The sequence below is a fragment of the Monodon monoceros genome, unplaced genomic scaffold (genome assembly GCF_005190385.1).
Source record: "Monodon monoceros isolate NGI ecotype Baffin Bay Population unplaced genomic scaffold, NGI_Narwhal_1 Super_Scaffold_1, whole genome shotgun sequence".
Lineage (NCBI taxonomy): Eukaryota > Metazoa > Chordata > Mammalia > Artiodactyla > Monodontidae > Monodon > Monodon monoceros.
Genome location: NW_021703765.1, coordinates 47,426,779 through 47,498,867, shown reverse-complemented (window position 1 = coordinate 47,498,867; position 72,089 = coordinate 47,426,779). Strand labels below are relative to the sequence as shown.

The 72,089-nt window shown below is 39.0% G+C and overlaps 1 protein-coding gene across 2 annotated transcripts; it reads left to right on the top strand.

Annotated features, from left to right (window-relative positions):
- The first annotated feature begins 17,862 nt into the window (after positions 1–17,862).
- On the top strand, positions 17,863–45,383 carry IMPACT (impact RWD domain protein). 2 transcript variants are annotated; one of them, XR_003795107.1, is made up of 11 exons: positions 17,863–18,007; positions 19,089–19,217; positions 20,224–20,276; positions 21,459–21,521; positions 28,733–28,818; positions 32,840–32,962; positions 34,812–34,909; positions 37,039–37,112; positions 38,984–39,113; positions 40,293–40,383; positions 41,712–41,764. XR_003795107.1 is itself a non-coding variant. In XM_029233059.1 (11 exons), exons 1-11 carry the CDS (start codon positions 17,972–17,974, stop codon positions 42,870–42,872), a joined length of 957 nt encoding a protein of 318 aa, XP_029088892.1. In that variant the 5' UTR covers positions 17,863–17,971; the 3' UTR covers positions 42,873–45,383. The 2 variants fall into 2 exon arrangements, 1 of the variants encoding a protein (XP_029088892.1); XM_029233059.1 differs by lacking the exon at positions 38,984–39,113 and adding an exon at positions 42,804–45,383 and having other exon boundaries at positions 41,712–41,846.
- The last annotated feature ends 26,706 nt before the right edge of the window (positions 45,384–72,089 follow it).

The following is a 72,089-nucleotide window of genomic DNA, read 5'->3' as shown; positions in this document are numbered from 1 at the left end:
AACACCTAAAACTGACAAATAAAATAAATTCTAAAGGATTTGGGAAGATGAGATCAGTGAGGACTAGAATAGAGAAGATGTACAGAAGTGCTGGCATTTACGTGTAGCCTCAGCTTTAGATCGGAGACACCAGGAAATGGGAAATGAGTACCTTCAACATAGTAAGCTTGAGAGATGCAGCAAGAAACTGAAGACGTGAGAGTATATTTGGGGCAAGAGTTCAGGGCTAGAAAGAGATTTATGAATCACCCACAAATATCCATAACATTGTAGGATTACCAACAGAAAGAAGATTGGATGACGTGTAAGGACTTACCAGAGCAGAGAGAATCTGTCATCCATCCATGGCTTCATTAGTAAGTAAATACATATTAACTTAGTAATTGACATGATTTTGTGAGTGGATACATGTGCAAGGCACTGTTTTAGGCTGAGAGAAAAAAAGATGACTCTGGTAACAGCCTTGCCTTCAGGAATTTAAGAACTTAGTAAATGCAGATGAGGCAATGTAAGACGTGTACATCAGCAGGTATATTAAAAAGAGATAGAAAACAGTAAGAACCATAAGCAAAGTTCAGACAAAGGAGGAATAAGAGGAAGAAAATTTTGTTTTCGAGCTGGGGCTATCAGTGAATACTTTACAGGAAAGATGGCTTTTAAAGTTAAGCCATTAAGATGGATAGGATTTGACGGTGTGGAAATGGTTGGGGAAACGATGTGTTAAGCAGATGAGACGTGAGCAAAACCGGCTAAGACGAGGTGGGTGACATAAAGCTAGCACAGGGCCTTACACAGTGTAGACCACACTGCAAATTCATGAAACTAAACACTGACTGGATTCTCAGCACTGCCCAACAACCCTCCGTCCTGAGCGGAAGCTGGAGGGGCAGGTAGTGGAAGGAGCTTTGAGAGAGACAAGCGGAGGTGACAGAGGGTTGAGAGCTCAGAGGTGAGGTCTGGACTAGAGAGCTACATTTGTGACCATCTGTGTCGAGGGGACGTGAAGCGATGAGCATTGCAGGAGATGGCCTAGGGAGAAAGAAGAACAGAGCAAGAAGATGAGGCCCAGGACTGAGCTTTGTTTCCTGTTCTTCACCGCACTTTTCTCCTCAAATTCCTCGCCCCACCAGCTCCCTGGCACACCCTCAGCAGATGACTTTGCCTCCTACTTTACCAAGGACACAAAAACCATTAGTTGAGCACCCCGCAAACTTCTGACCACCAAACCAGCAGGCTTACCTGCACCCTTCTTACTTTTCCTCTTCTGTTAAAATGGAAGAGGTACCCCTCCCGTCTAAGGCCAGAGCCCTCCCGTGCCGTGTTGCCAATCCCTCCTCCTCGGCAACCTCACTCCATCAACCTCTTCTAGATCTTCCAGTGCTCTCACGATGTACCCATTCCGCAAGGGTTCTCTAATCACTGCCATCTTTTAAAAACCCTCCTGCCAGAGAGTGGTACCGTCTCCCTCCTCCTTCAGAGTTAAACTGCTTGAAAGCATGGTCTCCGCTGGCTCTCCATCTCCTCTGCTCTCTGTACTCAGTTTCTGCTCCCACTACTCCATTGAACCTGCTCCCTGTGGACACCAAAGGCCTCCATATTGCAAAATCCAATGAACCCTTACAAGTCCTAACTTTTTTTTTTGCGGTACGCGGGCCTCTCACTGTTGTGGCCTCTCCCGTTGCGGAGCACAGGCTTCGGACGCGCAGGCTCAGCGGCCATGGCTCACGGGCCCAGCCGCTCCGCGGCATGTGGCATCTTCCCGGACCGGGACACGAACCCATATCCCCTGCATCGGCAGGCGGACTCTCAACCACTGCGCCACCAGGGAAGCCCACAAGTCCTAACTTTAATTGACCTTTGGCCATATTTGACACCAGTGACCCCTTCCCTCCTCCTGAGAATGCTCTTCCCTTGAATGTTGCAAGTTCTGCCCTAAACTTTACCTCTCTTCACACTCTCCTTGGGTGACCTCACATGCCCCCATGGCTTCCTAACCCTCCGTATGCTCACATCTCACAAATCTGTAACTTGGGTCCCAACATCACTCCTGAGCGCCTGATCACACACCAGTTCATCAAACTCAGTTACAACTAAAAGGGCAGCTGCTCCTGTCCCCTCCCCCAACTGGCAGCCCTCCTTCTCTTTCTCAGTGGCAAGCACTCTAGTCTCTATTCTTCACTCTCCCCATCCTACCTTTTGCCCCACACTCAACCCTAATCTATTCTTCACTCTGTAGTCAGAGGATGTTTCCAAAATTTCAATCTGATCAACTAATTTTCTTGCTTAGAATGCTACTCTGCCTCTTCCTTGCTTCGGGACGTAGTCTAAACTCCTTCGCATCAGTGTCCCGATTCGGCTCTCGTCATTATAGCCGTGGTATTTTACACTTCAGCAGTTGTGAACAACTTTCAGTTCCCCGTACTGACATGGTCTCTGATGGTTTAGGACCTTTGCCCACGTTGTTCTTTTGTGCCTTGAACTCTCTTCCCCAGCTTCCTCATCTCACCAAGGCTTATTCTATATGCAGTCTGAGCTTAGAAATCACTTCTCTCCAAAGGCCTTCCCTGACCGCCTACGACTGGGCTATGTATCCCTCCCATTAGGCTTTCCAATTTACCTTGTACTTACTCCTATGACAACACTTGTCACATTGTGCCACAAATGCGTCTTTGTCTGTATCTTTCATCAGACTAGAAGTGTACTGAAGGCAGGGAATGCCTTGTTCAGCAGTTCACCCCCTTTATCTAACACAGTGAATGGCACATATTAAGAAATCAATACATATTTGCTGAATTAATGAATGAACTTGGACTTTATGTCTAAAGTATTTTATCCAAGGTAGGAGGCAGCGTAGTAAAGTGGCAGGTGCGTAAAATTTTGAATCAGAAACCTGAATTGAATCCCAGCTCCCTGCCTCTTAACCAGCTGTATGACCATGAACAATCTATTTAACTTCTCTGAATTGAGAGCCTACCCAATGCCAGGCACTGTACTGAGTACTTGCAAGGTAAAGAAAAAGAAAGACATGGTAACTGCCATCAAGGGAGCCGAGTCCAAAACAACGTGTAGGAGGTAGGAGGAAAGAGCATCCCAGGTAGAGGGAGTAACGTGTGAGAACTGCAGACGATCAATTGATCGTGTGCCTTCCCAGGGGAAGTGGATATAGTTCAGTAAAGCCAGAAGAGAAGGTGCAGAACAGAGAGCTGGGATGAAGCAATGAGGCTGGAGAGATACAAGGAGCCACGTCATGAAGGGTCCTTTACAATGTGTCACAGAGTAGTTTGAGATTCATCCTCAAAGCCATGGAGTTAAAACCCCGAAGAGTTTTAAGCAGGAGAGTCACAGTATTAGCTCTCTATCAGAGAAAGAGCTACGCCTAGTGGTGAGGTGGAGAATGGGCTGAGAGCCAGTGAAGTCAGAGGCAGGTTAGGAGGCTTTTGAGTAGTCCAGTCAAGGGGCCACAGCTTTGGCAAGGACTTTGAGGACGGAGAACAGCAGTAGGAGACGGATTCAAGAGACATACGTGACAGAACAGAAAGAACCTGATGACTGACTGCATGAGAGGGGTGTGACACAAGGAAGGGTACAGAAGGCACCCAAGTTTCTGGTACAGGCAATTGGTATACAGAGGTGCCACTTACTGAGATGGGAACTGTGGAAGATGGAAAGGCTTTTGAAGAGAGGACTGATATGATCAGAGTGATCCTGCAATGACAGAGTTCTGTTGGCAGGAAGCAGGGTGGGAAAGGGACATGTCTGGAGTCGGGAAAATGAGCTAAGAAGCTACTGCAGTAGTCTGGGGGAGCTGAGAGGGACTGAACTAAGGTGAGCAGTGGGAATGGAAAGGAAGGTGGAGTAACAATAGACAGGGTCGGCAGTTACAGTGGAGAGTCCTAGAGGATAGGATTACATAGCTGCATTAGGAGGGCTGACCTGAAGGTCTTTGAAAGCCAAGCAGAACTGAGACTTGATGCAATAGGAAAAAATAAAACTTTACACTATTCCTGAACAAAGTAGCATGTGAGGAATACGAGTCTAGAGATAGTATGCAAGGAGTACACTAGAACTAGAATGAGTAAAGGATGGAACCAGAACTAGAGTGAGGAGAGAGTGGAGGCTGCAAGGGGAATTGGTTATCATTCCAATATAGCACTGTGAGAAAGTGGCTATTACCAAAGAAGCACATGAGATACAATACTTGTGACTCATTTTGTGTGAGATGTAAAAAAGAGGAAACAACTGACATGTAACCATGGTACATATAACATTCTCATAAATCACTTGTTTACATATCTACCTTCATCAGACTATGGTCCTCTTGAAATCAGAAACTGTGTCTTCTTTATATCTTTAATATATAGTCCATATTGTGGCATAGATCAAGACTCAGTAAATATTCTGAAGTGACCAACTCAATGAATAAATAAGTTGGAAGGGCAGATTATGTATGAAACCAAGGTAGTTTGGGGATGGTTTTGAATTTGGCTGTGAATTGAGTTTAAGATGACATCTAAAATGTCCACTTGTAAACGTTTTATAGATGCTTACAAAAAAGAGTAAGTGCTCAGAAGCTCAGTAGAGAGATGAAACCCAAGAGGTACGCCGGGCGGTCATCAGTATTAATCATCCCCACAGCCCCCTCCTGCCATCTGCATCTGAACAAACAACACTGCAGCCTCAGTGGCTTCCTGTTACAGCGCAGTGTGGTCAGGATGGAGGCTCTGCTCTGAGTAGCCGTTCAGGCCCGGGTTCCTTCCACGTGAACACCACCATCGTCAATGCACGGTCCCCAGGGTCACTGCAGGAGAGAGTGTAGAGGATTATCCTGCAGGTTTTACGGAGAAGCTGGAAAGTGGTTTGTATCACTCCATCATCCCGTTTTTGTTCTCTCAGGCAGGCTTCACAGAGTGCTGTTCTCGACTATCCATTTGCCTTTTCAATCCATTCTCTGCCCTCCTCTACTGTGCTCTGTGTCCTGGGAGGCTGGCCCCTAGGAAGGCTAAGCATTCTGGCACTCTGGCTTCCAGCTGGGTTCACAGAATGAGAGGAACCAGCAGGAGAGTGTAAACAGAAAGAGAGACAGGGGCTTCCCTGGTGGCGCAGTGGTTGAGAATCTGCCTGCTAATGCAGGGGACACGGGTTCGAGCCCTGGTCTGGGAGGATCCCACATGCCGCAGAGCAAGTAGGCCCGTGAGCCACAACTACTGAGCCTGCGCGTCTGGAGCCTGTGCTCCGCAACAAGAGAGGCCGCGATAGAGAGGCCCCTGCACCGCGATGAGGAGTGGGCCCCCGCTTGCCGCAACTAGAGAAAGCCCTCACACAGAAACAAAGACCCAACACAGCAAAAATAAATTAATTAATTAAAAAAAAAAAAAGAAAGAGAGAGAGGTTGAGGTATCTATCACATCATTACCCCCACCCTTTGTCAAGAACTCCTGACAGTGGCTGCATTTTTCTATAGCCACAGCTTCTGTTGGGCAGTCCCTGTTCTATGGCTCCAGCTCTTGCTGACCTCCAAAACTCTATTCCTTCAATTCTGGGGGTCTTAGCAGCTTCCTGCACTTAATAGTTCCTGGCTGCTTCTTGTGGGGTCCCTTAACCTTGCCCATTCTTCTGTAAATCATCCCTTCTTAATCTCCCCTCAGTCAAATCCTTTGAGTGTGCCATTTGTATCCTACTGAAACCCTAACTGACACATTGTTGACTAGCTCACATTCATTCCATTTCAGATACCAATGTGCTCTTTTACGGATGATTTAATTAATTTGTTCTATCAAAAAGAGTACAAGTGGACACTGTAGTCAAAATTCCATTTTAGAACCTCAGCCTGAAAGCTTTAAGTCCAACATACTCTATAGGAAGAGAGAATCCCTTGCTTTCATTAGACTCCAGAAATGGTTATGCAGATAACTCTTGTCTTCCTCCATAGCTACAGACACTCCATAAAGTGATATGAGTCACTCTATTCTCTTTCTCAGTAGTTTTATTCTTCCTTTTCCTGTTGGAGACCATTTCCACTTATGCACCCAAGGAAACATCATAGATGTATTTTCAGTAATACTAGATACCATTTTCTGAAAGCTAAGACACACGCTAGGTGCCCCATTATTTGTTTAACAACTTTCAAAATAGATATTAACATCTTTATTTCATAAGTAAGGAAACTAACACTTGGAGAAGCTAAATAACTTGTCCAAGGTCACACAATTAGTACATGAGTCAGGATATGAATCAAATACTCTATTTTTTTTTAGGTTTTTAAAATATATAACCCATTCGTTTTATTTATTTTATTTTATTGATTTTTTTAAAATTTTGGCTGCATTGGGTCTTAGTTGCGGCATGCGGGCTTCTCTCTAGTTGTGGCGTGCAGGTTTTCTTCTCTAGTTGTGGTGTGCGGGCTCCAGGGCACGTGGGCTCAGCAGTTGTGGTGCACGGGATTAGTTGCCCCGCAGCATGTGGGATCACAGTTCCCCGACCAGGGATCGAACACACGTCCCCTGCATTGGAAGGTGGATTCTCCAGCACTGAACCACTGGGGAAGTCCCCAAATACTCTACTTTTAAAGCTCATGCCCTTAACCTCTATGCTATCTTGCTAGGACCTAAATACCCATAAACCACGTGATGTGCTTAGAAATAAGTGGTGAGTAATTGTAAAACAGCAGTAGTGGGAAGGAGAGAGAGAGTGGGTATATAAATGAGGAGCTGACAGAGAGATTTGCTTGGCATCGTGCAAAGACCAGGGTTAACAGAGCTAGAGTGGTGGCAAGAATCACTTTAGATAATCAACGTAGGTCACGGGAGGTGGGAAAGAGGAAAAACTGATTTCGTATACACATTTAGAAAAAACAGATAAGAGGTCTAGAGTTTTGTTCCCACCAGCAGTTGCTGAGCTTCAGGTGGGAACTCCTTAATGGTAGGAACTGTGTCTTACTAATACTGATATCTCCAGCAAGCATGATGAATCGTCTACACAGTGTGCAGCAAAAAATATTCACTAAGTTAGACAGTGAAACTTCATACTGTTTTCTGTATGAAGTATTATAAAGATGTTTACTTTATAATGTTTATCACTTATACAGCTCTGTAAACTGTGATAAAAATAGTAGTAACATACAATAAGATGTTAAGATACAATAAGATGTAAGATACAATAGCAACATAACATACTATAACATATACTAAAATAATAATATTTACTGAATGTTTATTATATGCTAGGCAATATACTATGCCCTTTACACAGGTTAGATCATTTCATTTCCACAGTAATCCTATGAAATAGATACTATTATTGTCATCCTCAGTTACACACAAGGAAACTGAGGCACAGAGCTGTTAAGTCACACAGCTAATTGTTGGCAATGTCAGTATTTTTATCTAAGCATCCTGGCTCGGGAGCCCTTCCAAAGTATGTGAAGAAACTATATACCTATTGCAGCTTAAATGTATCCCATATCAAGTTCACAAGATGATGCTCAACAGTGCCTGGCTAAGGCTAATGATTCTGAACCTCTTCAGCGTAAATTAGTTAGGGTAGTTCAGCGTGCCACAAATAGCTGAAAATAGGTTTTGAAAAAGGCAATTATGTCTTTTCCTTTATACTTTCTTAGCTTTCTTGGAAATGAATTGCATACTGTCTTGCACGTAGCACAAAATAGGCACTTAATAAATATCTACTTAATTTAACGAAACTGGTAACTTTTCAGTAAGAAAAAGTATGAGAAGATATTAAAAGCAAAAAAAAATGGCGGTAGTAAAATATGCAAATAGTAGATATGAACATAAATCATCACTATTGCCTCCAACATACAAATTTTGCTACCTTTCGGAAGATGTTTCAATGAATATTTTCAAGACTACTGTTTAAAATGGTCACTAAGTCTTTAAGTTTTTAACTGCAGTAGAGAGCACATTTACCTGGAATGCTTTCTTTGAAAGCATCAGAATGATTTCCAAATATACCAGAGCTTTTTAATGAGAGGAAAAAGAGTTACATTCATTAACATTCTTTTCTTATGTAGGTGAATCTTGGGCCTGGACATTAAAACCAAAGCTCTGAGAAGACACTTCATGATGACCATTGTATGAAGGTGATTGAAAGACCTTGTTTTTTCAGGTTCTACTTCCTGAGGGTAATAACAATCCAAATTGACAAGGACTAGAATATCTTCTGTCAGATTTTAACATCTCACAATCTTACAGGGCTCTTCAGTTAGAATTCGAAAGGCCATTCATTCTAGGGTTAGTAGTTTCCCAGTCTCCCAGATCAGACATCCGGACACAGGCTGACATGGCACCCAGAGGCTGCAGCATCAGGCATATGCTTCGCACTTCCTCACTTCCTTTCATGAAACTCTCTCCCACCTCCAGATGAGCCCTTCCCCCAAGCATCTAATTTATGCATCTTTTCAACTAATATTTATTAAGTATTTACCATATGTTGGGGCTGCTTTTGATGTTGGAGACACAGTGATGAATGAGATGATACCATGTCCTCCTGCAGCTAATACATACATATTGAAGAAGACAGATCACACATATATTACAAATACGTAAGTTAGATCATGGTTGGATATAGATTCATAATTTGAAGAAATTACACTATCAGGATAATGGGACAAAGTGGGAAAGAAAAAATCACCTGTTTGCTCGGAGCTGGCCCAGCACTCACAGCTAGACCATGGTGTTCTCTGGTCAAACATAATTTTATGGCACATCAACATGAGAGAAAGTCACTCTGTGACTGTGATGGAGGCCAAAAAAAAAAAAAAAAACTACTACTCTGTAATCGTGCCTGAGCAGGGACAAAACCAAAACACTGCAACCACCAAAATCACCAACAGCCCCCCTCCCAGCTGACAAGAGCGAATGCTGCTTCTTCATTAACTGCAGCGGTAGCCCCACTCTGCTCCTCCTGCTTCCAAGATAAAGTTCATTAAGATACCCAGTCATACAATTACTCCCATTTCCTGACAGCCCCCAATCCAGAGAAAACCCCACTTCCTTCCCAAACCCTTAACAAGCCCCATGGTTAAGACTTTCTTACTGAGATGTCCCATGTTTCGTCAAGGTGTGCAGTCTTGCTTCCTGCTGGAAGCATCAATCAACAAGCCCCACTTTGTTGGACTGCAGTGTGTTCCTGGTGATCTTTGATTAACGGGCATCAACAATAAGGAGGGGGAAATTCTTTAATTAGGGTGGTTGGGGAAGTATCTGATAAAGGGGTGTCAGTGTGCTGAAGGCTGATAGGTAAGGGGATGGCATTTGAATATCGGGGAAAAAACACTCCCATCAGAGGGGAAAGCAAGTAGCATATACATATATGTATACATATACATGTTTTTTGTTTTTTGCTTTGCTGTGCTGCACGGCTTGCAGGATCTCAGTTCCCCAACAAGGGATTGGACCTGGCCCACAGCAGTGAAAGCCTGGAATCCTAACCACTAGGCCACCAGGGAACTCCTACAAACAGCTTATATTTTTATCCAACATTTTAAAATTTCACATAATCATCTCCTTTGGACACTGATTTTGGGGTAAGGGAAGGGAGCTGATCCTATTCTCTGTTTCTACTTTTAATCCAAGGAAAGCTTTTACAGAAAAACAAAACTGAAGTAACATGTAAGAGGTAAGGAGGTGGAAGGTGGAAGAGTCTTGTGCTGAGACAGGGTCACTATGCTTGATGCTGAGGAAGGCTGAGCCCTAGGTTCATCCTTCTCCAGTTCCCATCCACAATCCTCTTCTCTGTTGGCTGTAACTCAATCCTTCCTAAGGTTTTAACAACTAACAATAGAACTGGTAACTATCCCTTCTAGAACTTCATTCATTAAGAAGAGGTTTCTTACAAATTAAAAAAAAAAATTTCAAAAAGCCAGAGTTAATATTTTTGGCAAGTGGGGACCCAGGTCCTTCTTAATATTGGACCAGAAATAGTTATAACAGTGACCTTTAACTTCTACCACCAGGGGAACATGAGGTATTATGATGCTAAATGGCGGTAGTGCTTATCAAAATGTGTTCTAGTGATTCTACTGCTCTAAGATTTTAGGGAGTGGAGGGAGGGGGGAGGATTCCTTAGTTAAATTCTTTCTGAAAAGCTGGATGTTACTGTCCTCTCTTGGAGATTTATACTGTACATTAGAATATTAAGGGTTCTAAGAGTTTTAACATAAAATTATCAGATGAAGTGTGTTTAGCACAGAGATGATAAACTCGACTGACCACAGAACACCTCACTTTACCACCTTCTACTCTGAGGGATGAATTTCTGTGGAATACACATTTGGACACACTGCTACTGGGCAATCAGCCACTGCCCTTGAGACCACTGATATGGCTGCACACCTTGTTAGGAGATAGGGGTGCCTATTTCTGAAATGGGGGTGCTAACCGGATTAGTGCTGTACCAGGATCCTTACTGCACGGTTCCACAGTAGATAAGCTCTAGTATTATGCATTAGACGTCACCCTTTCACTCCCTTCAAATCTCCTGAAGTCAGGAGATGCCTGGCATCATTATTGTTTCTTACTACTGTGAGTATAATTGCCAGCTAATCTTCCCAGGCTGCAGTGTTACTTATTTATGCTGACATTAAAATATTCAAGGATTTCCTCCTATCCCCAGTAGCTTGCTAATCTTGACTCTGTTTCCTTGACTATTTTTTTTCTTTGAGAGCTTCTCCTTAAAACTTATATTTTAGTATCCAGAATGTTAATCTTCCTTTGTACCTCTATCACATTTCTTGGCCATAATTGGTCAAACCGTTGGCCAGAACACAAACAACTGGCGCAAACAGAACCTATAGCCTCAGCAGTCACTGGCCTGTGTCTGCCACATTGGCTTTCATTAGCTGGAAGCACACAACAAACACAGGGAACTGGGGAAAGACCCATTATTAATAGTGTGCCAAGGTGTTTGTGTTTTGTTTCTTTAATATTTTAAGGACATATTTCCCTAAGAGAAATATTTTAGAAACAGATGATATGACTACAGGTCAATACTATATGGGCAGAATTCTGCTGGTCTGGGTCCTAGAGAGACAGTTGCCAACATGAGGTTATATGTGAAAGAAATTTGTTGGGGGAAATACCTGTGAGAAAAAAATAGGAAGGAGCCTGAAGAGGCTCTGAGAGCCATCAAACTGATGCAAATCTGACCCTAAGCAGAGGGAGAGAGGGAAGGGACAAAGGAAGGGACAAAGGAAGGCTATGTGGCAGCAAATCTAAGGAAAGTTCAGCAAGACTTTGGGAGCCCGGGAGCCCAAGTCCCCCATCAGAGGAGTGTCTTACCTCCCAGGAATGGGTCTGTTTGAGTAACTCTGCCATGTGCTTGCCTGAAAGCAGTCCATTGTAAGTATGGTCTCAGGACAAACAGAGTGATAGATCTCAGAGCACAGTAGCTGGGGCCCTCAGTCAATTATTCTCCCTACTCTCCAAGATCTGAGAAGTGCTTTCCCATGGTCATCACACAAGATTCTCAAAATTTGATGAGCATACAAATCACCCAGAAATCTTACTAAAATGCAGATTCAATGGGTCTGGGGTGAGGCCTGAGTTTCCATACTTTTAACAAGCTCTCAGACAACATGATGCTGTTGTTCCAAAGACCTCACCTTAAGTAGTTAGCAAGGTTCTAGAGAATACTTAGAAGAGCCCCATTCAAACCATCAATGTAGGCTAAAGTAGGTTTTGTGGAGAACTGTTCACAGGCTTAATTCCTCACCGCTGATGTGACAGCCATCTCTGTTGCCATCAGAAGATGTATGTACTTCCAGGTTAGGTTTTTTTCCATTCAAATAACTCATTCCCCTTCCTCTGATATCATAGCTGTCAACCCCCTCTTGTCACATTGCTTGCATAACCTGTTAAGGATCATACCCATGTCATCTCTCTATATGCATTCATTTCGGTACCAAGAGAGACCTTTGGTCCTTTGTGATCTAAATAACATTGTTTCTTCCTCCAAGTATTTGGTTTGGACAGTTTGTGTTTCTTAATCTTAAGCAAAAAGTTTTAAGCACCTCCTTCCAACCATATTGGGCTCTAAAGTCCACCCTGCAGGGACTTTCCTGGTGGCGCAGTGGTTAAGAATCTGCCTGCCAGTGCAGGGGGACATGGGTTCGATCCCTGGTCTGGGAAGACCCCACATGCCGAGGAGCAACTAAGCCTGTGCGCCACAACTACTGAGCCTGCACTCTAGAGCCAGTGAGCCACAACTACTGAACCCATGTGCCACAACTACTGAAGCCCATGTGCCTACAGCCCTTGCTCCACAGCAAGAGAAGCCACCACAACGAAAAGGCAGCGCACTGCAATGAAGAGTAGTCCCCACTCACCGCAACCACAGAAAGCCTGCGTGCAGCAACGAAGACCCAATGCAGCCAACAATAAATAAATAAAATAAATAAATTTATTTTAAAAAAGATAAAGTCCACCCTACATAGAATTCTGGTGCAGCCGGTCATTTCTCTTCTATGTAAGAGTTCTGAGGGATCTGACCACATGCATCTCCTCCACGTTGCCTGAAGACTTCTGCAGTTATCATCCTAATACCATGTAGCTGTCCATCTATTTTTTTTTTAACATCTTTATTGGAGTATAATTGCTTTACAATGGCATGTTAGTTTCTGCTTTATAACAAAGTGAATCAGCTATACATATATCCCCATATCCCCTCCTTCTTGAGTCTCCCTCCCACCCTCCCTATCCCACCCCTCTAGGTGGTCACAAAGCACCGAGCTGATCCCCCTGTGCTATGCAGCTGCTTCCCACTAGCTATCTATTTTACATTTGTTAGTATATATAAGTCCATGCCACTCTCTCACTTCATCCCAGCTTACCCTTCCCCCTCCCCATGTCCTCAAGTCCATTCTCTACATCTGCGTCTTTATTCCTGTCCTGCCCCTAGGTTCTTCAGAACCTTTTTTTTTTAGATTCCATATATATGTTAGCATACGGTATTTATTTTTCTCTTTCTGACTTACTTCACTCGGTATGACAGTCTCTAGGTCCATCTACCTCACTACAAAAAACTCAATTTCGTTTTTTTATGGCTGAGTAATATTCCATTGTATATATGTGCCACATCTTCTTTATCCATTCATCTGTCGATGGACACTTAGGTTGCTTCCATGTCCTGGCTATTGTAAATAGAGCTGCAGTGAACATTGGGGTACATGACTCTTTTTGAATTATGGTTTTCTCAGGGTATATGCCCAGTAGTGGGATTCCTGGGTCATATGGTAGTTCTATTTTTAGTTTTTTAAGGAACCTCCATACTGTTTTCCATAGTGACTGTATCAGTTTACATTCCCACCAACAGTGCAAGAGGGTTCCCTTTTCTCCACACCCTCTCCAGCAATTATTGTTTGTAGATTTTTTGATGATGGCCATTCTGACCAGTGTGAGGTGATACCTCATTGTAGTTTTGATTTGCATCTCTTTAATGATTAGTGATGTTGAGCATCCTTTCATGTGTTTGTTGGCAATCTGTATATCTTCTTTGGAGAAATGTCTGTTTAAGTCTTCTGCTCATTTTTGGATTGGGTTGTTTGTTTTTTTGATATGGAGCTGCATGAGCTGCTTGTAAATTTTGGAGATTAATCCTTTGTCAGTTGCTTCATTTACAAATATTTTCTCCCATTCTGAGGGTTGTCTTTTTGTCTTGTTTATGGTTTCCTTTGCTGTGCAGAAGCTTTTAAGTTTCATTAGGTCCCATTTGTTTATTTTTGCTTTTATTTCCATTTCTCTAGGAGGTGGGTCAAAAAGGATCTTGCTGTGATTTATGTCATAGAGTGTTCTGCCTATGTTTTCCTCTAAGAGTTTTATAGTGTCTGGCCTTACATTTAGGTCTTTAATCAATTTTGAGTTTATTTTTGTGTATGGTGTTAGGGAGTATACTAACTTCATTCTTTTACACGTAGCTGTCCAGTTTTCCCAGCACCACTTATTGAAGAGGCTGTCTTTTCTCCATTGTATATTCTTGCCTCCTTTACCAAAACTAAGGTGACCATATGTGCATGGGTTTATCTCTGGGCTTTCTATCCTGTTCCATTACCATTGCAACAAAAAGAATAAAATACCTAGCAATAAACCTACCTAAGGAGACAGAAGACCTGTATACAGAAAACTATAAGACACTGATGAAAGAAATTAAACATGATACAAACAGATGGAGAAATATACTGTGTTCTTGGATTAGAAGAATCAACACTGTGAAAATGACTATACTACTCAAAGCAATCTACAGATTCAGTGTAATCCCTATCAAGCTACCAATGGCATTTTTCACAGAACTAGAACAAAAAATTTCGCAATTTATTTATTTTTGCTGTGTTGGGTCTTTGTTTCTGTGCAAGGGCTTTCTCTAGTTGTGGCAAGCGGGGGCCACTCTTCATCGCGGTGCGTGGGCCTGTCACTATTGCGGCCTCTCCTGTTGCGGAGCACAGCCTCCAGATGCGCAGGCTCAGTAGTTGTGGCTCACGGGCCTACTTGCTCCGCGGCATGTGGGATCCTCCCAGACCAGGGCTTGAACCCGTGTCCCCTGCATTAGCAGGCAGATTCTCAACCACTGCGCCACCAGGGAAGCCCCCCAAAATTTCACAATTTGTATGGAAACACAGAAGACCTCAAATAGCCAAATCAATCTTGAAAAAGAAAAACGGAGCTGGAGGAATCAGGCTCCAGACCTCAGATTATACAACAAAGCTACAGTAATCAAGACAGTATGGTACTGGCACAGAGACAGAAATAGAGATCAATTTCCATCTATTGCTAAACAGATCCGTTTTCTTCCTTCACTCTAGTTACTGGCCTCTTTGTATATCTTAACTCAAACCCCTACGCAGTGTCTATGGTGTAAAATAGCAGTTTTCACACTTTTTTTTCTAAAGCCATGAAATTCAAAGAAAGCTTTAAAAAAATAGATTAGGCTGGTCTGGCTAAAACAGGGGAGATAAAATTAGAGAGGTAGCCAGGAACACACCTTGTGTGTTAGGGTGTTTAAGCATTACCATGAAAGCTATGGGGAGCAAATAAAGGATTTCAAGGGAGAAAAAACACATCAGACTTGTGCATTTTGAATGATTCCTCTGGCAGATGTGAGGAGGGTAATTTTCAGAGGGTCCAGACAGAATCAGAAAGACTAGGAAGGAGAATATGAGGAATGTAGAGGATATTAAGGAATCAGAATCAACAGAACTTACTGTCTGTGTATGAAGGCAGTGAAAGAGAGGCGTATAGTATGTCTCCCACGTTTCAAGCTTGGACAATTATTGATGCAGGGTTCAGCGGTTGCCAATTATGGAAATGGGGAAGATAGGAGGAGGAACAGATTTAGGGAAAAAGACATTGAGCTCACTTTTGAACACAACAAGTTTGAGGAAGATACCTAGTAAACCATTTGGGTAAAGGGATGTGGAAATCAGCAGAATCTGGTTTGGATACCCCGCTTGTATCCAAGTCTATGTTACTATTTGCATACTATTCTCAGCCTCTACTTAACTGCTCAAAGTTCGTATTAAGTAAAGTCTTTTTCAACTAAATTGTCTATAAAGTCTTGCTTCCTTCCAATATGTTTTGCAAAATGTAGGTTGTCTGCCACACTCGTTACTGCAGTAATTACTTTTCTCCTTCTCTTTCCAAAGTGCTCTTTGCATAATCTGAGTTTTGAGTCTTATTCAGGGTTCTCTGCATTCAGAGAAATAGGGAAGGTTTTGCTTTGTGCACTTTGGCAGAAACAGTAATTTCTGTCTAGAATCTGAACTCAAAAGAAGATTTAAAGGCTCTAGCGGTGAAGAAACAGGAATTAATAGAAAACCATGGGTGTAACCTGCAGAAGGTAAAATAGACTAGGTTGATATATGTGGTAAGAAAAGAGGTGCTATGTATAATAAACTAAATATATTATGCTTTGTTTAGAAGGTTAAATTGTGCTATGCATTGTTTTCTGTTACATTTTAACATGGTAGTTTTCAAATTTGGGTTGAACGTCTTTGAGGGGCCACTGGGAGGGAGGGTTGTTAGGTATTGACAGCTGGGACTTCAGGCCCATCACCACTATTTCAGCCAGAACAACCTAATCTGTTTTACATAGGCTTTCATTGAAGAAGGGATTCTATGGCTTTTTTTTTTTTTAAGGGTGAAAATCACTGTTTTTTGCAACAGAGGCTGTAAGACATAAGAAGAGGTCAGTAGAGGTCAGTAGATGGACATCTTGGTAGTATTAGGATGATAACTACAGAAAGTTTCAGGCAACCTGGAGACACACAGTGACCAAACCTCTCAGCACTTCCAAGCAAATTCCTCACCAAGAAGAGAAATATCGTGATGGTCTGGCTGCGCATGGACTTTGGGGCCCTACTTGGTTGGAAAGAGGGGCTTAAAACTGCTTGTATTCAAGATGAAAAATATACTGTCGAAACCAAATAATTGGAGGGAGGGGATGTTATTGACATGACAGAGGGCTAAAGTCCTCCAAGTCCTCTCTTGGAACCAAAATGAGTGCACGTGTGCAGATCTATGGAGACAATCATAAAGGGATTATGCAAGCCATGTGACAAGAGGAGGTTGACAGCTGTGATGTCAGAGGCAGTGAAATGCAGGATGTTCCTTAAATGGGCCACAAATTTTCTGCCAATATTTTTTTCTCCATTTGGAACAATTTCCTTCCTTTTTCAATTATCTAACCTCTACCTCTTCTTCAATAACTCGGTTCAAACACTGTCTGAAACAAGAAGCCCAATAAAAGTTGAATAGATGGCCTTCTTTGTGACACTAACAGGACAAAATTCTAGTCCATTTAAATACTGATTTATTTTTGTTCCCTCACATCTTAGCTTCTTAAGGCAATGCACGACATCTAAATCTGCATTTCCAAAGTTCAGCACAGCAAGAACCTAATGTCTGCTGAATTAATAAATCCACAAGGCTTTTATTAAGATCTCTTCAAAGTAATTCGGGTGGAATTATTTACGGAATTCTGATTCAGGCAAGTGTTTTAAAGGTGAAATAAAACATGCCCATGATTAAGGAAGACGGGAGAAAGGAAAGATGTAGTATTTTGAGTTTGTGTGTGTGTGTGTGTGTGTGTGTGAAGAAAGTGAGGCAAGAAGTGATAAAAATGCCTCTCGAATAAGACATTAAGTGACTTGATTAAGGTATCTCAAATAAAGTTACAGATATCAACCAATGTATTGGAATGTACGTGTTGGGGACAGGGGAGAAATGACACAAACTTATTCAAGTTTTTTGGATAGTGAAACAACGACCTTCATGTTGACTGGCAAAACTAGCGTCCTGAACAAAAGATGCTCCCAGACAAAATGTCCAAGGACACCAAAGAAAACTATCGCAACACAACGGCGAGTGAGTTAAGTTTTTCTGCACGCTTTCAAAATTGCCTTCTGCTCTCTCCTGCTCTCCTGCTTTTGGTAAATCAAACCCACCCTTGCTCAAATCAGACAAAATATCTTAAAACACTTAAAACAAAAACACCGTGCCTTGAAATGCAAAGATGGGTCTTGGGCTGTGGACTGCGGTGAGTCCCTTCCTGGGACGCTGCGGTGAAGCTGACTCCCCAATGTCTCCGGGGAATTCCGATGGCACCGACTGCGCTGTGGGCAAGCAGAAACCCCGGCGGGTTTCAGGAGCAGAGCCCAGACACCCTCCTGCCGCCGCTTGGGCGGGACGGCGTCCCCAGGGCCCTGCGGAAGACGAGGGGAAAGGCGGGCGCGAGGCCAGAACGGGAAGCTCTGGCGCTGGTAGCCCCGGCACCGGTAGCCCCCTAGCACCACCTGGCCCGCAACCCGGAAGCAGATGCGAGCCGCGCTGCGTGGCTGGCTTGCGGTTCCGGGTCGGCCCGCGCTGCGGGCAGCGCTGCTGGCCGCGCTCGGTTCGTAGTCGCAGAGGCCCGCCCCCGCTCTCCGGACCTGGGCAGGCGGTGGCCGCTCGGCCGCTCCCGGGGCCACATGGCTGAGGGGGACGCAGGGAGCGACCAGAGGCAGGTGAGGCCCCGGCGGGGAGCCGACCTTTAGGCTCGGCTCGGCCTCGCCTCACCGTTCCGGGCCTCCTCGGCCGAGGGGCCTCTGTCCGGGGCCGCCCCCGGTCTCGCCCGCACCGCCCGCGCCGGAGGCCGCGCCGTTCGCTCCGCCGCGTCCCATTGCCCCGGCGCTTGATCTCAGCCGATCGCTCTCGGGCCGGCCGCTTACGGGCGTCGGCGCCCTGGGCCTGCCTCGGGCGCTGTCATCGTCAACCATCAGCACGCGATTGAGCAGCTCCCGGCCGGAGGCAGAAACCCGGGTTCTGCTCCCCGCCCAGTCCCCGCCGGGTCACCTTGGATAGGTCACTTAAGAACCGTTTCTGCTTTGCAAAACGGGCAATAATAACACAGACACTGGAGTCACTGAACCTTCCTCCTCTTGGCGTTGAGCTTTCCCCAGCGCGTGGCTCACGTGGGCGCTCTTAAAGCTTTTCCGAATGCGCTATGAGGACAAAATGAGACGATACAAAGTTGAATGTATACTTTGCTTCCCATTTTTACCTTTAGGTCCGGTTTTACTCTTCTTTAAGCCGAAACCAAAAGAGTAATTTCTGAAATGTTTCGAGGGTTTGATGACCAAAAACCCCAACAACCGCCCAGCCTCGTGCCCAAATTCAAAACAAAAACAACGAAGGAGATAGCCAGTAGTAATATAGGGCGAATATAATAAGTAACAGTGCTACCAGGGAGTGGGGGCGTGGGGTTACCTGTTAAAAAGAGAAGGTGGAGCAGAGGAGTTATGTTTATCCTTTCACTTGTAAATCTCACTGCAGGATATGGGAGTGCATGTATATTTTGGCTCAGCAGTGGTCAAAAGCACAGTGATGTAGTAGCAAGGCTGCTGCCAGTCATTGCAATCGTGTCTGGTACCCAGAGAGTAGAACATGGTGACCGGCTGCTGAGAACGTTTGGTATCGTTCATTCAGGGATCCTTCATCCAAGCTGGTGATGTTAAATACGAATACCTTATAAAGCAATAAGGAAAACTCAGGTTTTTAGGGTCGGTGCATTCTTTGACTTTTTTTCCCCCCATCAACCTCTTTCAGAATGAGGAAATTGAAGCAATGGCAGCTATATATGGCGAGGAATGGTGTGTCATTGATGACTGTGCCAAAATATTTTGTATTAGAATTAGCGACGATATAGATGACCCCAAATGGACCCTTTGCTTGCAGGTATTTTTGCCCTTCTCTACAGCCATTTTCCAGTTACAGTGTTGACTCTTGTATGATTGACTGCTATTGTATTCCTGTAATGATTATTCTTGTGTGACTTGTTCTGAATTGTCTTTTTGTTGTTGGCTTTTGTTAACGATTGATGATCTAAACATATGGGTAATTAAATCTCAGATCACTCTCAAGTAATGCTTTCATAGATGGTCTCAATCTTTTCTCTCCCAATTATTTTATTTATTTAAGTGTTCTTAATGTACCATTGGCAGACTTGAGTTTCACTTCCTTTCACTATCCTGTATGTTTAATAGAAGAGAGTCTAAACCTCGGAAGATGACTAACATTTAAGAGGAAGAATAGGTTAATTATTTAGATGGTTCATAGAGTAGATACTTATTTCTTTGTTAGTTGGGAATCAGTTGTGGTTAGGCTAAATGAAAACATCAGCTGTGGCTTTCTATTTTAATGCTTATTCTTTGATGACTGCCTATACTTCCAACACAAAAGAGGCCAAATTGAGTTTTTGTCAGTGTTTGTTTTTATAGTAATACTGATTTGAAAAGAAACGTGCATGGTTCTCTATTAAGTGTTTGCTATTTAATGTATTTAATAGTGTCTGGTAGGATTTTTGTTTTTTAATTTCTTAAGAAAAATATCTGGAACATGTTATAATGCCGCTCTTTCATTTGGGATTGGGGTATAATGCCCCATTTCAGTTTTTCTTTTCCTTTTGTCTTTGTCCTCCCCACTTATTTTCTAATTTTCATTGCTTTTATACTTTCTCTGCAAATAATGATCTCCTTCTTAAAAGATTGGCATCATCTTAACAACATATTTAAGGCAGCAGCATAAATATGAGGTGGGAATTCTCTCCTGAAATTTAACAAAACAATGGTTTTGTTTCTTAGTTTGGCAAGTTAGAAATCTGTCCAATGACTGGCTTTATGAATGTTGTTATTTTTGAGCCATGATGAAGTATAAGCAGATTTGTTTTTAAACTGCTTTGTAGGTGATGCTACCGAATGAATACCCAGGTACAGCGCCACCTGTTTATCAACTGAAGTAAGCTATATTTCTACATTTATATTTTTTTATAAAAAGATTATACTTTTCAAAGATTGTTTCTCTGTACTGTACATTGTGTTTATATAGACTACCTTATCAAAATGTATATAGAAATCAAAAACACCTTTTGGACTTGATGTACAGCATTTAAACTTAAAAATTAAATTATGTAAAAACACTTTGAAGTTTGCCACTTAGTATAAAAGAGAATCAGAGGATCCATAGTGGGTAAAATAGCTACAGAATTGTCTTTAGAGACGGGGGGAAATCTTCCTCTTTAGACAACCTAGCAATCTAGAAACCTTGGCCTATAGAGTTGCTCCTAACCTGGTTCTGCTGACCTCGCCAGTTCCTTGACATGCCTCTGTGTAAGACGGCCTGCCTTCCAGGAATCACCCATGGTGCTTGTGGTGCTTGTCCCGCCCTTTTTGTGGAGGAGCCATCTCAGCAGCCCAAGCGCAGTCTTAATGAGTCATGACGTGTTGATTGCAAGTAACCTTTGATCCAGCTTGCTCGCTTGACCTACTAAGCTGTGTAAACCTGTGCAGACAGAATTGCATTAAATCTCAGTTACTAAAATTTTTACCTTCCAGTCAGATTGTCTTTTGTATGAGTGTTTTAAAACCATAGCGGTAAAATTTGCTATTACTCATGTTCTGTAATTTTTCATTTTTATTGACAATGAAAGATATTATAGAATGCTTGTAAACATCTGTGCCCTTTTCAGAAAAAGTTGATTATTTCTTTTACAGTCATGTGGCAACTGACTTATTTGTTAGAGTTGTTTTTGAGACACCAGTTAGAAAAAATTGGGAAGTCCTGATAGTGTGGCAAATACTGTGAATCTGGAAATTTAGATTCTGGAACCTCTTCTGCCACTTAGGTAAACTAGGGCAGATTTATGATATCCTATGAACTCCCCTGTTTTTTAAGCCATATTTTAATTGAATAATAATGGTGTTGGCTTCATCATGGTTTTGGGGGAGGAATAAATGAATTAATGCCAATGAAAGCATTTTGGAACTGTATCGATTTATACAACATAACATAACATTTTGATGAAAATAGAAAAAATTTTAAAGTTAAATAAAACCAGTTTGTGATTAATCAGTATTTTTTCTTTGAGATATAAACACAATCTTTGAATAATCTTCTTTATTTTGTTGTATTTAATCTTAGTGCTCCTTGGCTTCAAGGGCAAGAACGTGCAGATTTATCGAATAGCCTTGAGGAAATATATATGTAAGTGATGGATGATTAAAAAAAATTCTATGAGTGACTCTATTGTGGGCCTTTGTTGGAATCATGATATGTTAGGGCCTTTTCTAAACTTTTTGTTAAGCTGCTTTTCCATTAACAAAAAGAATATACTTGAAAAATCCTTGAAAGATTGGTTGTATAATGTAATTTTATATATACATTTGATACGAATTCTGCTTAGAAACAAAAATACACTATTATTTAGAACTAATAGCTATAAAGACACTTAGCCAGCTTGTGAAAGTAAATTCAGAGGTACTGCTCTTATTTTGCTATTTTCATAGGCTATGTTGAATGAAACTGGTAACAGCAGAATCCTAAGCATAATTGTTCATTAAACTACTATATATTTTTAATGGTAATGTTCTTGTATTAGGCCATAAGACAGAGAGTCTATTGATATACTGTATTTTTCACTCTTTCATTCATTCAACAAATGCTATATGGCAGGCATTGTACTAGATCCTGGATACGCATAATTAGCAAAAACAGAAATGGTCCCTGTTTTCATTTAGAATTTGCAGGTAGGGGAGATATTACTCATAACATTGTAAAAATGAATGTCACACTGCAGCTGTGATAAGTTCTGTAAAAGAAAGATATTAATATATAGTACTAATTGAGTTTGAAAGAAGTCCTGACCTAGTCTAGGAGGTCAGGGATGACTTGTTTGACTTAAGAGCTGAGTTACGTAAGTGAAGATAACTCCAGTGAAGGGCCACAGCATGTGCAAAGGCTCTCTGTCAATGAGTTTGGCACATGTCAAGATACAACGTAATGGTGGTATTAAGTGGGAAAAGAGAGGGGAGGAGAGAAGGGAACATGGTGGGAAAATGACCTAGTAATAAGGTAGGCAGGGGAAATTATGGAGAGTCCTGTAGGCCATGTTGAGGATTTTTGTCTTTATCCTAAGGCCTTTGGGAAGCAGAGAAGAGTTTTAAGTGGTGTGATGCCATGATAAGATTTTCATTTAGAAAACACCATTCTGTTTCTGGGTGAGAACTGATTGGAAGGGAGCAAGAATAGATGTGGGATATCAGGAGGCTAGTGAAGTAGTCCAGAGAAGATATTTCTGTGATTTGGGTTAATTTTAATGAGATACATTAATTTAGTACAACAAATAATGTTCTGGAACATCAGTTTTACTGTAATCCAGGAACTGGTAAGGATCGTTTTATATGTTGTAGGTGGCTACCCCATTTGGCACAGTGAGAGAACCCCCTTTGTATCTGTGGGATCTAGACCAGGTTTCTTTTCCTCACAGAATATTTAATTTAAAAATGCTAAGTCTTCATGGAATTGATTCTATTTATTCCTTCCTAGAGGAAGTGTGGTCTTCCTTGAGTTCCTAGGTTTATACTTGACTCTGGAAGTAACCAAGAACTGGACATATCAATGGGAGAGGCCCCCATTTAGTGATTCCATCATCCTCAGCATATAAATATTACATGTTTTCTCAATGAAATATTTTCTGATGCCTGTCCCTGACCTTACTGGCCACTCCAACTTTTGTGCCCCCAACAAACTTCTTTCTGTAATCTTTTATTTATGCCTATTTACCAATTTATCTCCCCCCTTAAAGTAGAATAAGATAAATATACTGCAAATTTGCTCACCAGTGATGTCGTAATTATACATCTTACAGTCATTTTTCAGTTCTTATCTTACTTGACCTCTGTAACTTTTGGTGGTGTTGAACACTTTCTCTTCTTGAAAAATCTTCCAACACTTGGCTTCCATCCTGTTAATCATATTCATCAATTAGATTTTTCTCCTATCTATGCACAATGTCATGCACTCTGAAATGGCTTCCCATCTGCCTTTTTTCTGCCCCAAAAGTGCCCCCTTTATTAAGAGATACCCTCCTATAAGGACACAACTTGCTGTTCTCCCTAAGTAGTTCACTTGAGCTACTAGAGAATTAGGAAGGATCAGAAATAACAAAGGAGTTTGTTCTAAAGATAGGATATGGTTCATACTGTCTTGTTTATTAAAAACACTTGAAAATAACCCCAGTCCAACAGTAGTATTTTCACACATGTGGTCTAAATAGAAATATACATTCTGTTTTTAAGTTTTGTGTGACAACTTTTAATCATATTTTCCCATAAAATCTCAGCAGGGGGCAACAAGTGAAAAACACTATTAGTCATTGAAAATTAAACATTTTAAATGTATGGATATAGTTCTTAATGTTTATAGTTTCATTATGTTCTAAATATTGTAACATTATCAAGATTTTCATATTTATTTGGCATCATTTTGAATGCTAAATTTTATTTTTGCCTAGATAAGAAGATGAACTATGTGTTTTCTTATGTAAGGAGGAACAAAGTCTGAAAACTAAGTCTTTCCAGTAAATATTTTATGAGTATCTCCTATATGCTCGCACTCTGTTAGGAGTTTGGAATTTAAAAATTAATATAGATTAATTGTGTACCAACACAATATAGTGACAGTTACTGAGAGGTTTGGACCAAGTGCTATTGTTTTTAGAGGTCTCTGGGCATGTGGTGAGGTTGTAAAGGAGGGTTCCATTTTGAAGGTGACCTTTGGGTGTGGTGTTTGGCAGGTGATCAGAGGGGGAGAGATTTTCTGATAGAAGGAACTGCATGAGCAAAATCACGTAGGTGTGAAGCAACCTGGCATCTTCAGAGTTCAGCAGATAGTTCAACATGCCGGGGATAGAAATTGAGGTAGGTGTAAGAAAAAAGAACCTGTAAGCTGGTAAGGAGTTTGGGCATTATCTTATAGGCTGTAGGCATTTTAGGTAGGGGAGTGATGTAATGAGATTTGTGTGGCAGTGTGGAGGGTGGGCTGTGAAGAGTTTGAAGTGAGGGACACCATAGGAAAAGCAGTCAGTAACTAGGAGGGAGATAGTGGAAACCTTTATGAAGGCAACAAGAATGCAAGGGAGAAGAACGGTCAGTTAAAGAAGTACTTAGGAACATAAACTAAGATTTGATGATTGTGTAGATGTAGACTCATTTGCTTATCATACCTTATTTTTGTTTAAACATTTTACATATGGATATTTTGAATATATGAAAATAGTTTAATAAAACAAAAGGTAAATAACAGATTTAAAAATACTTTGAACATTATACTAATTGGTGTTAAGAGAAAATGAAAAGGATTAAAATTTTTTTTAATTTGAATTTATGATAGTCCATTTCAACACTATTTAATTTAAATCCAAGGAAATGATTAATTTCCCACAGCTCTTCACATTCTGATGTATCATGAAGTCTTAGGTTTGGAACTTGGAGAGTGAGGCTTGTCAAAGCAGAAAGTGCACTGGACCAAATTAAACAGGCAAGGAAAACTTTCTTCAAGACTATTGCAACAGGGGAGAGAGGCAGAACTCAGTCTGAACTCAACTTCCTGAAACAAAAGGCAGTATGGTTTTTAAGGGCTGGGATGAGCTGTAGAAAAGTACTGGGGGATGCTGGGGGGAGGTTGATCAGTGAGAGTGTCCAGCACATTAAGTTTCTTCCTGAGTTTGCAAGTGTGTTTCTTTGTGATTAGGCTATCTGTGTTTGCAAATTATGGCTCATCAGGAGTTAGGCCCCTACCAGCCAACAGAGACTGGGAGATAGGGCACTGTCTTCCTTGATGACTACATTTCAAAAGAATGGCTCCCAGGTCCTTGAGAAAGACACTCCTAGGTTCTAACACTGACAGAACTTCTAAAAAGATGTCCATAATTCCAAAGGAGCAAAGGAAGAGAGGTCAGGACCTAGAGTCAGGAAGCTCAGCCTGTCTGAAGTTTAGTCAAGCTGATGTTAAGGCTGTCTTTGTCAGGCTTCTGGAGTCAGTTTTTGAAGTAGTGTGACCTCTTTCTCGTCTGTAAAATGAGGATAAAAGAATAATATCATTGTAAGGATTAAGTGACATAATCCATGTAATGTATTTTAGCACTATATAATAGCAGCTTTCAATTTTGTTGTTCTTGTTAGAAGAATCATCTCATCCAGTTTTGTCATTTTGAAAATGAGATGATGAAAACTCAGATCAAGTGATTTGTCTAAGGTCACACAACTTAGTAGTACATTGTAGTGAATAGCTTTACCCTTAAGTCAACAAATATAAATATTGGAAAATTAAAGATACAAAAGTTAGAGCCACAAGTAAAACAAGAGTCACAAGTAACTTGCCTTCTGTTTGGATCATTCTGAATTGGATAATAGTTATTTAAGTGTATTTAATCACAGCATATCTCAACTAAAATATAAGTTTTTAATCCAAGTTGATCTTTTATTCAGTTTGAAACAAATTTTGTTCTAGACTTTTTATATTCAGCTACTTTACCATAACTTAATTTCATAAATAAAAGCTTAGCATCTCACCCTATAATGAGTAGTTCTCAGATTTTGTACCAGTTTTTAGGATTCAGCTGACTTCCTCAAGAACCATTGGGTGAGGGGAAGAAGGGCATAGGAGGGAAGACTACAGCTTCTGTCTGTTTCTGTGAGAGATTTCATTACAGCGAAGGCAAAAGTTTGAAAACCACCAAATCCTAGTCTGTAGTTAAAAGATATGAACAATCAACTATACTTGAATCAAAAAGATATGAACAAACTATTGTCATGAGAGAAAACACAAATACAGCAGTAATAACAACAACAATAAAAACACCCAAACCACCATCAGTGATAAATTTGGGGGTCCAAGGGAACAAATAATTTAATTTTCATTTTCTTTAGGAAACGTTTCACATCCACTAGAAGTTCCTTAAAATGGATTTCAGGAAGTCTGGTTAAATACTAGGGAAGAAGGAAGCATTTAATAATTGATTATGGGCAGAGTGCTGTTGTATATTGTACTGCAGGAAGCCATGGGCCAGAGGAGAGGAAATTTGTAGTTAAGGTTTAATTTCTTTATTATTAGGAAAAATTACCTATTAATTGTGAAAATTCTTCCAAGGTATTTTCCATCGTCCCCTGCCCCCAATAGTCCCCTAACAACAATAACAACAAATCTGAATGTGAATATATATTCACAGAGGGATGATTTTCCTGTCTCAAAGGGTGGTTATGAATGAGGATTAAGTGAAGTAACAAAGCATTTTCTACATCTTATATAGTAGGTGTTCAATATACACTGGATATTAGTGCTACTACTTTTGGTGGTGGTGATGATGTGATGAATTAAATAGAATGAGATTAGGGGATGGAGAGAATTACATATAAAACCATACATTTGTAAGGATAATAACTGTAAACACTGAGACAGGGGACCCCATTTTCTCATTCACTTCCATACCCCCAGGGCTGCACGTAGTACTTGGTGTATAGGCAAGGCCCTTAAAGATCTGTTGAGTGAATTAAGATAGGTCCACTTGAAAAGAGACTACTTTTGTAAAGTAAGGCAAGATGCTGTAAATCTGTTTTATAGGTGAGGAAACTGAGACTCAGAGTTCAAGTGTCTTACTTGCCTAAGGACACAGCTGCCTTGATAGGAGAGCAAAACACAGTGGGCGACCTGAGCTTTGGAGTAAGTCTACATTCACTTTCTGGCTCTGGACTTCTTACTGCTTATTGTCTTAGACAAGTTAATTGATCTTTCTAGGTCTGCTTTCTCATCTGTACAATGGGGAAATAAAACCTACTCTATTAGACAATTATGAGCATTAAATGTGTTGATACATATAATGTACTTTGGGCTTAGTATATACTCAGTACATTTTACCTTTCTCTGTCTGTATACCTCTCAATCTTTTATTGAGAAGAGAGGATGGGGGTAGGAATTGTTTAAAAGAAACTCAACCAACATTCTCAGTTTTTTAAAACCTTTCCAACTGACTTTTGCTCTCTCTAAATAAGACAGGTTGCCAAAGTACACGGAGGATTGTTTTAGTACTCAGGAGTTACGGGTGAGATGGAGGGTTTGAGGATACAGAATTATTTGAAAACAGTGTTGTTTTCTTCTGTATGCTTGCTTTGAAATTTTCCTTTGGGTGCTGATGAGTGATGATAAAAAGATGATGGTTTCAAGAGCAACCGTTAGAGGAAGGAGGTAAGGCGTTATGAAGTAGTATGATGATTTCTTTAAACACACTTACTAAAACTTATCTAAAATTAGTGTCATCTCCTAAGAGTAGACACTTGGGCCTTTATTTTATTGCTGTTGCCATCATTTAACATAATGCTATGGACATGAACTATGACATGTTCTTTTTCTCAGTGAGCCTTTGAGATGGATTTAATTATCTGAGGCAGCCAGACAGCTATTTGGAACCAAAATGAATCAATCTGGGCAATAGAATATTTTGTCCAAAACAAAATAAAAATATAAAGTTTTCCTTTGATTGTCTTTTAAGTCTTGTAAATTGGCTTTCTGAGGGAGTTTCTCAAATGCTTTGTATTCTTATTTGTTGAAATAAGTACATAAAAAAAGTGGTTTGAAATTGTTCAAAAAGTTTAGAAAAGCAAGCAATGACTGGGCATCAATACTACAATTATATTCGCTGACAGAAACTAAATCATATTTATATCTATCTTAATTCATCCAGTTCAAGTTCAGAAATTTTCTTTCCCCTCTTTGGCTGCAACTCTTCTACTTATTTTAAGTGAGCAATGTTAATTTTAATTTGGGAGCCAGTTGGAATTTTTAATGTTGATGTATTAAATACTCAGCCACAAATGTTAGTAAATTGCATGTTTTTATAAATTCCTCTTTAAAAGGCATGGCTAGGGAATTCCCTGGTGGTCCAGTGGTTAAGACTCAGCTTTTTCACTGCAAGGGCCTGGGTTCAGTCCCTGGTCGGGGAACTAAGATCCCACAAGCTGCACGGCACGGCACGGCAACCCTGCTCCAAAAAAAGGCACAGCTAGATTGCATATAATTTCTTAGATTGTAAATATGTCTATATTTTCTTGAATTTGAGAAGGAAATTTTTTTAACATCTTTATTGGAGTATAATTGCTTTACAATGGTGTGTTAGTTTCTGCTTTATAACAAAGTGAATCAGCTATACATATACATATATCCCCATATCCCCTCCCTCTTGAGTCTCCCTCCCACGCTCCCTATCCCACCCCTCTAGGTGGTCACAAAGCACCGAGCTGATCCCCCTGTGCTATGCGGCTGCTTCCCACTAGCTATCTGTTTTACATTTGGTAGTGTATATATGTCCATGCCACTGAGAAGGAAATTTTTAATAACACCTTTTTCCCCTGAATTTTGTTTAGACAGAATATTGGTGAAAGTATTCTTTACCTGTGGGTGGAGAAAATAAGAGATGTCCTAATACAAAAATCTCAGATGACAGAACCAGGTAGGTTTGCTCTTTTAATTTACAGTAATTAAATTTTCATCTAGATATTTTCATTGAAACTTTTAATGAAGATCTGTATGCTGTTTTATGTTTTTATATGATAAAATATGTTTCTCTGGAAAGTTCTTTACTCATGTAAATATGGTTATTTCTTTCTATAAGCTTTAGCCTGCTTGGTTTCATATTACTATAAACTCTTATAGAAATAGAATTTTATGGTTAAAGAACTTGGGTCAAAAATCTTTGCTTTCTTGGGGCTTCCCTGGTGGCGCCGTGGTTGAGAGTCCACCTGCTGATGCAGGGGACACGGGTTCGTGCCCCGGTCCGGGAAGATCCCGCATGCCGCGGAGCAGCTGGGCCCATGAGCCATGGCCGCTGAGCCTGCGCGTCCAGAGCCTGTGCTCTGCAACAGGAGAGGCCACAACAGTGAGAGGCCCGCGTACCGCAAAAAAAAACACAAAAACTTTGCTTTCTTTGACTATTGTTATGGTAATATGAACCATGTAACATTCTTCATGAATTACTGGACTATGTAAGTTAGACATTAGCTTCACATGAGCGTAGTGTTTATACAAAAAGAACTTCGGGAAACACACTGACCAGTATTTAAGATATAAAAATTGACTTTGAAAGTTGATTCTTTAATTGAGATAGAATTCACATACCATGATTATTCACTCTTTAAAATGTATAATTCAGTGGTTTTTAGTTTATTCCAAAGTTATGTAACCATCACCACTATATAATTTCAGGACATTTGAAAATTGATATTTTGCTTTATTATTATAGTTTTATTGAATCATAATATACAACAACATAGAAGTTTCTTATGTTTTCTATTTACTTTGCTAGTCTTTGTTCCAGTTACTACAAAAGCCCTTTAGAGAGGAAAATTACTAAGCCTTATTTTATTTCCAAATAGAGTTTTATTATTATCACTAGTAGAATTATTTTCAATTTGGGGAGAAGAGGGATTAAAAAACAAAACAAAACCCAATAGTCTATTTACTAATTTTTAGAAGGTTATTTACATGGAACCAATTATTAAGGATTCCCTTACCAAAATCAGTATAGATTTAAAGTTGATAGAAATATATATTTTTTCAGAGCATTTTACTGTTTCTCTATAGAAGCAAATGTTTTTACTGTTTCCATTAAAATCAAAGAGATAAATGGTCTGAAGATATTCTGATCATGGGACAATATTTTTTTGAAGTATTTTCCTTGACTTTTTATGATTCATGTTCTGATTTTGCAGCATTTCAGGGCATCTGAGAAGGGTTTTGAAACCTCAAAACAAAAATTTGAGTTTTGCCAATCCACCATTCTAGAGTGTGGGATAATTGCAAAAATGTGGGATAATAAGCAAAAATTTAGGACTCCAAAAAGCTTGGAATCACTGAACTATTAGGAAATTTTTTTAATTATTGATCTTAAAATGGTATTTTCCCTTTCCCACCTATATCTATAATTTAGTTTAGCCACACTAAAAATTTTCGAGTTATTGATTTAGGTTGTATAATTTATAATTTGAAAAAAATTTGTTTAGAATTTTTTAATTAGAAATTTTCTAGACTTCATATTAAAATGGAAGGTTTAATAATTCTGAAAAATGAATAAGGGTATAAGCTAGTGATCAGAATATCTCATGAGAATTTTCTTCTCCAGGGTACCCACTTGACAAGTAATTTATTTTTATTTTACTATTAATCTTCAGTACATATTTATTCTTTACTATTTCATTTTTTCTACTATAGAAATGTGAAATTTTAAAAAAATTTATTTATTTTATTTATTTATTTTTGGCCGCATTGGGTCTTCGTTGCCGTGCATGGGCTTTCTCTAATTGCGGCAAGTGGGGGCTACTCTTTGTTGTGGTGCACAGGCTTCTCGTTGTGGTGGCTTCTCTTGTTGCGGAGCATGGACTCTAGGCATGAGGGCTAAGTAGTTGTGGCTTGCGGGCTCTAGAGTGCAGGCTCAGTAGTTGTGGCGTATAGGCTTAGTTGCTCCACAGCATGTGGGATCTTCCCGGACCAGGGCTCGAACCTGTGTCCCCTGCATTGGCAGGTGGATTTTTTTTTTTTTTTTTGCGGTACACAGGCCTCTCACTGTTGCGGCCTCTCCTGTTGCAGAGCACAGGCCCCGGACGCGCAGGCCCAGCGGCCATGGCTCACGGGCCCAGCCGCTCCGCGGCATGTGGGATCTTCCCGGACCGGGGCACGAACCCGTGTTCCCTGCATCGGCAGGCGGTCTCTCAACCACTGAGCCACCAGGGAAGCCCTGGCAGGTGGATTTTTAACCACTGCGCCAGCAAGAAAACCCCAGAAATGTTAAATCTTGAAGTAATTGTATACTATTTATACTTTTAAAAAATTCTGAACTAATTTTAGACTTACAGAAAAGTTGCAAAAATAGTAGAAATAGCTCTGTTATATCCCTCACCCTGCTTTCCCTAGTAACATCTTACATAAGCATATTATAATTATAAAGAACAGAAAGCAAACATTGGTATAATATTAACTAAACTAAAGAGCTTATTCAGATTTCACTAAGTTTTCCACTAATGTTCTTTCTGCTGTTCTAGAATTCTGTCTAGGATTCTTGGTTGTATTTAGCTGTTATTTCTCCTTACTCCCTTTTAGTCTATAAATAGTTCCCCAGTCTTTCCTTCACTTTTTTGACCTTTCATGACCTGACACTATTTTGTGGAATGTCCCTCAATTTGAATTTGTCCATTGTTTTCTCATGATTGGAGTAAGATTAGGCATTTTGGCAAGAATATCACAGAAATGATATTGTATCCTTCACAGTGTATTATATCAAGGAGCTAATGATATCAATATGCTTTATTAATGGTGATATTTACCTTGATCCTTGGTTAAGGTGGTATCTGCCAAATGTTTCCACTGTAAAGTTACAGTATTAATCAAGCATTCTCCAGAGAAACAGACCAATAAGATGTGTGTGTGTGTGTGTGTGTGTGTGTGTGTGTGTGTGTGTATTATAAAGAGAGAGGAGGAGGGAAGGAATGGTTGGGTGGGGGGAGAAGGAGGGAGGGAGGGGGGGAAAGAGAGAGATTGATTGATTTTAAGGAATTGGCTCACGAGATTATGGACGCTAGCAAGTCCAAACTCTGCAAGGTAGGCTGACAGCCTGGAGACCTAGGGAAGGAATGATACTGCAACTCAAGTCTGAAGGCTGTATGTTGGCAGAATTCCCTCCTCCTCTGGGGAGGTCAGTCCTTTTTCTTTTAAGATCTTAACTAGAGTCTCACTTGCATTATGGAGGGCAATCTGCTTTACCCAAAGTCAACTGATTTGAATGTGAATTCCATCCAAGAAATACCTTTACAGAAACATCTAGAATAGTGTTTGACCAAATATCTGTGTACCATGGCCCAGCCAGGTTGACATATAAAATGATCAGTTACTGTTTTTCCCTTTGTAGTTGATAAGTATCTTGGGGGAGATACTTTGAGGCTATGCTAATACCCTGTTCCTCCTTAAACTTTAACCTACTGATTTTAGTATCCATTAGTGTATCTTATCAACAGTATTTGTAAACAATATGGTGTTGTAACAATATGGTGACTTTCATTTCCTTCTTGCTATGATTAATTGGAATTCTGAGAACAAGATGTCTCTTTTCCACATTTATTTATTTGATTACTTATATTAGTATGAACTCATATTATTTTATTTCGTGAGTTAAAATTCCATACTGTCATTATTTTGTTGCTCAAATTGTTCCAGGTTTGGCCTTTAGGAGAGCTCTCAGGTAGGCTCCTGTGTTCTTTTTATAAGCTTCCATTGTTTTTTGAACATTTCTTTACTCTCTGGAATCACAAGATATTCCAGGATCATCTTGTATTTTCCTTGTCCCAACCCTGGAGTCAACCACTTCTTGTAGGAGCCCTGGTTCCTTCTGTTGAAGACTGGTGTCTAGAGGCCAAGACTAATGGTTTTTTAAGTGTAATTTCTTACTGTCTTATGATCACTCATCATGTCTCATATCCACATAGGCCCAGACGTAAAGAAGAAAACTGAAGAGGAAGATATTGAATGTGGAGATGATCTCATTTTAGCATGTCAGCCAGAAAATCCAGTTAAAGCATTGGATTTTGATGTCAGTGAAAACCGAACAGGTATAATGTTATTAGTTTATTTTGAGGAAAGCGGGATGGTAGCATTATGAATGGAATTTCTATACCATTTGGAATGGTATAGAAATTTAGTAAACTCACATTTTAGGAAATTCTTATTAATTTGTAGAGAATTGGGTTATTTTTTTTCTGTCTCCTGGCCATTTTGGTGTTTGCTAGGTCTATCAGAATGGTGAGGAAAAAAATAGAAATTTACTTTTTTCTTTTTTTTTGCTATTTATCTGGAGTTTTGAATTAGTGGTGAGAGAAATTGAAACTAAGAAAAGCTGTGTTAATATTTTCAGTTCACATCCTGCTTTTATATTTTTACTTTGAAATCCTTAGCTGTCTACTGATAGCTCAGAGTTAAATTTTAGTCTTTGCTCACAAATATAAATACAATAATTGAAGGTACAACCACTGAATTAAAGCTAGCGAAATGCCTTTAGGATTTTAGTTTTTGCTTAAGCAAATTTGTTCCATGATAAAGTAGTATTCAGCTTATGGATAGGTTGATGTGATAAATCAGCTTTGTATTTCTATCAGAAAGTATGTTCCATTTTAGTATTTTAAAATTTTGAGTGATATAGTCAGTTTCCTCAAGTCTCTTACAAAAACAAGATAGACCAGAGGGAATGTTCATTCTCTTTGAAGATAGGGAGTTCCCTATGCCATTATACAGCAGCTTTTAAACAGTAAATGAAAATTTGAAGTTCTTGCATAGTGTCTCAGTATTAGTGGAAGGGGACAAAGAAGCTGTGAATGAGTGGGGAAGAACACCCAGTATACCTGCTCCTGTTTCACTCTAAGTAGTTCCCATTTTATTCATACACATATTTGCAGATTTGGCATAGGATGTCTTTTGGGAAAGAAGATCCACTATTAAAAGAAAACGAGTGAAAATCATAGTCATAATAAATCGCATCCAGTTCCTATTGACCTTAGTAGTGTACTAGTGCAGTGGTCACAGTCTGTTCAAGAAGAGAACACTACTGGGGGAAGGAAGAACATCCTGCGTAAATCTGGCTTCTCGCCGTGTCCTGCCACAAAACAGTGCAGTGATTTTTGGCAAATTATTTAAAGTGCTCCAGAAATATTTTCACACATGTTACTTGAAGTGTTTCATCACTTATAAAGCAAACTGACTTGGTAAGATTCAACAGATCAGTGAATAGAAATAGAAAAAAATTAAATTCTTTTTTTCTGAATAACTTTTCATCCTAAATGAGGCAGGTGCAGCAGCTAGGATGGTTGGTAAGTTTCTCATCTAAGTTAAGGGTAAAATTAATGGTTTCCAGAATAACTGGAAATCACAGTACTCGATGGAATACCAATTTGGTGTACTATTGATACATTTAATTCAGTCCTATGAAGTAGGAACAGTTTTATTAGCAGAAGTCATTATATTACAGCTATACAAAATAAAGTCATAGATTTCCCAACCCAGAGGTCCATCAGCAGTAAAATGAATAAATACTCCATATTAGCAGCTGTCAATCTTTTTGGTCTCGGGACCCCTTTGTACTCTTAAAAATTAGATGTTATACCAACTTATACAACTGAAACAACTCCAGGATTTGAGTCCCAACCTGCCATTACCACTTGGTGACCTTAGCAGGTGAAAATCATTTATAAGTCAAGTAGTTTTATCTTAGTGTACAATATATTAGGAAACTTTTTACTTAAAATTATAATTTAATTTTAATAGACAACCAGTATTTGTTATTTGAGTTGATTTGCCATATAATTTACATCTCTCTCCAAACTCCCCCCACTATACCATTGCCAATTTTTCAGTATTTGAATGTAAGAATTTAAAAAATAAAAGTAATATAATTCTTTAAATTTATAGAAATAGAAGAATTACCTCCGATTGATCATGGCATTCCTATCACAGACCGAAGAAGTACTTTTCAGGCACACTTGGCTCCAGTAGTTTGTCCCAAACAGGTAAACTTACTGTGTCCAGTTCACTTTGATGTTGTTTTACCAAAGTAATTCAGGCAAATGGTTTTGCAATAATATCTTTGTTTATACTATTACATTTAATTTTCATGCAAGATAAAAATTATTTGCTAATTTTCTACCTCCAAATTATTGGGAATCATGGAATATTTGTTTCTGTTTATCACTGCTTTCAAAATTGTAGCCAGACTCTGATTAGGGCTTAACTCTCCAATGGATTTTCAAAGAAGAAAAACCCATTGTGGTGGTGTAGAAAATTATGGTGCTTAATATCAATAGCTTGTTGAAAAATTATTTGTCTTATCATGTGGGAGTTCTATAAAACCTAGCCTGTTCTATTTATTGTTGCCCAAGTAAGGGGACAGTGGACAGAGTGGTTGAGGCCAGTCTTCCCAACCTGAATTCCTTTTCCTTTCTGCTTCCTGATTTTAGGTGGCCTGATATCCACCAAAGGATATTATATGGGAAAATCTTCAGTCAAAAATAGTATTCCTAGGTCTTTGTCTTTCTCAGTCTCTTTTCAGCAGAATCATTTTCTTCTTCCTTGCTGCTATAATCTAACCTAAACTTTATTAATGTAAGAGACAATTTCAGTACACCTATAAAGTTAAATTAACCAGAAAAGTCTAACTAGCTTAGCATAGGTTTTAAGCATTGGTCTCTTCCCTTTGGTCTCTCCAAATTCTTCTAAAGCCCTGAACTATAGGAATACAGTTTTTTGCACCAGGCTGCCTTTTCACTCTCTTTTAGTCTCTGGAAGAGGAAGTTCTTTCCTTCATTGATCTGTGGTCAAAATAACAGATTTTGGTGCAAGCTTCTGGGCTTTTCTCTCAGGAACCCTATTTTGCCCTTGGCCATTGCTCATAATCTTGTTGCCAGGGTCCTCCTTAGACATTCCATTCTGAATCTCTCCATACTGGATCCTTTTTCCATTTCTGATTATAGTCACTTAGACTTACAGGATCATAATTTGTGAGAGCTGAAATAAATCTGAGAGGTCAGTGTCTACTTTATTAATCAGGAATCTGGGAGTCTGAGAAGCACAAGATTGCACAATTTCTGATCCAAATTGGTCTCTGTATCTCCAGCTTGGTCTTCCTTACCTCCAGTATTTCTTCTGTGCCCCTTGCCAACTACCTTTCTAAAAGATCTGACCACGTGTCACTCCTCCCCCACATACCCAGTAATCTTTGCTGATTTCCATTGGCTACAAGGAAAAAATCTAAACACATTATACAAGGCCCTTTGTGATAAGACCCTACTTTAATCATTCTGATACATCTTCTATCATCTCATTCATACTCTGAGGTAGAGCTACATAAAATCATTCATACTCTGAGGTAGAGCTACATAAAACTATTGGTCACTTCCTGAATCTTTCTCTTTTATGTCCCTGCTAAGGTTGACAGATAAAATACAAAATAGCTAGCTAAAATTGGAATTTCAGATAAACATTATTGCATAGGCCATACTTATAATTTAAAAATTTGTGGTTTATCTGAAGTTCCAATTTAACTAAGCATCGTTTATTTCTGCTTACTAAATCTGGTATGTTTGTACATGCTGTTTCCTCTAAGTGGAATGGCTTCTTCTTGCCCCACCCCACTCTTCCATTTTGATGCAGAACTGTCACTTATCTTTCAAGACCTGGCTCTTGTTACCTCCTCTATGAACCTTATTTGACTCCCAGAGAGAGTTTTGGTTTTATAACATTTAGAACATACCATTATTCTGTACCTGTCACTTTGGTAAGTTTCCAGAGCTCATTTCTAGAAATTCTTATATTTTCGTTTAAATTTCTCTATACAGTATGGGGAAAATTTCTTATGTACAAGTACCTTGGACATGGTTACTGCTCAGACATTTGTTGATAACTGGTGGTCAAAAATACCAGGTCTATCATTTTTGTACCAATTAGAGAACCAGTTTTTGCCCCTAAAATGAGGAGAAAACTTTGGAAATGGCTTTTTCAGAACGTGGTTGAGTCTTTAAATAACTCTTGTTAATTTCACTACACTAGTATATCAATATGCTTTAAGGTTTTTTTTTAGCATTTATTTACAGAGCAAATAAAAAGTATACATTAGTTTATTTACATTACTGCTGTTTTTAAGGTGAAAATGGTTCTTGCCAAATTGTATGAGAATAAGAAAATTGCTAGTGCCACCCACAACATCTATGCATACCGGTAAGTGATCATCACAATTTTAGGAATGTGCTTTGTAAAAAATGGGGGAAGGGACTTCCCTGGTGGTGCAGTGGTTAAGACTCTGCGCTCCCAATGCAGGGGGCCTGGGTTCAATCCCTGCTCAGGAAACTAGATCCCACATGCATGCCTCAACTGGGAGTTCGCATGCCACAACTAACGAGCCAGCGAGCCGCAACTAAGGAGCGTGCCTACCACAAGTAAAACCCAGTGCAACCAAATAAATAAATATTAAAAAAAAAAAAAAATGGGGAAAACTGATGCATGATTTAAAAAAGCACAATTATTATGTATTTTTTTCCACTGTAAAAGTAATAATCATGTGTGGAATATTTGGAAATGGCAGAAAAAAAATCAGAGGAAAAGTTAACCATTTTCTGCCATTAAGTGTAACTGATATTGTGAAATATTTTCTTTTTTATTCTTTTCAATGCTTTATTCTAGTATCAAGATTTTTCCTTAGTGTAACAAAAGCATTTTTCCATGTTGTTATAATTGCTTTATAAACATTATTTTAATGGCTGTATAATATTTGTTTGAGGCTCCATACCACAATTTATTTAACCATTTCCTTTTTGTTTTAGTTTTTCATTTTTTCTAAGTATTATAAAGAATAGTCCCGTGAACATCTTTGTGTACTTTTTGCATTATTTCCTCAGGATAGGTTCTGGTTGTTTCATATTGTTTTTTGAAATGAAACAGAAGTATAATCAAAAAGGAAAAAGGAATAGATTCCTAGAAGTAGAATTATCAAAAAGTATGAACATTTTTGAAACTCTTGATACATACTGCCAAATTTTTTCTAACGTTTTTCTTTTAAACCAATTTATGCAGTGAATTAAGACTGCTTCTTTCACTACATGTCTTTTAGTGTTGAGTACGAAGGTTTTATAAAAATCTGCTGATTTGTTAGTAAAGAGATGAGGGTATATTTTTTAAATATGCAGATTAGTACAGACTTACAGAACATAGTTTAGGACTAAAATAAATCAGAATATAGACATAGGAATTTGGTGCAAATTTAAAATGTGATTCAGACTATTTGTAAAATCTAGGCTATCTAAAGCTCAAAAATCTCAAAAATATTTATCACTTTGGATAGGTGAGTTTTTAATATTACTAAGTCACATCCCTTTAAGTGCCCAATCTTACCAAAAAAACTATTTATTATTAGAGTATCACTACACAGAATTTTGGTTTTTCCTTAGTGAGGGTCATCAGTATAAAAATGAGGGATTAGACTGTGCTTGGTCTCAGTGATTAGAATGTGCTGTAAAAGTATTGATAGGTACTATTCATTCATCCCACGTGTTTGTTGAGGGCCTACTCTGTGTCATGTGCTTTACATAAGTTAAATCTAATTATTTCAGCAACTGTGCCACTGTAAAAAGGTTAACTTTTTCAAGATCACATAGTCGTTAAGTGGTAGAGCTGAATTTGAGAATCTAATTTCATTTATCTCTATCTTATTCCTACATGGCCACGTTGGCTGCACCTTCAACAGTTGCTGGACATGATATTGATCTTAAGTTATCAAAAAGTTAAATAATGTGCCGGATACTCTATTTCAGGCCCCAGATTTTTGTTTTTTTAAGTACTTGAGTATTTTTGCTTATTAATGGGTGATCAGCTGTCACTTCTTACAGATGTCAGCATGACTGCATGTAGCAGCCCCTCCAACTCACCCCCTTATGTAATTGATGCTTGGGAATGAAGGAGCTTAGCTTGTCAGAATTGTGTGTCAGATAACAATAAAAAGGCATAAAGTGGAGGCTTGAAGGACTCCACTGGGAGTTAAAGAAATAACCTTTATTTGGTACGTGGACTTTGTGTTGTGTATTTTGAATGCTTAGGGTCCTTTTAAGGTCACTTCCTGGTTCTGGGGCTGTGTTCCTGCTTTGGAGTTATGGGGCACTCTTCAGGCTACTGGTACACACAGCTATCGGATGCTGCATCATTATCTTCCTGGCATGTGAGGAAAGGGTTAGTGAAAATGTCCCTGGTATTTCCTTTTTTTTTTAAGCCTAACAGTACTGATTTATATAGTCAGATTTCTTCATTGGTTCTATAAAGTCAACCCCGGAATCCTTTTTGCCTTAAATTTGCCATATAAAATTTTGTTTAATAGTACTAACTTTCTTTCCTTCAAATGAGGCCAACTCTAAATAATAGTAGAGCTTGGTCATAGTAGGTGGGCAGTAAATATATACTGAGTGAATGAATGAATAGATGGTTTGGTAGATGGGAAGATGAATGAATGAATAGGATTGCTGTAATAAAATTAATATAATTGACTTAGGTGTATAGATAAGGTAATATTTGGCTTTTTATCACCATAACTGGAAAGATATCTTTGCTATATTTGCCTAGTCCTAGATGGTACCATTTTTAAGGGCTAAAAAATGCACTAGATGGCATACCTTAACTGGCACTGTTTTCTTTTTATAACTCACACTTATTTGCCAAGCTTATTCATCTGCAATGTAGCCCGTGCTAACTTTCTAGATAATTTAAATGGGTAAAAATACCATGATTTATCTCTGATATTGATAACTATCCAGGGGGAAATTACACAGAAAAATAAATCTTATAATTCTTAGAATGGGCAAGATAGATAAATGCTTGGCGGCTAGAATAAGATGTTAGGAAAGTATAAAATATTAACTTAATGTTGGTTTTATCACCTCCATCTTTTTTATATACTTTTTTTCTCTTTCACTGGAGTTTAGACTCTTTGATGACAGGAGTACACCACTTATTTCTTTTATACCATTTCATAGCGCCTATTATGTGCCTATAATGCTTATATAGTTTATTCTCAGTAAACATTTTTTAGTGACTATTCTCTATAATCTCGGCTTCAAGATTAAATGAAGTGGAGGAAGTGTCAGATGTGTAAATTCACCTTCCCATAATTGTAGCATTTCTGATTTAAAGGAGGTACCCTTGATTCCTAGCTTTCCAAAATATAAAAAGTGAAGCATACTGGATAGGAAATCGTCAGTGAAAATATAGCTAATTTATAGTTCAAGAAAGTTTTTTTAAAACAAGTATGCTGATTTTGGAAGTAAATTGATGGCAACAAATATGAAGGAGTAACTTTTATTATTGAATACAATATTTCAAGGTTTTAAAGTGTAACACTGTCACGTGTATTTCTAGAATATATTGTGAGGATAAACAGACCTTCTTACAGGACTGTGAGGATGACGGGGAAACAGCAGCTGGGGGGCGTCTTCTCCACCTCATGGAGGTAAGTGTGAGTTAAATCCTGTTAATCCTGTGAACCATAAAATTTCTCAACAAAATTCATTCCTAAATTCCATTTAGGAATAAGTAAATCAGTTAGCCTATATAACATGAGATAATTTGGTTTTATTAGTAGTTAGTTTTTGAACATCGATAGAGAGATAATTTTAACCGCTGGATGTGGGGCAGAAAGCAAGAGGTTAATAACGAGTGCTGTGCTTTCAAGCTCTTTCAGTCGTAGACAATAGAAGATTATCTTCAGCTCTGGAAAAACTTATCCTTTTTGTTTCATGACAATTTCCTCTCCTCTATTTTCTCTGTTTTGTCTTTGCAGAACTCCTGTTAGTTGGATATTGGACTTCTGGGTAGATCCAGAATGTTTCTTTTTTTATTAAGTTGTCCATCTCATTGCCTTATTATGTTCTAAGACATTTTCTTGACCGTCTTCCAAAATTTCTATCAAATTAAAATTTTTTTTAGCAACCATGTATTTAATTTTCAAGAGTTCTTTCTTGTTCTCTGTTTTTCCCTTTTCATAGTGTGCTGTTCTGCTTTTATGGATACAGTATCTTCTAAAATTTTTCTGAGTATACTAATTAGAGTTTCTTTTTTTAGATGTTTTCTTCCTTAAATTTTTCCTGGTCCATTTTAGTTTGTTTATCTTGTCCTTTCTCTTTCATGCTGCTGGATTTTCTTCATCTGTCTGGTGATCATTGATTGTTCATTAATTTTAAGAATGGATTGTTTTTTTCCTAAGGTAGTTGCTATAGTTTCTTCTGCTATTGTATGTGGAGGTTTGTTTTCTAACCAGGCCCTTTCCTTGATAGGAACTCTGTGGGGGTCAGGCCTGTAGACTGGTGGGCTTCACGTTAAGGGCAGCATTTGACAAATGTCAAACTGAGGAAGACCTTACTGGTAGGCACTAGTGATTACTCATGCAGCCCCAGTTCTCTCTAGCTGTTTTGTTCAGAAGCAGGTTTTGTGTTGCTGTTTGACCTAGGGGTAAAAAACTGCCTAAGTTAAGCTATTCTGGTTGAAGTCACCAAGAACTGGAACCCCACTGCATGATCTCCCCTTCACTCTGCCTGGTGGTCCCCAAGTTTGCAATTCAAGGACACTGTGGAGCACAGTGTTTGTTTTCCAAATTCCCTTCTCATTCTAACATTCTGTCCCCTGAATTGTTATAAATCACACTCTGCTTACTCATAGTTCTGCCATTAAAGTCGGGGAAATTTTATGTGCAATTTTATGTATGGGTTTTTTCATTTTCCTTTAAAACTCACATCTGTACCTGTCTATATTTGTATGTAATTATGCTTCTGAAAATAACAGATTTTGAATGTGAGAAATGTCATGGTGGTGGTATCACGCTGGTATGGAGGAATTTTGCTAGGACCAGATCGCTTCAAACATATCAACAACTGTGCCAGAAACATTCTAGTGGAGAAGAACTACACAAGTTCACCAGTAAGTGGTTACTGATATTATATCTAGAGAGTTTCTCACCACTGCCTGTGAAATTTAAAAAGAAAAAGGAAAACGAAAATTAAGAGTGAAGCAGAACGAGTGAGGTGCATTAGAAAAACCTTTGGACTAGGAAACTGGAAGCTTAGGTTTTAGTCAGAACAGTGTGATCGACCAGTTGTGTGACCTTGGGAGGATCACTTCATCTCTTCAAACCTTAATTTTGTAGATTCATGGAGTTTTATAAAAACCTTAAAGACCAGTTAGTTTCCACTCCCTAAAATTGAGACCCGTAGAAGTTATAGCTAATGCTACAGTGAACTGGATAGTCTTTAAACATCTATAAAATTCTAACATTCTCTGTTAGTGTCATAGTGTATCCCCTTTCCCCTGGCATGCCTTTAGATGCCTTCTTCCTTTATACTTCGAGGTTTTTTGTCTCGTATTTCAGATATGTTCATATCTCTTTTATTTAAACTTTGCTGCCTTACTTTGGAAAATGAACAATGGATTAAATAGTATTGAGAGGAACTCCCTGGCTGTCCAGTGGTTAGGACTTTTGCACTTCCACTGCAGGAGGCATGGGTTCAATCCCTGGTGAGGGAAGTAATATCCCACAGGCCACACAGTGTGGCCAAAAAAAAAAAAAAAAAAAAAAAAAACACGCACAGAAAAAATTAATTAAAAAAATAAACGTATAAATAATATTGAAATTACTCAAACATAAATCTGTTAGATAACTGAGATAAATGAGTATTTTCTTTGATTATCCTTGATTGTTTCGGAAATATTAAAATAGACTATAAATGAAAGAGCCCTGTAAAACAGAAAGATGGTACATATGGAAGTAATTATACTTTCACTATTATACATATTCTATATGACTAGGATTTAAAAGTCCTAAGCTAGTACCTTCATATAAATGTAGGAAGATACTACATTGATTTATATCTTTTTCAGGAGGAATCATCTAAGACTTTGGGAAAGAACAAAAAAGTAAGAAAAGACAAGAAGAGGAGTGAACATTAATAACTGAAACTGTATGAAAGGTTAATTTGCCTATAATCATATACAAATTCCACAGTCATCAAGGAATATGTTGTGCAGAGAGAGAATCCTGGACTGTTCAAGTCAGCCAACTCATTGGGGACACCAATATTATCTTTTCTTCTTTGGCTATATCATCTGCCAAAAATAGAGAACTTGTGATATTTTCATGAGTGTTTCAGGCTGATTCAGAAGGATTAATTTGAACTTAATCACCACTTCATATAATTTTAGGAAGGTAACAGTTGCCCAGGGCAGTACCTGAATTAACTGTGCATTTCATTACATGTCAAGTGCCTTTGTTAGGTGGGGAAGAAGTGTCTCTAGAGGAATATAAATACCTGATTTCTTGTCATTGGGATTCTCGTTTTGTTAAATGAATATTACCTTTTACTGCTTTTTACTGCTCCGTATGGCTTATTGAAATAGGGGCTCATTGAAGATTGATCTTAGAGAGTTTCTTCTTGTGATTTTAGTTCATAAGTATGTCACCTTTCATTTCATAGTGCTCATGGAGTGATGGATTAAGTGAAAATCCAGGAGTATCCATCTGCAGTTATGTGCTGAAGTGATAATTCATCTAACAGATTCGTTAGCATAAGTGTTATGCCTCAGTTTCTGTTGCAAATTGGTGATTGTGAAATTTCAAAAAGTGATTTTCTAGTCTCTGCTTTTTTTGTTTAATATCTTGTACTGTTAAGCAATAAATATGGTGTGCCAGTAGTCTCCTCCCACCGCCGAAATGTGTTGGTGTAATATTCTGGTTTCTTTTAACAACCTGGAAGTACTTTCTTGTGATCTTCATTGAGAAATTAGAACTATGCCAGAAGCTGTGCTATGGTTAATGGAACATTTATGGAATGGGGTACAGGTGGCAGAACACCACTGGTGTAAGGTGAGAGTGTGTTGCGTAGTTCTGTAAATGTGATGCACATTTCCCATCCACACTCCTCCAGCTATCTTTCTCAACTCCATGACTTTGTGGAGAGAAGGAGCAAATCTTTGATTGGAAAAACAGAAAATCCCTCTTTTTTTCCATCTTCCTTTCATCAGTGCTTTATAAAAGTTCCTTCTTTCATCTGCAAGTTGTGCAGTTTACGTCTAGGCATCTAGACAATAAATTTATCCATGAGATGTAAGTCATTAACTGTTCCCTTTTAGATAATGATTGCAAACAATTATTAAAAATTATTAATTGGTCACAGATTTACTTGAGATTCCCTTCCAAAGAGAGGGAACAGAAATAAGGAAGCAATTTGGGATGGTGCTGGAGCATGGAAGACATCAGAGAAGAGTGGACACAGATTTTTTTTCTATTCTCTGATGTGTGACCTTTAAGAGATCTCACATCCTAACTTGGTATTTTTAATAAGAATCTAGTAAACAGCTTTACACTAGGATGGATTCTGAGAAGTAAAACCTGTATTGGTTGTACGTGTGTTTAATTGTTGTAACCTATATTTATTTAAAACACTTACCTCAGAGTCTATGAAAAAATTAAGTATGTTTTATGTATTAACTGTTAAAATAATTAAAGAACTTAAAGACCATTAATTAACATTAAAATAACTTCACAATTTTGGCATGTCAAAACCTGTGAAAGAAGATATAAAACAGTAAGAATTGCTGCTACAGAAAAATGAATGTGAGTTAATTTTTCTGCAACACTAAATTTGAATTCCCTTTTAGCTGTTTTATCTAACATTTATTTAGGTCTTTATAGAAAACGTTTTTATCTCTGATCCCATTTTCCCTTATTAAAAAAAATATTTTTGCTTCTTTCTTTTATTAACCACATTTTCCAGACTAAAAAACCCTAATATCCTTGGCCCGAAGTCAGATAGTAAAAAGGAGAGACCCAAAAGTCTCCAATTCTGGAACGTGAGTTATTTTACACTCTTCATTATGGACCCCTAACTAGTTATAGTATCTTTTTGTCTATTTAAAATTTCTCTTGATTAGAAGGTTTTCAAATTCTCCAAATAATAATTTTCCATAGCCAGATCTATGCTGTGGCATATTTGATAGTATATTGTGTTAGTTGGAAATATTCTCCATATTGCCAGTTTGGAAGAGCAAGTAGCATCTTGCTACTTGCTCTTACAAAGTAGCAAGTAATGGGAATAGCAGTATGATTTGGAGGTATATATCATGAAATATATGGGAATAGCAGTATGATTTGGTATATATCATGAAACATTTGATAGATACCTATTTGAAGAGACATTATATCAAACTAATCACAACCAAGAAAGAATAGCCTGAAGCAGATACTGTTTGAAGGCAGGTAAAATTTATTGCAGAAATTGTACAGTCACCTGTAATTCCACTGTCTAGAGATAACTATTATTAACATTTGGTATGTACGTCCTTCTATTTTTTTCCTATGCATGATTTTGTATATATGGCTATTTTTCTTTCCATAAAAATGGTACTAAACTGTATATACTGTTTTCTATCGGGCATATTTCATATAGAAGTATATTGTCAACATTTTCCCATGTCAATAAATATTCTTCTATGGCTTAATTTCTTATGGCTACACTGTATTCTATATTCTAGGTATATCAAAATATTACTAACTATGTAGTATAAACTATACTTGTTTCCAATATTTAGGTTTTTTCTAATTTTTCACTATTATAAGCAACTATGAAAAACGAAATCATTGTCTGCAGATTTTTGTATATATCTCTGATTACTTTCTTAGGAAAAATTCCAGAAATGGAATTCCTTGGTCAAATGTTTGTACCTTCTAAGAGCTCGACTGGTTCAGCCAAGTTGCCCTGTAGAAAAGTTTCATCAGTTACACCCCGATTAGCGTTGTATTAGAATATGCTTAGAATATCGGTCAAAGATGTGGAAAAATATGCAGTCTGGTAGGTAAAACTACTGATGTCTTTTTTTTTTCTTTTTCTTTTTTTTTGCCACGCCACATGGCATGCGGGATCTTAGTTCCCTGACCAGGGATCAAACCCGTGCCCCCTGCACTGGAAGCACAGAGCCCTAACTGCTGGACTGCCAGGGAATTCCCTTAATTGATCTTTTTTGTTTTGAAATAATTATAGACTCACAAGAAGTTGTAAAAATGTTCAACTTTGCCTAGTAGTAACATCTTACATAACTAAAGTATATTTATCAAAACCAAAATATACATTCTTTGTTAGGTATGTGATTTGCAAATATCTTCTCCCAGTTTGTAGCTTGTCTTTTCATCCTCTTAACAGTTTTTTTTGCAGAGTGAAAGTATTTAACTTTGATGAGATGTAATTTACCTTTTTTTTTACTTTTCCACTTTTTTTGGATTATGTTTTTGGTGTCATGTCTAAGGATTCTGTCTAACCCTGGGTCATAAAGACTTTCTTCTCTTTTTAGAGTTTCATGTTTTTCATTTAGATCTGATATCTATTTTTAGTTAATTTTTGTATAAGGTATGAGATTTAATTTGAAGTTCCTTTTTTTTTGCCTTTGCTTGTCCAATTATGGAAGTGACTAATTTTTAAAATCAAACCTTTTATTGATGAATTTTTGCAAAATAAACACAGTTAAATAACCAGCACTTAGATGGAAAAAAGGTCAATACCAGCACTCCACAATCCCCCCTTTGTTCAGTCATTGCTGCTCTCCTCCCCGCCAAGTAACCACCTCCCTGATTTATCATCAGAGATTAATCTGGTCTTTTTTGACTTTTATGTAAAGGAATCACACAGTATGTACCCTTGTTCAGGCTCCTTTTGTTCCATCATTTTGTGAGATTCATCTGGGTTATTGCATATAGCAGTTCTTTCATTCTTATTACTGCATAGTATTCCATTGAATGGACATGAATTTATCAATTCTATTTATGGATATTTGGGTGTCCAGCCATTACAAATAATGCTGCTATGAACATTCTTGTACATGGCTTTTGGGCCATATCTGCACACATTCCTAAGGTGTGGATACCTAGAAATGGATTTGCTGAGTCACAGGATATATATATGTGGAGCTTTATTGCCCAGTGGTTCACTGGTAAATGTTTAACAACTGGAGCTAGGGTGGGTGCTCATTTATAATGTTAGCCAGTTCCTGTGGTGTAAATACTCCAGCTGCCCAATTTCAAGCTACCAATGTGAAATCAGCTGATTCACAAAATTCCTGGAAATTTAACCATCACTTCTTGTGAGCTCCAGCACCCATCACTCATACTGCCAAGCAGTTTTCCAAAGTAGCTGCACCAATTTACACTCCTACCAGTAGTGAATGAGAGTTCTAGTTGCTGCTTGTCCACAGTTGGTATTACCTGACTCTCATTTCACTCATGCTGCATGGTGGATAGGGGCATCACTTGGTGGTTTTAATTTCCATTTCTCTGATGACTAATGAAACTGAACACCTTTGGCTAGTACATTTTATACATGCGGTGGCTGAGTAATCTTATACTGTCACATTTCCCTCCCTTCCAGGAATAGAAATATGGGGCTTGATATCTAGTTTGGTTCAGGTACAGAGAAATCCAGTTACGGTTTTGCATATCTGAGCATCTAGCCTATAAATTTCAACATGCCACCACCACCTCGCTGGTATACTAAATCTGTGAATTTAAAAGGAAATAATCTTTTTTTGTTTTTAGTTTCCTGATTTATAAAAATGTGGATTATGATTCCTCCCTGTCTGGGCTATTCTGAGGGCTAAGTGAGATGCTTTTTATGTGATACACATCCAATGAAATCATTAAATAATTACCTTTTCCTCCCTACTTAGGGGAGAACTGTCCTACAGCAATACCTCTTATTTAAGATAGACTATGTCTGAGGATTTTAACAGTACCTAGAATTTTATGTTGACATGGAGGTTACCAGGTTCTTAGTAACCTAGGTTACCTCGGTTCCCCTAGGGAGGCAATATAGCATCACAGCTTAGAGCAGGGTCTCTGGAGACTGCCAGGTTCAAATCCTGTGTCTGCTTTTTGCTTGCCTTGCTAGCTTGGGCAAGTGATCTAATTTCTCTGTATTCAGTTATGAAAAAGTTATAAAGAGCTAAGCAGGCCATGGGCTGATACTGAAAGACTGTTTAGTTAGGGAGATACAATGGGAACTCTGAATCTGGTCAAGGACCATAGACCAAGGTTTGACAAACGTTTTCTGTAAACAGCCAAATACTACATATTTTTTGCTTTGTGAGCCATCTCTTTCACAGCTATCAGTTTTGTCATAGTGTGAAAGCAATCATAAACAGTACGGACGCTAATAATAGCATGGCTGTGTTCCAACAAAACAATTTATGGATGCAGAAATCTGAATTTAATGTAATTTTCATGTGTCAAGAAATATTCTTCTTTTGATTTTTTTCAGTTGTATAAATACGTAAAGGAAAACACTCCTCCTGTGTGTCTACTCTCAAAAGCTCTACTCACAGAATACTTCACTTCTGACACTAGGCTTCCTACAAATCAAGTAATTCTGTGACACCAGCTTGGTGTCCTACAATTCAGTTCAGTTCTGACACTATCTACCTGGAGATAACGTCAGATCCCACAAGTTAAGGGCTCAGTCCTACAAGACTGCCTCTTCCCCCACTTCATATGCCAATCTCAAGTTCAGGTTGCTTCTAACCAACCTGGTGTAACCCGGAGGTTCTCATGACCCCCTCCTCTGGTTGGATGAACTCACTAGAGCGGCACAGAGAACCCAGGAAAATGTTTTACTTACTAGATTATCAGTTTATCATAAAAGGATATAGCTCAGAAATAGGCTGATGGAAGAGATGCATAGGGCAAAGTATGTGGGAAGGGGTATGGAGCTTCCAGGCTCTCTCTGAGCGTGTTCCTCTTCCTACTTCATGTATTCACCAACGGAGAAGCTTTCTGAACTCTGTCCTTTTGGATTTTTATGGAGGCTTCACCACGTAGGTATGACTGATTAAATCATTGGCCATTGGTGATTGATTCCACCTCCAGCTCCTCTCCTCTCCTGGGAGGTTGGGGGTGGGACTGAAAGTTTCAACCTTCTAATCATACGCTGGGTTCCCCTGCAACCAGCCCCCATCCTTAGGGGCTTTCCAAAAGTCACCCCATTAACTTAAACACAGGTATTGGTTAAAAGGGGCTTGTTATGAATAACAAGACATTCCTTTTATTCTTATGGCTCTGGAGCTATTTCAGGAACCAAGCACAAAAGACCAAATATTTTAACGAAAGATTCTCCCAGTGCTCTTGTCACTTAGGAAACTCCTAGGGCTTTTGGAGTTCTGTGCCAGAAATGGGGATGAAGACCAGATATATATTTCTAATTATAAATCACAATACCACAACATGTAAAAAACATTCCTAACTCAGGAGCCAAACTATGGTTTGTGATCCATTGTTTGCCAACCCCTGGTGTAGACCAGGTTCAAAGAGAAAGAGGCAAGTCCAAAGTATAATGCGAACAGATAGGATTTGGGTTTCTGAGCCTAGAGAGTATTTTGTTTGTTTGTTTGTTTTTTCCATTTAGCTCAGGTTTTGAGTTGTATACTCTTTAGGGGCATGATACAGTTAATTTGTATATCAGGACCCACAAAATGGAGGTTGCCGCAGTGGCCTGTCCCATGTCACAAATCTAAATCTAAGGCAGCCTGCACTGTTAAGGAAACCTAATTTACACCAACACAATCCTCCAATTCAGTTTAGCTAGCCTACCTTACCCTAGAAAATAGGACCTGCTCACCTTAAAAGATAATCCCTGACCTCCTAGCCAATAATGCCATTTCTGCCCAATGTGCTATAGAACTTGTGCTATAGAACTTGCTATAGAACTTGCTCCTGCCCAAAATCTCTCAGGAAGAGTGCTCTGCTGCTTGCAAGGCACTGTGCTCCACCAATCCATGGACTGTTTTCCTTTGAATAAAGGCCATCAAACTCGTTACCAAATTGTATTATTTTGTCATTTGACAGCAAGAGATAAATCACAAGTATGTGTTTGTAATCAAGGAGAAGTAGATTTGGAAGTTAGAGCTGAATTTAAATTTTGGTTCCATGCCTTGGGCATGGAAACCATCTTAGACAAGTTACTTAACTTCTTTGAGCCTCATTTTCCTCATCTGTAAAATGGGGCTAATCCTTCCTCATAGGGTATTTGGAGGGTTGAATAAAGTGAGATAATGTGCGAACTGTCACTAATCTAAAGCTTCACACACAGTGGGAGCTCAGTAGGTGATGGTTAGTATATTTCTCATTGTAAAAGAAGTGAAATCACATTGGTCTATAATCAATAAGATCTTGGTGCTGACAGATAGCTGAATATGCCACCCTAATGTATCTCTCTTTGGCATATGAGTTATTTTGAGTTGATTTTTTTCCAGAAACTGCAAACACAGCAGAAGCTCTGAAAGCAGAGTAGAAACTACCCTTTTGCAAGGGAAATCTATGTTTATAAAGAAAATTTACATTAGAAAGGGGGCCTCTACCAGGAAGAGAGCTTTACCAGATATAACATTTTTACCTGAGAGTTTTATCTGCAAGCAGGGCAATTTTTGCTTACCAAACATTTCCTTCTCTCACCTTCTTGTAAATTGCCTCTCCCCAACGCCACCCCACTCCCAAAATAATCTTTCTTTTGTATTTAGCTGAAGATGGTATTTAAGGTAGTGACTTGGGCCATCTCAGAAGACTTACTCTTTTTTTCCTAGGTATCTCCAATGTATACAGGAGGCATACGTGTTAATAAACTTCTCTTTGTTTTTTCTCTTGTTAATCTGTTTTTAGCCAAGAACTCAGAATGGTAGAGGGAAAATTATTTTTCCTCCCCTACAATGCAAAAGAGCGTCAAAAGAAAAGCCAGTGAGAGATGACGGCAGCCTGAATTGAGCTACTGATGGTGGGAATGGATGGAAGTAGATGGATTTAAGGTGTATTTAGGAGGTAAAATTGAGAGAACTTGGCATTGGATTTGAGGGCTGCAGGAAAGAAAGGAGTTAAGATGGCATTCAGGTCCTGGGCTGGGCAATCGGGTAGATGCCATTTAAGTCTAACCTGTTTTTCTAATTGGGAAGCCATTTCATTGCCACTTAGATACCCCTTCATTGCTGTTGCTCTGCTGTTTTACTCATTCACCCTGCTGCCTGCTGAATGCTGCCAGCCTGGGTGTAATGCTTTGTTTCTGGTTGGCCCAGATGCATTATGTTGGATGAAGGAGAAGACAGACATCAGAGAAATTGGATTTCCTGAGGAGAGAACCCACAGAAACTTCCTTGAAAAGAAAAAGGGAATGACCAAATAAGCATTATGGGATGATCTCCAGTCAAAGTCGGAGATGCTCTTTGGAGCCCAGACAGGAAAGTGAGTCATGAAACTAGCAGTGAAATGCAGGAAGAAAGGCTGTTGGCTCGTGTACAGCTGTGATTCTCTGCTGGTGGGCTGTGCAGGAAGGTGCGCATGAGAAATCCCAGAGGAGCCTTTTCTCCTTTCAAAACACCACTATGGAGTCAAGTACAGCGGCACAGCTTGCAGCCAAGGGGTAATTTAGATTTAAAACTGGCAGAGATATTGTCAAAGAAGGAATGTTGGCAGGATTGAATAATTTGTCAGAGGTAAGACTCTAGAATATGTAGAAGGAAAATGTCTATAGGTTTGAACTAGATGTTTAAATTGCATGATGGAGAAGAAAACAGAAAGAGTATAGAGCTCCAATAAAAATAAGACCTTATAGTATGGATAAAGTAGGCATCAATGTTGACTCTTTGGGGAAACTTTTTATTCTTTTAAACTCAATATTTCTTTTCCATTTTTTTGTTTTATCTATATCTGATTGTAGTATAAAAATGCTTACAAACTAATAGGACTCATTGGAAATGACACCAAAAGCACAGGCAAGGAAAGTAAAAGTGGATAAATTGGACTACTTCAAAATAAAAACTTCTTTGCGCCAAAGGACACAATCAACAGAGTGAAAAGGCAATCTATGGAATGTGAGAAAATATTTGTGAATCATGCTTTCGATAAGATATTCAGACTAACATCCAGAATATATGGAGAACTCGTAAAACTCAACAACAAAAAGCCCCCAGTTTGAAAATAGGCAAAGGACTTGAATAGATATTTATTCAAAGAAGATAAGCAAGTGGTCAATAAGCACACAAACAGATGCTCAACATCATGAATCATTAGGGAAATGCAAATCAAAACCACAGTGAGATATCACCTTGAACCCATTAAGATGGTTACTATCAAAAGAACAGAAAATAGCAAGTGTTGGCAAGAGTGTGGAGAAATTGGAACTCTTGTGCCCTGTTGGTGGGAATGTAAAATGGTGAAGCCACTATGGAAAATGGTATGGTGATTCCTCAAAAAGTTAAACATAAAATTACCATATGGGGTTTCCCTGGTGGTGCAGTTGTTGAGAGTCCACCTGCCGATGCAGGGGACACGGGTTCGTGCCCCGGTCCGGGAAGATCCCACATGCCGCGAAGCAGCTAGGCCCATAAGCCATGGCCGCTGAGCCTCCGCGTCTGGAGCCTGTGCTCCGCAACGGGAGAGGCCACAACAGTGAGAGGCCCGCGTATGGAAAAAAAAAAAAAATTACCATATGATCCAGCAATTCCATTTCTGGGTATAAACTCAAAAGAATTGAAAGCAGGGTCTTGAAGAGATATTTGTATGTCTATGTTCATAGCATTATTCACAAAAGCCAAAAGGTAGAAGCCACCCAAGGGTCCATCAATAGATGAATATGTACAGAAAATGTGTTATATACACAATGGTATATTTTTCAGCTGTAAAAGGGAAGGGAATTCTGACATATGCTACAACATGGATAAATCTTAAGGACATTATGATAAGTGAATAAGCTAGTCACAAAAGGACAGATACTGTATAATTCTACTTATATGAGATATCTAGAGTAGTCAAATTCATAGAGACAGTAAGTGGAATAGTAGTTGAGAGGACTGGAGTATGAGAAGTTGTTGGGAGTAGATAGAGATTTTGGGTTTGCAAGTTGAAAGAGTTCTGGAGATTGGTTGTACAACGATGTGAATATACTTGACACTACTGAATGGTACACTTAAAAATGGTTAAGATACTACATTTTATTTTATGTATATTTTGCCACAATTTAAAAAATAGTAATAGGACCCTAAATGGTCTAGGGTAGCAGTGGTTTTGTTGTAACTGTGGTGATGCAAAAAGGCAGGAAGAAAGCTGAAAGAAAACTCCAGTGAAAGTAGCTGACAGAAGCTGTCCAAAGGCTGATGAGTGTGAGAAAAAATCCCAACTGAAATAAAGGATCTGGGGAATTGCATTGGTGGAAGGACCTACGTAACAGTTCATTTTTTTGTCATAAATTTATTGAGGACTTCTGCTTAGAGGAAATGAAGGGTCAGTGTGGCTGGAGTGCATGGGGCTAGAGAACCTTGTGAGATGAAGAAGAGGTAGGCAATGAATCAGTCAAGCAGAATCTTATAGACCCTGATAAGATCTTAAAAAGAGTAATACGAAACAACTGAATGATTTTAAGCTGAAGAGTGGAACAATCAGATTTGTCTAGTAGAGACACAATTCTGCTTGCTTGGCAAAAAATACATTGAAAAGTAACAAAAGTGAATAATGGGAAGCATTTAAGAGGCTGTTGCAGTAATAAAGAGATTGTGATAGTTTGGACTAGAATAATGGCAGTGGAGATGAAACTATGTAGACAGATTTCTAAGATATTTAGGAGCAAAGATAGAATCCGGTGATGCACTGGACAACAGGATGAGACATTAGCATAGATCCATATTCTGATACTCTCATAGATATACTGGTTGAACTTTATTTTCTGGGGGTTTCTTTGGTACTCCTATCCCTAGGATTTTGTGAGTTGCCTGGGACACACATGTTTGCCATCCCTCAACATAGGAATAACAAATGTGTGGCATTGTTTTCAAAACTGGAATATTACAGAATATATATCTCACATTTTCTTTATTCATTCATCTGTTGATGCACCCTTAGGTTGTTTACATATCTCGGCAAATGTAAATAATGCTGCAGTGAACATGGGGCTGCATCTATCTTTTTGAGTTAGTGTTTGCCCATTTGTTCTTGCATGCTGCCTACTTTATTGATTAGAGCTCTTAGCATATTCATCATAGTTGTTTTAAATTCCTGGCCTGATAATTCCAACATCCCTGTCACATTTGGTTCTGATGATTGCTCTGTCTCTTCAAATTGTTTTTTGCCTTTTAGTATGCCTTGTGATTTTTTTTTTCCTTTATAGCCAGACATGATATTCTGGGTAAAAGAAACTGCTGTAAGTAGGCCTTTAGTAATGTGCTGAAAACAGGAAATGCCACAGGAACTAGCACCAGGGTAGGAAACCTGAACTACAATTGATGATTTCCTAGAGGATCAATGCCGACAACTCTGAGAGTTAAAAACTCCACGGGGATCCAGTCCATGGGGGTCAGGGGAAGTGTTCTATGTTCTATGATTAGATCCCTGTCTCTCAGTGAGCCTATGTGTCTGGACTGTGAACTTTGCAAGTATCTCTCAGGGTTTTTTGTCTCCCCACTTAGGTAGAACAGGATAGCTACAGTGGGCTAGAGTTGGGTATTTCCCTTTCCCCATATCTGTTAGGGTTTGATAAAACCCCAAGCAGGTCCGGTTCCAGTTAACTAGTTTACGTTGGGCAGGCTGAGTTAAGAACAGAGTGCTCGGGTATATTTCAAAGTGGTTCCTTTTCCCCTTCCCCTGCTGGAAGCATAAGGGGATTTTTCTGATATTTACTGTGGGAACCTGGTCAAGCTCCTGGAGGTAAATCTCACAGTATTGTGGGTATCTCCCTGTGACTGGATCCCCGTGGAGTTTTTAACTCTCAGAGTTGTCGGCACTGATCCTCCAGCAAATCATTAATTATAGTTCAGGTTTCCTACCCTGGTGCTAGTTCCTGTGGCATTTCCTGTTTTCAGACTCTCTGCTCTGCTCTGGTAACTCAGGACTCTGTGTCTGTCTCTCCAATCTTGGAGACAGTGGTTTGTTCTATGTACTTTTCTCTTTTATGCATCCAAAAAGAGTTTATTTTTTAGTCCATTCACCTTTTTACTTGGTAAAGGGAGTGGCAACTTCTAAGCTCCTTACATGCAAAACCAGAAGTCTAAGACTTTATATGTTTGTTTATGTTACCTAACTTGTTTAAATCTAGTCATAATGACTAGATTTGGAAATAAATTCTATACTTAAGACTGTGGAAAACCACACTGTTCAGTTCTGTTGTCTGTCCACTATACTGTTGGGCTATTTTGTTTTTGTTTTTATAAGGGCTTGGAAGACGCTACATTGTTTGAATGCTAAAATGTGATCTCATATTGATCTTAAATGTTAGTGAGGTTTCTCTTTAACATTGGCTTTTCTAATGATTTCATGTCATCTTAAATTTCTGTTTCACAAGCTTTAAATATATTTTATTTGGTGTTTAAACTATAAGAATATTGGGACTTCCCTGGTGGTGCAGTGGTTAAGAATCTGCCTGCCAATGCAGGGTACACAGGTTCAAGCCCTGGTCCGGGAAGATCCCACATGCCATGGAGCAACAAAGCCTGTGAGCCACAACTACTGAGCCTGCGCTCTAGAGCCCACAAGCCACAACTACTGAGCCTATGTGCCACAATTACTGAAGCCCACGTGCCTAGAGCCCATGCTCTGCAACAAGAGAAGCCACCACAATGAGAAGCCCAAGCACCACAACAAAGAGTAGCCCCTGCTCGCCACAACTAGAGAAAGCCCATGCGCAGGAACGAAAACCCAACGCAGACCAAAATAAATAAATTAATTAATTAAAATTTTAAAACCTTACCATTTAAAATATAAGGATATTGTTAAACTGATAAAAAATAAAGAAGAGTATTGGTACTGGCATAAAGATAGACATATAGATCAATGGACTAGGACTGAGAGTCAAGAAATAAACCCATACATTTGTTGTCAGTTGATTTTCTACAAGGGTGCCAAGACAATTCAATGGGCAAAAAAACAGTCTTTCTGACAAATAGTGTCAACTTCATATCCATGTGCAAAACAATGAAGCTGCACTCCTACCTCACACCATATATAAAAAATAAGCTCAAAATGTCTCAAAGACCTAAATGTAAGAGCTAAAACTATAAAAGTCATAGAAGAAAACATAATAGGAAATCTTCATGACCTTGGATTAGATAATGGTTTCTTAGATATGACACCAAAAGCACAAGCAACTAACAAAAAATAAATAAATAAATTGGAATACATCAAAATGAAAACTTCTGGGCTTCAGAGGACACTATTAAGAAAGCAAAAAGACAACACACAGAATGGGAGAAAATACTTGTAAACTGTAGGTGTGATAAAGGCCTAGTATTTAGAACACAGAAAGAAATCTTACAACTCAACAGAGTAACAAACAACCCAATTGAAAAGTAGGCAAAATACTTAAATAGACATGTTTCCAAAGACAAAATACAGATGGCCAAGAAGCACATGAAAAGATGTTCTACACTATTAGACATTAGGGAAATGTAAATCAAATCCACAATGGGAAATCACTTCATATCCACTAGGATAATATAATAATAATTTTTTTAAATGGAAAATAACTAGTGTTGGCAACAATATGGAGAAATTTAAATCCTTGTACATTGCTGATTAGAATGCAAAATGATGTAGCTGTTTTAGGAACCAGTTTGACTATTCCTCAAAAAGTTAAAAATAGTGTTAGTTACCATTTGACCAGCAGTTCCATTGTTAGGTATAAACTCAAGAGAATTGGAAAAAAATGTCCACACAAAAACTTATAAACAAATGTTATAGCAACATTATTCATGATAGCCCAGAAATGAAAACAACTGAAGTGTCCATCAATAAATGAATGAAACAAATGTGGTATATCCACACAATGGAATATTATTCAACCATTAAAAAGGAATGAAGTCTGATTCATGCTACAACATGGATGAACCTTGAAAACAGTATTCTATGTGAAAAAAGCCAGTCACAAAAGAGCACATAGTGTATGATTCTAATTATATGAAATGTCCAGAATAAGCAAAACTATAGAGACAGAAAGTACATTTGTGGTTTACCAGGGACTGGGAGGGAGGAGGTTGGTGGTGAAGGAATAGGAAGTGTCCTCTAATGGGTTTGGGATTTCTTTTTAGGGTGATGAAAATGTTCTGGAATTCAAGTGCATAACTTTGTGAATATACAAAAAATCATTGAATTGTATCTTTAAAAGGATGGATTTTACGGTATTTGAATTATATATCTATAAAAAATTAAAAATAAAGATTGATATATGTGATTGTCACCATCTTGGACAATGGCTTTATAAAATATAGATATGAAGCTTCTGGTATAGTAGAGCACATTCTGTAAAATACATTTTCAATTAATATAAATCAACCACCAAAACATATTGAACAGCATAAAGATATCTGATATTAGAAACATTATGAATTTTTAAACTGCATACAGCTGAAAGTCTTGTGAGTTTTGAAAATGTTTCTGATAAAGACAAAATACACATTACATAGAGAGATATGACTTAAAATAGGGTTGATTTGATTCTTTTTCCATTCATGGAATGCAAATTAATGCTACTGATCTTTTTTAAAAGTCTAAGTGATTTTCCCCATTTGTCACTCTTTACTCTTTACATTTGTAACTTTTACTCTTCTTTGCATTTATTCATTATTACTTCTCTCTCAAGAGATACTAGGGTTTTTTTCATTCTTCCACAATTAACAAAGTCCCTTTCAAAAACAGCCAGTATTTTTGCTTAGTTAACTTTCAAGGCTTTGCTATTAAAAAAGCAATGAAGCACTTGTTTTATGCAATTTCTTAATTCCAGTCTCTAAACTGGAGACACTAGAGAGCATTCAGTGTGAAAGGGGAAGGAAAGAAAGGCTGATAAATACATTGCTGACGTTGTCTGTAGTATAAGGTGCAAAAATAAACAGGATGACTGTAACCGCTGTAGATAAGATGGTGAAGGGGCACTGAGTGGGTTGGCCCAGAAAGTAAACATGGATTTATTTTATGGACTGTGCATGATAACCGCACTGTCTTTTGTAATTCTATGTGAGAAGGGAAAGCAATTCAACAACCTTGGGGATCTTGCCTGGTAGCCTTAGGTTGTGGCAAGATCATGCCTATGGGCTGCCAAGGAGATCAAATTCAGGAAAAAGAATAATGATGAATCATGTTGGCTACATTTCATTCTCTTACCTTGTGTGAACACAGAATTGGTTAGGAGCAAAGCTCAGAATTTTTTCTTGGTATTCTATTTGAATTTATTGAAGTGTCAAGTCTCTTTGTAACCTGTGTACCATTTCCTTCCTTTTCTATCACTCCTTATGTATATCTAACTATTCTTTTTAAATATTTATGATACTTTAAAAGTTCAAGTTCTGTAAATAAAAACAAATATACATAAATAAATCCCACCAACAACTAGCAATTTGCTATTAAATAATGAATTGAAATAATTTTCTTTTAGTGGACTGTGACTAGTGATCCAAGACCTATTGACATTGTTTATATCCTTTAACTTAATTCATTAACTTTGCTTGTATAACTAAGAACAGAAATAATCATTACCTTGCCTCATCTGGTCACTGTGAAAAAAAAGTGGATGGAAGGCAACTAAACACAGGGTTAAAGATTCATCTTGCTCATGTCAAGAGGGACATAGCAAGGAGAGGGTGTGGAGAAAAGGGAACCCTCCTATACTGTTGGTGGGAAGGTAAATTGGTATGGCCACATATGGAGGTTCCTTAAAAAACTAAAAATAGAGCTCCATATGATTCAGCAATCCTACTCCTGGGCATATATTTGGAGAAAACCATAATTCGAAAAGATACATGTACCCCAATATTCATTGCAGCACTATCTACAATAGCCAGGACATGGAAGCAACCTAAATGTCCATCGATGGAGGAATGGATAAAAAAGATGTGGTACATATATGCAATGGAACATTACTCAGCCATAAAAAAGAACAAAACAATGCCATTTTCAGCGACATGGATGGACCTAGAGATTGTCATACTGAATGAAGTAAGTCAGACAGAGAAAGACAAATATCGTATGATATCACTTATATGTGGAATCTAAAAAAATGGTACAAATGCACCTATTTACAAAACAGAAATACAGTCACAGATGTAGAGAACAAACTTATGGTTACCAAGGGGGGAAGGGGAGGGAGGGATAAACTGGGAGATTGGGACTGACATATACACACTGCTATATATAAAACAGATAACTAATAAGAACCTACTGTACAGCACAGGGAACTCTACTCAACACTCTGTAATGACCTATATGGGAAAAGAATCTAAAAAAGAGTGGATATATGTATATGTATAACTGATTCACTTTGCTATACAGCAGAAACTAACACAACATTGTAACAACTATACTCCAATAAAAATTAATTAAAAAAAAAAAAGAAAACAATAGAGGGACAGAGCAAGAGCCTTAATCTCATCCAGCAGATGATGGGGTCCCACAGGGTCCAGCTTGGTTTCAGTCTCCAATGTGTTCCATTTCCTTCAGCAAACAAGGGACTAAAACCGTCAACATGCAGGGACTTTCTAGCAGGTTTACATTTAGGATGAAGAAAAACTATAAAGACCAAGCTCTTTTCTTCCTGAAACTATTTTGCATTTTCTTTATAGCTTTTTCCTTCTTTTATTCTTTTTCACATATTGATCTTCTGTCTTTTTTTTCTTAAGTTAAGCTGCCTTAGATCTTCTGTATGCTTTTCAGTTTATGCATTCAAGTCCTTTTGCATTTCTAAAGGAGTAGCTGCTAAAGCTTTCTTATTATTTAATGACATTAAGTTTTATAGCTGACACAGTTCTGTCTAGTTGCCTCTGGCCCTCAACTTGGTGTAGAGCTTTTGGAAGATCTCATAGAGAACAAAACAGCTGAAAACATTTATCATCCATGGGTATCCAGGAAGGAGCCCACTGTGATGTGTAGGAAGCATAGCTCCTCATTCTCCAGGGCTGAGGACTCTCCAGTCTGTTCTCCATCCAGCTTCTTGGTATGTTTTCCTGAGCTACTTCTTTTAAAAAAAAAAAAAAATTATTTTTTACTTTTGGCCACACTGTGAGGCATGCGGGATCTTAGTTCCTCCATCAGGGATCGAACCCATGACACCTGCGATGGGAGCACAGAGTCTTAACCACTGGACTACCAAGGAAATCCCCCTGAGCTACTTCTTTATCTCTCCATCATTCATCCAGTTCTGGGGAAACACTAAACGTAAGGATTAACTCAGCAGGCCTGGGTTGTCCAAACCCTTCATATTTTAACGAATAGTTTGGCCATTGACCAGCTCCTAGGAAATAACCCCTAAGCTCCTGGAATATCTTGCCCGTTACAGTGTTTTTGTTTACTTGGGGCCTTGGTCAAGCCAGATAGTCTAGCTAACAATGTGATTCATGGTGGGGATCTTGGGCCATGTGATATCAGTTTGACCTCTGGGGGAGCTGGAGACTAAGTAATTCAGGTCAGCCTTGTGGACGCTAAATGCCTATATGATCAATCTCCAATAAGACCCCTGGACACCAGGGCCCAGGTGAGCTTCGCTGGTTGGCAATATTTTATGCATGTTGTTACACATCATTGCTAGAATTAAGCACTGTCCATACGACTTCACTGGGAGAGGACAACAGGACAACTGGAAGTTTGCGCCTGGTTTCTCCTGGACTCTGTGCCTTTTTTCCTTTGCTGATATTAATCTGTATCCCGTTGCTGTAATAAACCATAACTGTGAGTATAACAGATTTGCTGCATTCTGCGAGCCCTTCTAGTAAATCGTTGGACCTGAAGGTGGTCTTGGTGACTCCCAACAACAGTAAGGCTGATGGGTCAGCCCCTCTGGTTCCTCCTTGAGATCTCCTCTATTGTGGGAGGTAGTGAGAGCCTGACTAGGGTGTGGGCACTCATTTGTTGCTTATGATAGCAGGTTAGCACTGTAAAAGGATCAGATAGGAAGTATTTCAGGCTTTGCAGGTCATTTGGTCTCTTGCAACAGGGTGAAAACCTGCATAGCACATTTTCTCAATAAAGTTGGATCTACCCTTTGGAACAGCCATTCATTCACCACATCATCAACTCTAGCACCGAGGTCACAGTAACCTCTGTCATATCCTGCTCACTCTGTGAGGCTATTCTGAGCACACTTACATCTTTAGTTAGGCCAATTTTGCCCCTTGGTGTCTATCCGCTAATAGGTTTGTGTCCATGGCAGTACTGGGTAAGAGGTGGCATGTACCTTCCCAGGTGGCTCAGTTCCAGGATATGAATCTAAAGTATGATACAGCTGGACCTAGCATCCAAGTTCAAAAATCCCACATGGGAGCCACCAGGGTAACCAATGAAGCAGACCCCTCCCCATCTTGTCTACAAAATGAGCCTTAGCTGCCATCTAAGAAAGGTAAAAGTTGGGAACATGGTTGCTGTTACTCTTTGCTGGAGAAAAGCCCTTGGGATTATAACTATGTTGTCGGTGCCCAGCCTGTTATCTCCTTTGGCCTCGTTGCTGTAGCTCATACCTGCTGACCTCCCACCTGCCAGCATCTGCATTTCTTTGCTGACAGCTTTCTCTGGTGGCCTGAGACTGCTCTGCAGACTGGAAATACTGGAGAATTAACGCCACCCTCAAACCCTAGCAATCTTTAGCCAATGATTTATGGCTCCCTCACAACTACGGGAATAACTCTGAGGAGGATGTTCTACACTGGCTTCCAGAGTGTCCCAGTAGGATTAAGATTTCATTAGTCAAAGTATAACTTCAAAGCACCCTTCTTGGCTTGCTTCCTTTCCCCGCTCTTCTCCCACTACTACTTTTCCCCTACTCTTGGAATCATATCTCAAATAAACTATTTGTACAGATCTTTGTCTCAGGATCTGCTTGTGGGATAACATAAATTAAGACACCTGTCAACTTTGCTGCTCCTTATCTGCTCTGGGCTCTTCTCTCTTTTTTTTTTTTTTTTGCGTTACGCGGGCCTCTCACTGTTGGGGCCTCTCCCGTTGCAGAGCACAGGCTCTGGACGCGCAGGCTCAGTGGCCATGGCTCACGGGCCCAGCCGCTCCGTGGCATGTGGGATCTTCCCGGACCGGTGCACGAACCCTTGTCCCCTGCATCAGCAGGCGGACTCTCAACCACTGCGCCACCAGGGAAGCCCTCTTCTTCTCTTTTGTTGGTTCTGAATACACACTGATCCTTGAGACAAGTTTAGGTAGCTCTTCACTGTAAACGTTCAGTAGAGTCTGGCCAGTGCTGTGGATGGAGAGTGGCTTGGGTATTATGCCATTGGTCTTGTGACTCAGCCTTCTTGGGCTCACAAGGAGTGAGGACATAAGCCTTTAGCAATGCTCTAAGTGAAGGCTCTCTCAGACTTACTTTTCATTTTTCTTCTGCCTCATCCTTCTTGTCTTTCTTCTTTAATCACCCCCATTTCTTAGCAAAGCCCTTTCCGCTCTATTTCCTGGGATTTCCTACCCCCCGCCAACCCCCAGAGAAAAGATCAAGTCCCAGTATTTTCTTGTATCTTGCAATTTTTGACAGACTCAAGTTTCCACTGTACATCATTTAGGCTGTCTGCTTTCTGCTGGGCAAGAGATGTGAGCTGTTGTCCCAGGACAGTGTGTGTATGCACGTGTGTGTCTGTGTGTCTGTGTGTAGCATGGGGGTGGGGAGGTGAGGAGGAGATGAGGGTGAGAAATCATGGCTGTAACTGCTTTTTTTCCTAAAGTATCTGGAATTTAACTGCACTAATGGTGACAGCTAGACAGGGTTCGATCACTAAGGAAGACTCACAGGAACCAAAATGAAAATGCTTACAAATCTGTGGCTTATTGCAGGAAGGGGATCTGATACAGCATCAGCATAGAGGAAAGATAGGCATCGCAGCGCAAGGCTGCTTTACAGTGAGGGGTTTGGAGAAGTCAGGCCTGAGCTCCAGATGTCCTCTTTTTGTAAAGGCCATACATATGTGCTTCCTCTCTAGGACCAGGACAAACTGACAGGGAACACCTTGAAACTAGGGAGCCAGAATCGGAGTCTCAGCCAGGGTTTCTTATACCTTGCAGGTCACATAGGCATATTCTTGCTACATAATTGGCCCCAACAGCTCTCTGAGGTCTCATGAAGACCAGGTACAAATCATCTCACTCTTACCAATAAACAATGCTGAAAGCTGGAACAGACTGGCCAGAAACTCCTCAGACTCATGGTTACAAAGCAACACTATTAATCAGGACATTTCATGTCTTGATCTGGCCACAACTCCAGGTCTTCTGGAGTGAGTTACCCCTCGCAGCACAGCCTAGCTCCCTGACCTATGAGCAAGGCCTTTTTAGACCTAATGATAACTCTTGGTTTGACAGTAATTACTTGCCTTAAAGCATCATGTAATCACAGAGACAATCAAAATTCACCAAATTGCAAACATCTATAATAACTAACAAGAGGTTGGTATGGATTTAAACAGATGAACAATCCAATAATATTAGCACAGCGTAGCACAAACGTTCTCATTTTTTGGACTAACTTCATAATACTTTGGTTTCCCTGACTTATAGTAATCTGCACTTTAATGTACACATCTATTGGGTGAGAGAGACTCTACTAATTGTCAATCATCAAGTGTAAAGTTTCTTCAGGCCACTTCTCCTCCATAGGGATAACATCATGAGGGAGTTTTAATCTAATCTCGTGACATTTGATCAACCACCTCAGTAATATCATAAATTTGATTAGCTTCTACAATATTAAATTTACCTATGATGTGTGTATTACACCATACAGCAGTGTCATGGATACACGGTACAATATAAATCAGACATAGTTACATATCATTATTTTGTCCATCTCAATAAAATCTACCTTTTCTCATAGGAATTTAGGTTAGAGACCATGTCTCTATTATTTTAGGACTCCAAACCTCTTGAAAACACAGTCAAATTCCTTTTCTCTGATACATGGCTTGAGAGATAGTGGTTCCCAGTGAGGCGTGTCCCACAGCTGGGTTTATCTCTTCTCCTTGGGGAGCCCTCTAGTCCTGTTTAAAGTTTGTCCAATGCCCGTGAATAATGTTAGAGGAAAGGAACGGTTCGCCCTCAGTTGCATTGTTAAAGAGCGCCTCGAGAGGTCGCGTTCTCCAATTACAAATTTCCGCAGACTATGTAGCCCACACATCTCCCATGCGTGAGAATCTCTGGCTCTTGGGCCTCAGATAGCTCAGACTCCTTTGAATTAAGATACCAAAGAGCCCAGCTGTGCTGATACACAAGCTCGTTCCCACTGCTGAGTTTGGGCAGGTTATCTTGGTGTCTGCTCTGATTGCAAAGCCCATTTTCCCAGTGCTGTGTTGCCATCCAGTTGTCATCCTTAACTTTCCTCCTGGAGGAAAATGCCTTGGAGGTTCCCCATTTGCTCCAGAAGCATTTGTTTTCTTCAAAATATCACTCCTCATTAAAAGTGAATTCCTCTTCATCAATTACTCCTAGCCCGGCTCCTAATTCTCCTATGGCTCTCTTTTTTTAGGAGGCAAAAGCTGTTTGATCCACCAGACCCTCTGTTGACACTGAGTATTAGCTTCTTACATTTAGGAAATAAACCTGGGACCTGATCACATTGACCCCCTTAGGCTAAGGTCCCGTGAGTAGTTGTTACCACTAAACCGACTTTGGTTTGGATATGCCATAGAGCTTCCCACAGCCGTCCACATAGACTTTCTGGCTTTTCACTCTCAGGAATGTGGGCCCAACAAGTTATACTAAATTCTTTTCCTTTTTCAGTGATCCAAGTGTCCCAATTGTTCCTCTACGTCTTTATGGCTTTCCACCCACAATGCTGGGCAAAGGAGCTATTTTTACACACAATGTTTTGACAGATGGAACATGTAGAAGATGAATTTTTACTGTCATACTCCAGTACCTTCCTTAAACCTTCACCATCAAAATTCATGGCCATGCAACTGTTCACCTAGATTATTATTAATCAGTGTTGTTCAGATTCAACTGGATATATATTCTCATGGTTTTCTTCCTAGCTCAGGTCCCAGTAATAGCTCTATCCTATGAAATGGGAACCAAAAGACATAGCCACCTTAGTATCGTTCCATGTGATTACAGTCAGACCTTCCACCTGTTCCTCCATTATGAGGACACAGACCACTCTCAGAAGTTATATATGTTCACTGGGTTGGCTATTCTACTTCTTGGTTATTCAAAAGAGGAGATTTTGATAAATAAGTCCTTCACCTAAAGGGTATCTGAGTCAAAGCTAAGAGAGAATAATATTCTCATGCTCTATGCTTCTCTTAAGGCACTAGAATTTATTAGATGTTCCCTTTTTAACACCCATTTATTAGCTACCCTCCCCTCAGCAACAATTTCAACTTTCTTCCATTTATCACTACTTTATTTTATTTTATTTATTTTTTGTGGTATGCGGGCCTCTCACTGTTGTGGCCTCTCCCGTTGCAGAGCACAGGCTCCGGACGCGCAGGCTCAGCGGCCATGGCTCACGGGCCCAGCCGCTCCGCGGCATGTGGGATCTTCCCGGACCGGGGCACGAACTCGTGTCCCCTGCACTGGCAGGCAGACTCTCAACCACTGCGCCACCAGAGAAGCCCCATTTATCACTACTTTAATCCAAACATTTCTCCTTAATGTAGGTCTCTCTGGTTAAGTCACTGGGCTGGTCTATATGGTTGGTACAAGATGAGATACTCCTAAACAACAAGGTCCTACTGTATGGCATAGGGAACAATATTCAATACCCTATGACAAACCATAATGGAAAAGGATATGAAAAAGAATATATATATAACTGAGTCACTTTGCTGTACAGAAGAAACTAACACAACACTGTAAATCAACTACATTTCAATAAAATAAATTGTAAAAAAAGATGAGATATTCCACGATTTTCCCTTTGGTCCAATACAGAGAAATGGGATTATCCCTTTCAAGAGGCAACAAACATTTGCATAATTAGTCCCAGCTTGGCAAGGTGCAGGGAATAGATAATTCATCCCACTATCTCTTTGGAATTTTTGTATTTAGGTTCAAATTAATATACATACTGCCTTTCCTTTGGAATATTACCAGACTTTGGGATTCTTAATGGTAGCTCTAGTTTTAGGGACTAACCACTACTGAGAAAGAAAATTCTGGCGAAGTAAGGAAGACGTATGTAAATTCCTGTAAAGCGTAAACCTTTCTCCTTAATTCCACCACAGAAGTGTAATCATCTATCTAACAGAAACCTATTTTTAGTTCCCCTCACCTTACATTGCAGAACACAATGCTGGAGGTTTGTAAACCAGCGCTTTGCTTCTTTGTCATGCCTATCTTCTTAAGCAGGTGTGTTAGTTAAATATTCCAATTTTCTGTTAACCTACTACTTTGAAAGTGATAAATAAAATAAGTCAACTGAATGTGATACTATTTTACTTACTGTTGCCTGCCTGGGCAGTGAACTGAGGACCTTGATCTGAAGAGATGTAGCTAGGAAGGCTAAATTTACTCTAAGTTTCTATCAAGTCTGATATAAGGAGAATGGGATGGAGTGGGGAGAGATAGCTTGCCTCTTGCTTCATCAGAGTCTTTCTCCTTTGGGAAACTATGTATATACGAAAGACATGTAAGTTCTGAACTCAGAGGTATTTACCTTTTTATTACCCAGATCCTATTCTTGGTTTTTGAAGTGGATACCTAAAGAGTACATATGAAGTAGAATTGTCCAATAAGGAAGCTCCAGGCTCAGGGTATGGTTACCAAGTGAGAAAGAAAAGTTTTTTCTCTTCCAGTGAAATTGTAAAGAAAGGGGAAATGCAACCAATTCCTTTTATTCTTCACTAATAAATTTAAAAGCATTGCAAATGAAATTAATAAATTATAGTAGAGTAGAATATATAAATTTCTTTATAATCTAATCATGTCATATAGAATATATGTGAAGTATTTTAATGTAAATTATTTTTGAATTTTATTTTATTTTTTTATACAGCAGGTTCTTATTAGTTATCCATTTTATACATATTAGGGTATATATGTCAATCCCAATCTCCCAATTCTAATGTAAATTTTGAATGTATAATTTCATTTATAAAATACAAAAATAGGCACAATTAATTTATGATTATAGATGTCAGGATAGTCTTACCCATGAGGGTTGAGTGTTTCTTGATTTGGGTGGTGGTTACATTTGGGTGGTGGTTACAAATTTATGTTCAATTTGTAAAAATTAATCAGTTATACATCTATAACTTGTGTACTTTATACACTTATGATTTATATACTTTTGTTTGCTTTTTAAATTTTGGCCACACTGTGCAGCATGTGGGATCTTAGTTCCCCAGCCAGGGATCGAACCTGCACCCCCTGCATTGGAAGGTGGAGTCTTAGCCACTGGACCGCCGGAGAAGTCCCGATTTATGTACTTTTGTTGTGTATATCATACTTAAACAAAAAGAAATAAAACAGAATGAAACAAAATGCAGCCTTAGCCCTTAGCGACTTATTTCTACTAGGAGAGACAAGCAAGAAAACCTCCATTTCTGTTGTTCTTCATTCCTTTGTATAGATTCCTATGCCCATTTGGATTCATTTTCCTTCTGCCTGAAGAACTTCCTTTCACATTTCTTGTAGTGCTAGTTTGTTGATGATGAATCCTTTCAGCTCTTATACATCTGAAAAATTCCTTATTTCGCCTTTGTTTTTGAAAATTATTTTTATTAGGTACAGAATTCTAGGTTGACATATTTTTTCTTTCAGCCCTTGAAAGATGTTGGACTAGTATCTTCTTGCTTACATTGTTTCTGATGGGAAATCTGCTGTCATCCATATCTTTTTTATTTTGTATGTAATTTTCCCTCCTCTGGCTGCTCTTAAGATTTTTTTTTTAAACACTGGTTTTGAACAGCTTGATTTGATGTGCTTTGTGCAGTTTTCATCATGTTTCTTGTGCTTGAGGTTCATTGAACTTCTTGGTTTATAGTCTTCATCAAATTTTGAAAGCTTTTGCCCATTATTTCTGCAATTTTTTTCTTCTGTTCCCTGCTCTCTACTTTCCTGCAGGGACTTCTGTAGGCATATATTAGGTCCCTTGAAGTTGTCCTACAGCTTAGTGAAGCTCTGTTAAATTTTTGACGGGTGCAGCATCTCCTTTATTTATTTTTTAATTAATTAATTAATTTTTTTTTAAAAGATGATGTTGGGGGTAGGAGTTTATTAATTTATTTTTTATTTATTTTTGCTGTGTTGGGTCTTCGTTTCTGTGCGAGGGCTTTCTCTAGTTGTGGCAAGTGGGGGCCACTCTCCATCGCGGTGCACGGGCCTCTCACTATCGTGGCCTCTCTTGTTGCGGAGCACAGGCTCCAGACGCGCAGGCTCAGTAGTTGTGGCTCATGGGCCCAGCTGCTCTGTGGCATGTGGGATCCTCCCAGACCAGGGCGCGAACCTGCGTCCCCTGCATCAGCAGGCAGACTCTCAACCACTGTGCCACCAGGGAAGCCCTATTTTTAAATTTTTATTGGAGTATAGTTGATATGCAATGTTGTGTTAGTTTCAGGTGTACAGCAAAGTGAATCAATTATACACATACATATATCTACTCTTTTTTAGATTCTTTTCCCATATAGGCTGTTACAGAGTACTGAGTAGAGTTCCCTGTGCTATACAGTAGGTCCTTATTAGTTATCTGTTTTATATATAGTAGTGTGTATGTCAATCCCAAACTTCCAATTTATCCCTCCCCTGAAGCTCTGTTAAATTGAAAAAAAAATTCTCCTTTATCCGTTTTTTATTTTGGGTAGTTTACTTTGCTATATGTTCAAATTCACTAATCTTTTCTTCTGCAATTTCTGATTTGTCATTAATCCTTTGTAATGTATTTTTAGTTCAGACATTTCAGTTTTCATTTCTAGAAGTTTGATTTGGGTCTTTTAAAAATAATTTTATTTCTTTATATATCTGTTTAAAAATATGCAATACAGCTATAATAACTGCTTTAATGTCCTTCTCTATTAATTCTAACATCTATGTCAGTTATGGGTGGTTTCAACTGATTGATTTTTCTCTGCATTATGGGTCTTATTTGCATGCTTCTTGGCATGCCTGATAATTCTTAATTGGATTCCAGACATTTTACCTTTTACCTTGCTGGGGACTGGATATTTTTATGTTCTATAAATATTCTTGAGCTGTGTTCAGAGCTTCCATTAAGTTACTTGGAACTGGTTTGGTCCTTTCCGATCTTGCTTTTAAGATTTGTGAGGCAGGATCCAAGCAGTATTCGGTATAGGGCTACCTATTTCTGACTACTGAGGCAAGACCTTTCTGAATATATTACCCAGTGCCCCGTGAATTGAGTTTTGTCAGTCTGGCTGGTGGGAACAAAGTCTGTAACTGGCCCCTTGTGACCCCTGGGTATTGTTCCTTCTAATCTTTTTTGAGTGGTTCTTCTTCCTGTCTGAGAACATTTCCCCACACACTGTGCTGGTCAGTACCCTGGTAAATACTTGAGCAGGGCCCTTTGCATCTCTGAAGCACAGAGTTCCATAATACCCTCTATACAATCACTGTTATCTACACACTCCTCTGTTGGCCCAAAGAATTCATTAGGGCTTTTAGCTCCTCACACCTTTTTTTTTTTTTTGACTGTGCCACTTGGCATGGCATGTGGGATTTTAGTTCCCCCACCAGGGATCAAACCCTCTCCCCCTGCAGTGGAAGCATGGAGTCTTAACCACTGGACCACCAGGGAAGTCCCTCCCCTGACCTTTCGATTATCATTTTCTCATGGAAGATGCAGCTTCTTAACTGGCTTCAGAAAGAAGGGGCGATACCGGACTGGTGACAATTTTTACGCAAACTGGGCTTTCCCATCCTCATCTATTCATTCATCCTATACTGATTTATTTTGAACCAGGCACCCATTTAGGTGTTGGGGATATATCAGTGAAAATACAGACAAAAATCCTTACCCTCATGGTGCTTGTATTTTTCCTGGGAGCAGGGGTGGGGAGAGGAATGTAAACAGTATAAATAAGTAAATAAAACTACATAGCATTTTAGAGGTTGATCATTGCTACTGAGAAAAACATAATAGCAGGGAGGAAATGTGTTAGAGGTAGAGGTTGCAATGTAAACCTCAGGGGTACGGCTCACTGAGGAAGATGCACTGGAGTAAACAAAAGGAGCCTCTGAGGGAAGAGTGGTTCATGCCCAGGAAACCCATGCAAGAATCTGAGGGTGTGTGTACGGTGTATTTGACGCCAGATAGGGTGAAGCAGAGTGAGCTAGGGGTGGAGGGAGTAGCAGAGGGCTTCTTCTCTCCTCCCCCTGGTTCCTTCACCTCCTTTTTATTTGCTTTACCATCTTCTTCTAATATAGTTTGTTTTCCCTCACTCCCCTACCTTCCCACTGTCACAATTGGTCATGCCAAAGACTTATGGCTCTTTTCAAGGACCTGGCTATTCGTTTTTCTTATCAAGTCTATTTGACCCAGAAGCATGACTCCAGAGTGGAAGTTATGGAAACACCTAGGAGTGGGTATATCACAGATGTATTTCAGGTTCATGGTTTCAGTTTCTGAAACTCCTTTGGAAGGAGCCACAAAGCCACTCCACAAGACAGAGGAACTGAGCGTGACGTTCGTATTAAACCATCCCAAAGAACTCAAGGTGACAGCAGGGTTTCATTAAAACAAAAGGAATAGACTTGAGCCTGTTTTCAATTAACTGCTATTTCAAGCAGCTCCAGAGGTTTTGAACACACCATTCTCTTTTACCTAATTCAGAAAGTTTGTGAAAAACATTATCAATAAATAGACAATGGCATCTGTAATGCAAATGATTGGTGGCATCCCGCTCTTCTTTCCCATCCAGGGGAGGAAATGAGTGTGTATGTGGAAAATGCTCCTGTCGGGAACATTGGAAGCCACAACTCTGGGCCAAAATATAATAAATTTCTCTGTTTTGAAGATACTTTGATTTATCTCAGGTGACCCTGAGATACCACGGGTGCACACACACACACACACACACACACACCCCTTTGAGATGGAAGGCACCATAAGGAAGCTTAGAGAATTACACCCATTATCTTGTAATAACCTATAATGGAGTATAATCTTCGAAATCACTGAATCACTATGGTGTACACCTGAAACTAACACAATACTGTAAATCAACTATACTTCAATTAAAAAAATAATATGCCAGAAATATTTAGAATCCTAAAAGATATATATACACACACACATATGCATACATACACATACAGTTAAAATGTAAAACAAGCAGGCAATTTGAACTACAGGTAAGAACTGACCATACAACTCTTCTCAATGGTGTCTTGTCTCTCATATTTGTATGTAAATCTAGGTACAGGACACTAAGTTCTGCATTTCCTTACACTGGTTCTAAAACAACACCTTTATATCCTCATGTCCTCTTTTTTTTTTTTTTTTTTTTTTAGGTTGTTTCCCTCGCTTGCCTATTGTAAATAGTGCTTCAATGAGTATTGGGTGCATGTATCTTTTCGAATTATAGTTTTGTCTGGATATATGCCCAGGATTGGGATTGCAGGATCATATGGCAACTCTATTTTAAGTTTTTTGAGGAACCTCCATACTGTTTTCCATAGTGGCTGTACCAATTTACATTCCCACCAACAGTGTAAGAGGGTTCTCTTTTCTCCACACCCTCTCCAGTATTTGTTATTTGTAGACTTTTTAATGATGGTCATTCTGACTGGTGTGAGGTAGTACCTCATTGTTGTTTTGATTTGCATTTCTCTAATAATTAGCAATGTTGAGCATCCTTTCATGTACCTGTTGGCCATCTCCATGTCTTCTTTGGAGAAATGTCTATTTAGGTCTTCTGTCCATTTTTGATTGGGTTGTGTTTTTTTGTTATTGAGTTGTATGAGCTGTTTATATATTTTGGAAATTGAGCCCTTGTCAGTCACATCATTTGCAAATATCTTCTCCCAGTCTGTAGGTTGTCTTTTCATTCAGTGTATGGTTTCATTGCTGTACAGCAGCTCATAAGTTTGATTAGGTTCCATTTGTTTATTTTTGCTTTTATTTCTATTGCCTTGGGAGACTGACCTAAGAAAAATGATTGGTATGATTTATGTCAGAGAATGTTTTGCCTATGTTCTCTTCTAAGAGTTTCATGGTGGCATGTCTTTTTTTT

What these genes read in the sequence shown, in the direction of transcription:
- IMPACT (XM_029233059.1), top strand. Translation starts at nt 17,972, where the DNA reads ATGGCTGAGGGGGACGCAGGGAGCGACCAGAGGCAG. An exon ending in AGCCTTGAGGAAATATATAT is followed by an intron (nt 21,522 to 28,732) that starts GTAAGTGATGGA and finishes AATTTTGTTTAG; the next exon opens with ACAGAATATTGGTGAAAGTA. An exon ending in GTCTTCTCCACCTCATGGAG is followed by an intron (nt 40,384 to 41,711) that starts GTAAGTGTGAGT and finishes TGAAAATAACAG; the next exon opens with ATTTTGAATGTGAGAAATGT.